The 72089-nt window shown below is 35.0% G+C and overlaps 2 protein-coding genes across 2 annotated transcripts; both read left to right on the top strand.

Moving 5' to 3' along the window:
- The first annotated feature begins 45550 nt into the window (after positions 1-45550).
- On the top strand, positions 45551-49460 carry LOC149556682 (pectinesterase 31-like). Its single transcript, XM_089831115.1, has 6 exons — positions 45551-45924; positions 46637-46741; positions 46841-46918; positions 48375-48562; positions 48733-48906; positions 49073-49460. Exons 1-6 carry the CDS (start codon positions 45664-45666, stop codon positions 49233-49235), a joined length of 969 nt encoding a protein of 322 aa, XP_089687241.1. The 5' UTR covers positions 45551-45663; the 3' UTR covers positions 49236-49460.
- A 3762-nt stretch (positions 49461-53222) lies between these two features.
- On the top strand, positions 53223-56242 carry LOC149556681 (pectinesterase 31-like). Its single transcript, XM_089785901.1, has 6 exons — positions 53223-53597; positions 53726-53830; positions 54929-55006; positions 55108-55295; positions 55600-55773; positions 55859-56242. The coding sequence occupies exons 1-6, from the start codon at positions 53337-53339 to the stop codon at positions 56004-56006; spliced, it is 954 nt and encodes a 317-aa protein (XP_089642027.1). The 5' UTR covers positions 53223-53336; the 3' UTR covers positions 56007-56242.
- The last annotated feature ends 15847 nt before the right edge of the window (positions 56243-72089 follow it).

Genomic DNA, 72089 nt, shown 5'->3' with positions numbered 1-72089 from the left:
GTGATGTATCACAACTAGTTTGACAAATATTTTAAATTGCTCAAGGAACAAATTTTCAAAGGTGGCCCAATTCTGGATACATCTTGGTGGAAAATTCACATACTAGTTAAAGGAAACTTCTCCCAATGAGTATGGGAATAAACAAAGGATCACATTCTCTTGTTGACCTTGTTTGTGATTGCATATTTCAGGTATTCATTGTTCTATGTAGATGAACCTTGGGCATAATTTGTTAGGATTCTTGCTAGAAAGGTCATTAAGTACACCTTGCAAGTTAATTGGTGAATCTATTGCATTAGCAAAGAAGGCCATCAGTGGAGGATTTAGTGGAATGATAGGTGGAGGTAGGTTTGGAGGTGGAACTGGAGATGATACAATCTGGAATGGAAGTGGTAGAATTATTAGTAGTCCTTTGTCACTGTGAGGCTTGTGGAAATGACTGAGTTCTAAGAACTATGGTTCACCATCTGAAGATCTTAGAGCTTGCTGAAATGGAGATGGTGGACCAGGATCTTCTAGTTTGCATCAAATTTGGAAAAGTGTACCTTTGCAGAAGCACACTCTTTCAAAACATCGCACTTGTGCACCTTTTAATAGTGTCAGACAATTTTTTTTTTCTAAACTTCTAAAAACTACTAAATTTCAAAACAAGTTGTTTTACTTATCTGAATGGTTTGTAGGCCCTCCTTCTAGCACCACTTCTATTGAGCTATCATTTTGCATGATGTTGAATGATAGGAATCCTTTTGAACTTCTCTGTTAAAAAGCTAATCGAGGATCAACTCTAAGGTTTTGAACGATCTTGCAACCTACTAAAATCTATTCAATTGAAGATAAATGTGTATGTTCATGAGGAGGCCTTTGCTAGTTCTGAACAATTTTTGATTATCTATTTGATCTGTTGTTGTTTGAAAAAGTAACCACAAAAGAGATTATTTTTGGTATTTTTTGTTTTACAATGAATGCAATTTATCGATGCAACTATATGAATTCCTATTTTACCCAAGCATTAGAAAAAAAAAAAACAAAGATAAGGTAATGAGAGATTAAAGAAAATAACTTGAACGAGAAATTTCTAATGGACATAAACCACAGTAACAACACGTTTGTGAATTAAATCGTCAAAAAGGTTGAGTAAAAAACCAATGAAATTAGGAGCAATGCTTCCTCAACTCCACTGATGCAATCATCGATGGGAACTCAATAATAACTGAAAGATGTTTCACATTTCAAAAAATTGAAAGGCCACAGAAAGTGCGCTCATGCAAGACAAGACACTATGCAAAAATAATAGGTGATCTTTTCTTAAATTCTTTAGGTTAGCAAAATTTGTTAACATGAAGAAAACACTGGAAATAAAAGGTTGCACAATCATAACAACACAATAAAACCATTGGCTCCATTATTATTCATGAACATGCATTCAAAAAAATAATGCACTTTGGAAAGAATAACTATACTCTGGAATCTCCGCCCCCTCGTGGTCGATTGCAAATATAATTGATGAGACACGTGTCGCCCTCACAAAATTTGAGAAGTTCCACGTCACTCATGCATTTAGAGAGGCAAACCCAGTTGCTGACTGGTTCACTAACAAAGGGGTGGGAGCAAACAAAGAGATGACTTGGCATTTCGAAAAAGATTTTTCGATGGAGGCTAAGTCACTATTCGAGCTGGAGAAAATCCACGAAAGTATGGGTCAATCTAACTGTTATCATGTTTAATAAAGAAAGATTGGATGTTGGTACGAGCCATAATAAGTTTCTTGGTTGTCGTAATCTCAAGAGATTTTTTTCGTCATTTCGACACGTTTGGAGGATCGTTATCATTTTCACTTGCTATTGTATCAGAGAGGAAAATTATCACGAACCCAATAAAAGTAACAGAGCCAAAATCTTGGCTGGAAAAAATTTGCAGAGATTGGGGCTCATGAGAATAGTTGAAGAAAAAATGGATGTCATGACTGGAGAACGGAGCAGAAAGGAGCCGGTGGGTGAAGTGGAGAAGTGGAAGAATATGGGAAAAATTTGGAAAAAATTGGAAAAGGGCAGGGTTACGAATTTTTTTGAGAAACTCCATGGTTTTGACCCTGAGGTCACCAACAACATGATGAACTCGTGGAACAATGGCAAGGTCAAGGTGAATGGGGTTTCTTTCCAAATCACAGAGGAGGTGGTTGCGGAGGTCACTGGTATCCCTATGGAGGGTTTCAAATTCTACAGGGACAAGAAACTTTTGTCCAATGCAGTCAAGGAGTTCATGAAAATTTTTGTAGAGATGAACAAGCTGGAAAAGAAAGAGTCTTTCTATGTGACGGAGACTATAAAGAACTTCTGGAGGTATGTTTTATATGCCCTCATTGATTATGTTACCTTGGACCCTAGGTTTGATCGGGTCAGAACTCACCATTTTGTGATTTTAAATCATTTTTGCCATAAGAGTAGAATTTCCATTCCCTTTTACCTTCTCACTTCTATGAACAAGGCTATCTCTAGTTTCAAGAAGAAAGCCACTGTTAACCCTGCTTTACATGAGGGTTTATTTCTCCTCATCCATGAGCATTTCAAAGCTTAGTCTATATGCAAAAACCCTCCTCAAGTTGAGGATATTGACAAAGGCAGCTCCAGCTCTTCTTCAGACTTTGATGACATTGAGAGCATTAGCTCGGAGGAGGAGAATGTTACCTCAGGAAAGAAGAATAAAGGTCAAGGCAGGAAATAGTCCACAACTACAACTCCCAGCAAGAAAAGCCCTAGGGATCACGACCAAGCTCAAGCAAAAGAGAGTTATGCTGAGGAGGAGGGGGAAATGGATACAGAAGATTCTGACAATGAGTCAGAGGAGGAGTTGGAAGAGGAGAAACCTGGGAAAAAAAGGAAGAGGGAGGTTGTGAGAGTTGAGGAGACTAGAAATTAGAGGACGAATGCTATTCCTCTTCCCCTCTCCCCTGTCCAGTCTCAGCCTCCTTTGGAGGAAAAAGTGAATGTTATCACTGGTGAGAACAAGGGGGAAGTGTAGGTCAATAATAGAAGAAAGGCCTGGAAAAATTTCAATGTGAGGATTGCTACTATGGGGATTTTTAGGGAAGTCATGAACCCTTAGATCCTGGTGGACAACCTGGAGGAACCTAGGCTCAATGAGCTCATAGACCCAACTATCCTGGCCATTTCAAGCAATGCAAGGGAGACTGGAATGAACCTTCTCAATAATGCTCGCAGTAGTATGATTGACAACTTCAGATCAATCAAATGGCTCTTCCATGAGCTAGAGGAAGTTAGAGAAAAGGCATCCCAGATGGAAAGTACTAAGAAAAAGACTGGTACTGATAGCCAGGAGGACCAGGATAATAGAGAAAGCTTAAATGAAAGGAGAATTAGAAATCTTGAAAACTACAACCACAACTTGGCAAGTCAGATGATTTCTCTCCTGAGTTCGATGAATGACAACATCCAATCCCTAGCTGGTAAACTTAAGGATAGGGGCTTCCTAGTGGATGAGGGATGACAGAATAGGGAGAAGGCCAGGCCGGATGATGACAAGGCCACAATCAGTATGTTCTCCAATATGGATCAGGGCATGGACAAGGTCCAGGATCAAATGGCAAAGGAGCAACAAAAGATAGTCGAGGCAGCTCAGACTATGCAGGAAATGAAGAAGATTACTGAAGACTAGTTTTCTTGTCTTTTGTATTTTCGTCTTTCTGGCTTTTGGCTTTTGGACTGGCTTTCTATAGTCTATTTTAGTTAGTTTGTTTTCTGGCCTTTCTGTGGGCCTTTATTTTGGGTAGGGCCTTTTGGCTTTTTTAGCTGTTGGACCTCTGTTTTGGTTGGGCTTCTTTTGCTTATTATCATCCTTGTTTATTGTAAAACTTATGGGTTTCAGGATCCCTTAAAACCTATTTATCTTATCAAAAACTATACTTAGAATGAGAGTACCAAAAGTATATATTATTGCATCAAAATAATGACCTAGAGTACATATTACATTTATGTATTTATAAGAAATCATCTCCTCCCTTTGTGTTAGGAGTGAGACTTCTTAAAATGCAAACACATGCTAAAAACTAATAAAACAAATCTAATTATGTACAAACTGACTCTCTAAATGGTGCTAAGTAGGTCTCCACGCTTGTGTATATTTTATTAATGGGTGCACAAGCCTTTACATGACAAAAAAGAATAAAAGAATGTGAAGATAAGAAGAATGCAACTACAAGATGATCTAGGAGTCTCTAGAAGCTCTAAAAATGGAAGATTGATCTTCTTTGAGCATTTTAGGAGTTGAACTACCATCAAAATGTGTTTCTCTAAATTAGGAACTGGTAGTAAACTGTTGGTGCACTACTTCTTATTCAAAACTATTGGCGCACCTATATGAAAAGTGAACCTATGCACCTACACACCTTGGTGACAGGTTCCATAAAATCTAAAATTCTTCTAAGTGTCAAAACTGAATTTCCAACATATGGGTTTTCTTCCCTTTAGACCAAAATGACGTCTGGACACTTGCTCTTAAACTTCTTTATTATTTTTGTCACTTGGGTGGCCTCTGGAAAATTGAGACCCTCATACTTATTCTTCACTACTTGCTAGTAATGTAGTTAAATGGATTCTCAGTTATTTGAGAGGAACATCCTGTAAGTGTTTACACTTTGGGGGCTCTACTACTAATTTATAGGGCTATGTTGATTTAGATTTGGTAGGGGATATTAATACTAGGCAAAGTACCATAGGTTATGTATTTACTGTTGGTGGGGCAAGAGTGAGTTAGGTTTCTAGGTTACAAAAGGTTAATGCTTTATCCACTACAAAGGCAGAGTATGTTGTTGCTACAGAGGAAGCCAAAGAGATGATATAGCTTCAGTTCTTCTTGGAAGAATTGGAACACCCTTAGAGGGGTAATTATTTGTCTAAAAATAGTTAGAGTGTCATTCATCTTGCAAAGAATTCAGCTTTGCATTCAAAGACAAAACACATTAAGTTTCCGTACCATTTCATTATCTCAAATTTGGATGATGGATAGTTAAAGATGGATAAGATACATATAAATGATAATCCAAAAGATATGTTTACAAAGGTAGTGAGAAGGGAGAAGCTAACTTCCTCTTTAGCTTTGGTTGGTCTTCTAGTCTAAACAGGAATAAAATAACAACAAAGTCCAAGGTGGTTTGATCCAGTGGGAGCCCCATGTGGTAGTAGTATTGCTACAGGATCAGTCTCCAAGTGAGAGATTAGTATTTAGTGTGGAGTCTGATCAGTCCCCAAGTGGGAGATTATTATTTTGTGATGACTGATCAAGAAAGTACTGTACATACTTCAAAAATTCTTTGGGGTATTTTTTTGGGCTACTATTTGTCAATGGCACAAAATTTTGGGCTACTATTTTCCATTTGCCAATGACACAAAATTTTGGGCTAGTATTCACCAATTGGCTATTGCTTATATTTGCCAATTTATGGCCGACATGCTGTAGCTAGTTTTAACCCTAAAGTGACAAAAATATTTGTATAAAAGGACTTAGGGTTAGGGATTGTTTGATAAGGTGTGACACAAAAATTGGTTCTTGCGGCAATATTGAGCTGTAAGGGATTATGGATTGTAATAAGGTTGTAATCGCTAGATCATAATAATATTGAACTTTCTATTTGGTCGACATAGCCTAGGGATTAGGTGAACCACATTACATATTTGTGTCTTGTGCTATTTTCTATGTGATCTATTATTTTATGAAATTGCTTATATTTGCATGTAATTGTTATTTCTATCTGTGCTTAACTCCTAACAAACAGTACTTCGTTGATCTTGAAGGCTTGTTTGATACCATCTTTTGATGAAGCTACTTCAAATGTACCTTTGAACTATTGAACAATTGATTGCACCACAAAAATATTACTCTTTGAATCATCCTCAAAAATCTCAAGGATAGCGGTATTTTACTATCTCTTTGCTTCCAAAAATTTCTCTTGAGCCATAGCTTTAATCCACTGGATTTCTATGTGCAATCCCTCCATAACCTTATTGCTTGCTGGTATTTTCTCTATCCAATCATCTAAATTTTCAAGCTATGGAGCTGCATATACATCCATTAATGTTTGATACCTTTGACCTTTGATTGATTTCAAAGCCTGTAGGTCGTTTGCCTAGGTATGAACTTCATCCATTAACCCAAAATCTTGGATCACTATGGAAACCAACTTGTTGACACTTGAATGGATGTGGTGTAACATACCTAAATTTCCTTGTATGATCTGCACACCTCATTCTTCAAAATTGTCACGCCATTGCTAACATGCTTACCAAAATGGGTCTAACTGTGCCATTCCTATGGATTTCTTCTCTAATGTTTCTGCAAGAGTGATCTCTAGACTTTCAAGGTTGATTGGGCCCACAACCTCATGAAAATTTCCTCTTAATATCTCATTTTTCTTCTACAATGCTATCAACTCAGATTCATCTTGATCCATATGCCTGAACACCTCTTTCATACCTGTAGTGATCATCACTTTGACTGTGTCTACTAGGGGTCTTCCCAACGTGACCTCCTTGATTTGGTAGCCTTTTGGAGTAAGTTGTTCGATGTTAGTGTGTAGAGGAGGAATGACTATATGTGCAAGCAAGTCCTGATCTTGGTTCTTCATTAAGAAGGCCAGTGTTTGCACATCATGGTGGCTTAGGATTCTTGAATCCTTTTGCTAACTCCTTCATTCCCTCCTTAGCTATTAGTTCCAACTTCCTTTTTTGGAAAATCATGACATCCTTCTTTAGCCATGGTAGTGTGGTGCCCATGGGAGACATGTATTTCATTGAAAAGGTTGTTTCTACCACAAGCTCCTTCCCCTTATTAGTCCTCTCTGGAGTCTTTTCTCATTGACAAAGATCTATGGTTTGAGTCTCTATATCTAGTTGGGCTAAGGCCATAGCTTCTATTTTTTGAGGAGTTTGTTTAGGTTCTTCAAGTATTTTCCCTTCCTTAGATACTTCATCACCATGCAACTACTGGGGCTCCCCTTCTTCATTCACTTTTTCTTCTTGTTCTATAGCTTGAGGAAGTGGAGTCACTGATCCATTATCCAGAAATAGAAAATCCTAAGATGGCGGAGGTGGAATGTCTAGAGGCCCTTGAGGTAGAGGAAAAATTTGATTCCAATCCTCTCCTAGGGGTTGGCTCATGGGAGTATCTCTTATTTTCTCTCTTACCATCTCACTACCCATTGGCATGAAGTCAAATTTAGAGAGGTCAAAGAGATTAGTTTCTTACCCTTCCATATCATCTATCCATTACTGTTGCCAATACCTGCATAGGATCCCTTGAAGAAGATGGAGGTGTCATTATGGAGCTTCTTCTCCTCTCTTCCTCTACGGCCCTAGCCAAGTTGGTTCTTTGGGTTAAGTGGAGAAATTCAATTTTCTCCCCTTCTTCCACCTCCACTTCTAAGATTGTCTCGGGGCACTTGTGGGGACATAGTGTTTTTCTTCTTTAATCTCCTCCTCTCTGTTCTTGCCATATTTGATTCAATCCTTCATTTTAGGAGCTAAGGGGGAGGCTTCTTCCTCTTGTGTTGCCATTGGTGGTACCCTCTTCTCCTCTACCTGCTCTTCCTCTACCTTTTTTGACTGCAGATGCGCTTGTGGCTCTTGTGTGGGCTCTTGAGCTTCAGGCTCAACTTGTTTAGGTTGTACTTGTTCTTGTTTAGGCACTTGGGCTTGAGCTTCTTGCCTAGCCTTATAAGGTACCCTTTTCCTTTTTGTACCCTTATCAACTCCAAAGTACTCAAACTCCCTCTCATGCTCGTGCACCATTTCCAACCTTACTGGGGATTGAGTAGGGAAGGTTGGCAATGTGATTAACACACCTTTTCCTTTCACTAATACATTAGGGGCCAATTTGCGACACCAATGTGTTTTTTGGCTTTTTTTTTCAAATATAGCTCGACAATGTCGCAATTGCGATGTTAGGAAACTTAGCTATCTCAATTGTGATGGAGTCGAGCTCTAATTCAAAAAAAAAAACATATCTATGTGCCATACAATATATGTGCACATTTCAAACATTTTCATCACGTTATCTGCGAGCAGCATGCTCTAGCAGCCGAGCATACCTAGCTATCTATGTTCTAACAAATGGAGGCTCACAAACTTACAAAGATTTTCCAAGGAATTTGCTTGAAGCGACTGTACAAGTATGCATCCTAGGTAAGATGTGATTCAAGCCCTAAATCGGACTAGCTTATGGCTACCTCAGCTTCATTTGTAATCTAAACATCATCTGTTGACCATGGCAGGTGGGCTACAAGGAATCATCTCAGAAGTAAAAGCTATTCTTCAAAATCAAGCAACAATTTAAAAAATTAAGGATTCAAATCTTTGCCTACTCACCTATGGCCAATTAAAGTGCGTAAAGCCTCTGTCATGCATCTGAAAAAGGTTAGGTTGTTTAAATATTTTGAAATTTGTGTTGAATTTTGCATATTTTTCACAGGTCAATAGATCAAATGGAGGATATTGGCACCTTCGATCTCTTGCTTCTCTATATGGTGCGCCCCTATATAGATTAGATATATGAGGGCAAACCCCATAAACTATTTGGTTTCTCCCATAAACTATTTGTGTTGCAAACCCCTATTTAGTTCACCTTTCTACATATACCTCTTTCAGGACATCCTCTATAAAAAGAAAGATCAAATCAAACTACACTTCCAGAAAATACAAGGTATACTGCCCCATTCAATTTTAGTCAAATGAGCCTTGACCTGGGTAAATTTTTTTTTCTATCTCAGCTCTCTTATATATCTCTTTCAAGTAATAAAAAGACCCAACTCTAAAAAATACTGTGCAAAGAAATCTAATCAATCTTGACCTAATAAGCCTTCACTGCATCAAAAATTGAGCTTTGATCCCCACCATGTCCCCAGACATAGCAAAACAGTGTTCATTTTTCACAAAGTATGTCCTGACCCTAAAATGTTACAAGTTCTCTATTTGATGACAGTGAAAGCTGGATGTTAGGAGGTCACCATTAACACTTGTGCATACAAAGAAATAATATAATAGATTACATTCCAACATATGATCTTGCTTGTGCAACCTTTTAAAATATAACATTATTGAAAAATTAATTCCATTATGCATGAATAAGGTGCAAAATATAGCTTCCATAACAGTTAAATGAACTTTATACAAGAAAAAGAATACAAACTTAGCTCCAATAGAATCCATTGTGTAGATAAATGGTTTATTGTCATCCCCTAATCCAACAATCACTGGTTGACAAAAGTATGGACCAAACCTAAGAAAAGCAACTAGAATTAACTTTCCAAAATGAGTAACTCACTAAAAATATTTTAATTCACTTGCAATACAATCACAACTAATCTGTTATGGGCAAATATAAAGAAGCAATATGGCACAGCATTTAAGACACTTTTTCACATAAGATAGATAACCCATATTCATAAAATTCCTATAAAATTTTTTGATAACGCTGTTAACAACATAAATTTAGCTTTGATATTAAGATCTAGAGTACCAAAACCTATATTTCCATACACACATAATTGTGTGCACATGCACACAAGTGTACGCAGTAGTTCTCTGTTAGGTGAGAAATGATTGGATATAACTGCAATATCCTCTCATGCAATATTTAAAAACTATCATGTTAAAAGTGTAACGGTGTCCCCTACTGATTTTTACCCAAAGTAAGAATTTCACAACAAACTTTGTATACAAATTGTTCTCTATAATTAAACATATGATAGCTGTTGAAACTTAAAGTAAATAAACAACTAAATTACTAACATTTCATATGTAGACATAATTTATAGTTTTATTTAGAATAGCTAACCATATTAGGGTTTGAATAGGGTGCCCTAGAACATTTTCCACAACTAATCCCAAAGGTAGGATACAACACCCCTAGGCCCACAAGTGGCAAGAACACATCCACCCAACATGGTGTGGTCTACTTACAAGGGGAACCCATCTCTACCCTCACTACTCATGTCTCCTTATTAAGCCATATATGATAAATTCCAACCTTTAGTTCACTTCTACAAGCAACCATTATAGACATTAGAAAGGAAAGAACAATAGGCTGCTCTGGAACTTTCACCACAACAAAGCCCAAGGGCATGATACAATGCCCATTGGCTCATGAGTGGCAAGAATACGTCCATCCAACATGGGGTGGTCTATTTAAAAGGGGAACCTGTATCTTCCCTCCCCCCTTGTATTTCTTTACTAACCTATACATGATTTTTTTGTAGGAGAATATCAAAATTTGATAAACAGATAAAGAATCTAAGTTGTTTAGTATTTCACATCATTAACTATACCAAATTCATAAGATATTATAAGTTAGACTACATCTTCATCATACATATCTTAATAATTGCTACAACACATAATGCCTACTGTATCCAGTACTGATCTAATCCAATTACTTGATTGTATCATTTGAGCTATTACTAAGTGATGATTTAAGCGATTGTTGATTAGATTATTGATGTGTGATGATGTAATAAATTCTGGTCTGATACATTTTTTAGTGATGATTTAATGAATGCTGATTTGATAGAGAGATCCTTAATTGCTGAATTATTTGTTTTCATAGTCCCAAGATGAAGTTGTGATTGATGTGATTTGATGATTTTTTGCTTGATCTTGCTAATTGATTGATGCTTGATTTCTTGAGGGATTAATGATTTATGGATGAATTAAGGATTTGTTTCAATGGAGCCATGAGTGATGATTGATAAGTCACCCTTCCAGGCTTGGAATGAATTGTCCTTTGTGCTTTATTGGTATAAGGAATAAAGGATCACCACCTTTAATTAATTGAGTTACTATGTTTCAATTTTTCCTTTGAGAGTAATATATTATCTCCCAAATTGATCTCCCTTGGGTGTACTCTTCAAATGAAACATTCTCTTGTCTATAACTTGCATGTGAGGGAGAGTCGCACCTCTTCATCAAGTTTTCCCCCTTTGCAATGTGTAATTTCCTTTTCCTAGTTTGCCTTACAGTTCACCCTAAATTCACAAATCCAAATTAGATAATAAACAAATTATAATCAGAGATATAACTCTAACCCAAAAATAAGATGAAATAAGCTTGTCTTGGAACCTGCAATCAATTAGATAATAATAATATAATCATAATGTATGTAATACACCTGTTGTGAGATTTACACATCATTGCCACATTGCAAATGGAAACCACCTTCTTTTTGCTTTAGCAGTTGAGGTAGTACTCTTAATTGGTCTTAGATGGTCTTGGTGGAAATTTCTAGGTCTCCAAGTTGAAAAGATGAGTTTGGGCAACTTTGGCCTACTAAGTAGTTGAGTTTGTCCAGGGTGTGAAGGTGTGACCAAGAGTTGGGCTAAACTAATCAAGGATATGGAATTGAAATCAAGGGATTTGTGATGAAATGAGTTAGAACCTTTCGAAAAATACTTGTTCCAATGAGTGATAAGTGTTCCATTTATTCTCATGAGAGATGGATTCATGTTGAATCACTACTCATGAAACATGGGTCAATGAGTTTGACTCAAAATCACATAGTTAAATCTTGATAGCAATATCATAGATTTTAGAATGCCAAATACTCTAAACCTTATAGTAGACAAGCTTGATGATGATGGTTGTAAGGTTTAGGCTAAAATTTATTTTAAATTTCAATTTGGCATATGGTGGTTCTACTTGTCTTAATCTTTATTTTAAGTGTTCAAGTGAAATGTAGAATTGGGTTTAGTGTTAGGGTTGAGATTTGATTTGGTGTAAGGTTTATATGTAATAAGGATGTATATTAATTATTGGGAAACATAAATAAATAAAGATGTATATGTAATCATTTGATAAGATAATAATTAATATTGTAAATTATTTAAAATATTATTGATATATAGTTAGCGAAGTTTCAATACAGAATTTATGGTTAAAGTTCATATTGGTTAAGTTGTAAGTGTAGAGTTCAAAATGGTTCAACATTCAATTAGACTTGGTGGTAATATTAGGGTTCAATCTAGTTTATTGTTTCATTTGGTTTTCAAGTTTAATGTGGTTTAATGTTAGGTTCTTGATTTGGTAGCAAGAGCCTACAACACAACTTCAGCTATTTACCATTAAAAAAATTCTTGATTTGGCATGGGATCAAACTTCAAAATATTTTTTTTTTGTTAGGGTTCAATTTTTATTTTATTGGGGTTAGGGTTGAATTTCCTACTTTTCCACCATGTGCATCTCAACCTCTTCAGTTATATCTTGTTGCATGGGAGTTTCAAAAATTTCAAGTCTTTTTTCACTAGAATCAACCTTAATAGAGTCATTATGGTTATATGAATGTATTCTTTGCCTTAGAAAACTAACATCTTCAAAATCCCATATGAAATCTATATGACTATTTCATTTCTTCAATATGCCCTATGGATGTCCCTATCTAACTATATATCTTTTAATTGCATATAATAACTAATTTATGTGCTTTTTCATGACTATGTTTGACTCATATAATTGTGATCTCTCTAGCACTATGATGTCATTTAATATGTCTTGTTAAAGCTTGTAAATTTTGTTCCTTTTGCCATGTCATGTAATATGTCTTGCCTTGTAGCTTATATGTTTTGAAATTGTTGTTAGGCCTTGTAGCTTGTATAATTTGATTGCTGGAGAGCTTCTACATCTAAGCAAAAAGGCCATTGCATGAGTTATAGCCACGTGCTTAGCTGGTATGAAAATTGTATATATTTTTTTATCTAATGTATATTTTAACTAGACTTGTAGCTTATATGTTTTGAAATTGCTGTTAGGCCTTGTAGCTTGTATGATTTGATTGCTGGAGAGCTTCTACAACTAAGCAAGAAGGCCGTTGCACGAGTTATATAGTCGCATGCTCGGGTATGAAAATTGCATATTTTTAATCTAATGTATATTTTAACTAGACTTTTAGCTTATATTTTTTGAAATTTCTGTTAGGCCTTGTAGCTTGTATGATTTGATTGCTGGAGAGCTTCTACAGCTAAGCAAGAAGGCCATTGCACGAGTTATATAGCTGTGCGCTCAGGTATGAAAATTACATATTTTTTAATCTAATGTATATTTTAACTAGAATTTTAGCTTATATGTTTTGAAATTGTTGTTAGGCCTTGTAGCTTGTATGATTTGATTGTTGGAGAGCTTCTATAGCTAAGCAAGAAGGCTGTTGCACGAGTTATATAGCCGAGTGCTTGGGTATGAAAATTGTATATTTTTTAATCTAATGTATATTTTAACTAGAATTTTAGCTTATATGTTTTGAAATTTCTTTTAGTGGCTTAATGTTGTAAGGTCTCTTGAAATAAGACCTTCAGGCGGGTGGTCAAAGTTTTACAAATAATCTTATCCAGAAATTTGCCTAGAGCAATTGACTAAATGTTATAAAAGGTGATTGGATAAAATGTCTTAGGAATAACGTCAAAGAAAGTATTTTTAAAATATTAAAGTATTTAGCTAGGTCTAAGAATATTTGTGTACTTTTGACAATTTTTCTTAGTTTGTGAAAGTTGTAGACCGAAGTTTTCATAGCCCGATTTTTGCTTCCTGCAAAGAACAATCATGTTAGATAATATAAGTGAAGAACAAAATAGGGAGACAATCACTAGATTGTGGTCTAACTTGAAAAGAAAAGGTGATGTAAAATGTTATTGTCCTTGCAATATTTGTAAGGGCTTAAACCGTAGAAGACTGTTAATCAAAATAGTTAAGAGACATTGTAGGGAGAATGGTCACATTAAAGGGGGGCATGACTATCATCCACTGGCAAGTCGTTCATTATATCATTTTAACAATTTATATACATATGAAATCACTTGATGATGAGTTGATGATCATGGTTTATTTATGTTAATCAATTTTATATAGGTTGATCTTACCAGGGAAGTACATGATATGAACCACACCAATCCGAAGAATATGGTTTTCAAAGTGGAGGAACATGGAGGTGCAAATATCGAAGGTGAAGATAATGATCCCATGGAAGATGACGACCATGTGCCAGAAAACACAATTGAAGAGGATGGTATAAATACATTGATCAATGACATATTTAGTCCAAGCATATTTGATCATGATGATGATGATAGCCTTGATGTACCTCTACTTCAGAAGGCATACGAGCCCCTATACAAAGACTCCCAAACAACTCTTCTCTCTGCTGTATTGTTGTTGTTGAACTTTAAGGTTATGAATGGTTTATCCAACATAACAATGTCATGTATGTTAAGGTATGTCATATATGTCTTTATAGTTAACAAAGGGTGAATAATGTACCACTAATATTGTTTATATTAACAACTTATATTTTTTGCTGTAGATTGACAAGAAAGTTTTTGTTACCATCATCAAATATTCTACCTCGCTCATATCGAGAATTAACTACTATTATGAAAGATATTGGAATGGAGTATGAAGCAATACATGCTTGTCCCAATGATCATATTATATATTATAAAGAACATGAATTTGCAACACAATGCCCTGCATGTCATACGAGTAGATATCAAATAGATCGACTAACAAAAAAGGTGCCTCAAAAGGTTCTTCATTACATCTCCATTATTCCACAAATGCGACAATTATTCAAGTGTAGTAGCTTGGCTCAATTTATGGATTATCATGCAAGCAATAGAAGTCGAGATGACATTATTTGAATCCTTGTGGATGGTTCAGCATTTATGCACATAGAGGAAAAGTGGCAACACTTCAAAGAAGAACCTCGTAATCTCAAGCTTTCATTGGCAGCGGATGGTGTCAATCCATTTGGAGAGATGAGATCTGTTTACTCAGTGTGGCCTATTTTTGTTATCTAAAATAACATTCCTCCATGGATGTCAATAAAGAGGGAGCACATTATGTTGGCAATGATTGTTCTAGGTATCTTATCATTTGATAGTTATTAATTTACATGTACGTACAAATGTTGTAGTAAAACGGTCACAATAATTATGTAATGTTACTATTCATTCAAGTAGGTAAATATCAAGTTAAAGATACAAATGTATATATTGAGCCTCTTATCGATGAGTTGGTGGAGTTATGAAATGGTTTCACTATGTATGACATGTCTAAACCAATAGGACAAATAAAATTTCAATTCCATGCAATACTTGCCTGGACAATATATGATGCCCCAGGGCTAACACATTTTTGTGGTATGTTATAGTGAATTCAAGTTGTGCACGATAATTCTAATTATAAAATCAACATATTTAATAATCCAATTATATCATTATCTTGTAGGTCTTCAAACAAAGGGAAAATTTGCATGTCTAGTTTGTTGTCCAAAGATGAAATTTCATCATTCAAAAAGTTTAGGAAAGCAGGTGTTTGATGAGTGTAGAAACTTCCTCCACAGGAATCATAAGTATCGAAGTACGGAAAAACTTCTGTTCAATGGGAAAGAAGAGACTACATCAAAGCCACAAAGAATGACACCTTGCCTATGGAAGTTGGAATATAATAGAATTAATTGTCGAGGTAATGTCATTCCACCTAATGGTTTATGTTTGTAATTTATATATTTCTATTGTGATTTTTGTTTACTAATTGTGTAATTGATGATCATGAAGGTTGTCAAGGCAGTACTGACAACCTTCCAAAGGGACTAAAAAGCTATCCCAGACAATTTAGTAGGTTGCCCTACTACGAGCACTTACAAATTGTGCATTTGTTTGATACTATGCATATTGGAAAGAATATAACAGAGACATTGTGGAAAATATTGGATGGAAGGCATGACAAAGAAAAAATTGTCAAAATTTGTAATGACATTCATCAATCCAATCATGCATTGAAGAATTTCATTCACTCAAATAGCAACAGAGATCAAATTAATATAAGTGCCCTTCCTTGGTTATTAACAGAGCAGCAAAGTGATGCCATAAAAGAAGTCATACGAAAAATTCGATTTCCCATAGGATTTGCTGTGAACATAAACAATCTCATATAAAAAAAAAAGTGAATTTGGGCTAGGGCTCAAAATGCATGATTGGTATACTTTCATCAAGGTAAGTTATGTTCTTCTATATTTACAATATATTCATAAACTACATTTACTGTTCGTTATGTTATGTTAGAAAACAATGAAATGATTGGTTTATAATTACTGCAGTACGTGCTTCCTCTATCTCTCCCAGAGCCCTTCAACAATAACATCAAACAAGTGATATACGATCTTGGAAAATACATGAGGTAAGCAGTAATATCTGTTCAATTTGTTTTATATATTAATTATATTCGTGATTTTTTTTTCTTGCTATGTAATCTATTGTATATTATTTTGTAAAGTCTCGTATCTATATATTTTTTGTGACTTGAATCTCTTAATGTAGGTGGTTGTCATCTAAAGAAATCCATAAAGAAGGTATAAACTATTGGAAGAGAAGAATTCCTCATTTATTGTGTCAAATGCAAAAGTGTCTACCTCCAACTTTTTTCAATGCACATGAACACTACCTCATACACCTAGTTGAGGAGATTGAATTGTGTGGACCTGTACACAGTAGGTCAATGTGGATGGTTGAGAAGCACTTGAAATATTTGAAGGCTTTGGTTTGACAAAGAGCACATCTTGAAGGTTCTATGGTAGAGGGATATATGGTATACCAGACTATGGTGTACATTACTGAATATCTTCCTAAGTTTGTATCAAATATCCATGTAGATCGCATTTGGGATCTCGAGCCTTTTAAAAAATTAGAAGGGGAGTACTTGATGGGGAAAGGTACATTGAGGAAAGTGAGAGGTAATAAATTATAAGATGTTATTGTAATAAATTATTTCTTAATCTTCAAAGTAAATCAGTTGTAAGTTGTCTATTTTTTTTTTGTACAGGTGCTCGAAAGTGGGATGCACTACATTTGTATATTGCAAACAATCTTGATTGGATGATGGTATGGATTGAACGATGTCAACATTCTGGTTGGACATTAACATGGGAAGGTGTATCTTCATTGGTTAAAGAAGCTCATCGTAATGGAGATTCCAATGTTATGTAAAGGGAAATAGATTTAGCACATGGTTTAAGAGATTTCCAGGTACGTACAAATTTATTAATCACCCGTATGTTTATCAACTCATGATACAATAATTTTGACATGTTTCACATATTATTGCAGGTTAAACACCACAAGGCTATGTTTTATAATGGTCAAAAATTTTGCATCAAAGTGTTGGATGACACGAAAAAAACTTGTGATTCAGGAATAATTGCAGTCTTTCAAGTGACTAATATTGTAAGGAAATTTGACAACAAAGAATATAACCGTTTCCACATAACCCATAATAGATCTGAAATAAACATTGAATTAAAATTCACATGCAAGAGAATAGACAACATACCCATAAAATGTGACACAAGATATACCCTGGGAAACCCTCATTGAGGGAAAAACCCAGCCTCCAAAAGCATCCATCACCATGTATTATTCAGCAAAAAATACCATTTCCATACAACCATGGAAGCCTTCATGGCCATAGCCACAACCGAGAAAACTATGTGAACAAGCATGAATCCACACATCCCATGCCATGCTTTCAACCTTCACAAATTCTCCCTTGGCTAACCTGTCAAGCCTTGTCCCGCTTGACTCTTGCCTTTTGTCTTCTCCTTGTCACTCTCTCTCTCTACAACAACTACCCTTGTGGCTGCTTATATAGTAGCAAGTCCCACAAAACCACTAAGTGGTATTACATAAACCATGTGCTACCTAACCCACTGACCCCACATTTAATATTGGGCATTTAATTCTTTTCTCCCAATATTAAATAATTACATGAAATATTTTCACAATGTTACAATACAACTCATCAAGAATATTCCATGGGAATCTTTACATGTTGCACGTCCATCTAGGTACAACATTACATAACAGAATAAAATATAACAATATTATGCAATGTGTGCAGCACCCATTATCTCAACAATCTCCCAGGACATCCACCATCATGGATCAAAATACACCAAGTGCTCCATCCTAGTACCCGCGACAAAATCAAAGTATCCAGCATCTCAAACATGAATGATCTCACCTCCTATTATGCCACTCCCACTGGACATACATAGAAGCCATCCAAAGAGAAAGCCACCCAACCTGTCGCATTAGAAGATTATAACATCCTGTACCAACTAAAATTCCAAGCACAAATAACCTGATCCAAAGGTAATCACATGTATCCGTAGTTGTCAAAATATCCATAGCTGAAATAGCACCCACAGCAAAGTGCCAAACCCATCCAACTATCCATACCTCAAAGGTATAACAAGTGAATCTCATAGCACCAACATATCCAATCTATAACTTGCAATCACAAGCCTCAAGAGCAATACCTGCCACATATATACCAAGAAGCTCCCACTGCAAAAGATAATGTCAAATCTATAACCAATCCACTCAACACATCTCAAAGAAGTGAATCCATGTAGTATCAAGGACATCCACAATACATAAACTAATATCCTGCAAGAAAAAAACTCTCATAACAAGTCTCCAAAGCTCTCCCAAGTTCACCACAACCAACAGAGGAAAGAGATAAAGGAATAACCATGTCATCTCTCACATGACATACATGAGCAAAAACCAGTGATCACAATCTCCAACCAATCTCAAATCCAATGTAGGAAAAACTGAACATCCAAGAAAATAACCAAGACCAGAGAAACCATGCAAATCATAACCTGTATCATGTCTTTCTACACACACCTCTAGATGTAAACTATACAAGTATGATCTCCTCCATAAAACCCCAACAAGAAGCCTCAACAACACCCAAACCATACCATATAACTAATCATGGATGTAAGCCTCTCACAAGAAGATCAAACTCAATAAAACCATTCCTAATCCAAAGAAAATGCCCAATATAAAACCATCTCCCAAACTCAACCAGCATAACAACATATGCACATGGAGATAACCAATGCTAAACCATCTCTCAAATGAACCCTCTAGAACTAACTCATGTACCATAGCTCAAGATCCATATCCATGAAAGAAAAGCATAAATATAATGCAACTGAGAGAAACAATGGGCTATACCTCTCAAGTAGCAAACTGCCGAGTAGACCAAGAGTGGAGAATGAGAATGCTCATCAAGATACCCAAGTCTCCAACCAAGACTCATCTAAGAACAATCTCCTCTGAAGTCCATATCAGGTGACTGCCCCTCGGACTTCCTGCTGAAACCATCAACTGTCCCAACAAATACTTCTCTAATCCAAGAGAAATCAGCATCACCACCATCTCTAAGTATCCATGAGCACCTATAACCAATCAATCCATGCCAACTCCAAATGCAACATAGAAATATCATGAAGTATCCAGCTTATGATCAGTGTACTCAATACCAAGAAACTAAACCAAGATCAATGTCAAAGTTGCAACCATGGCCTTAGGAACATAAACATGACAACATGATCTTACCATCTCAACTAAAGAGATAACATGCTCCATATGAACACACCATAACTTGTCAAAACTCTAAATGCGTATCAAGAGTATAACATGAAATAATAATGAAACCATCCTCATACCAAGGATAACATGCCAAATAAAAATATAAACCACACTTTTGCCAAGAACCCTGTGAGTCCTCAAGATGCAACCATCTCCACACACCATGAAGAAAACCATCTCCACACACCATGAAGAAAACCATCTCCACATACCAGGAAGAACCATCTCCACATACCATGAAGATAACTAAGAACTCCATGAGTCCTCAAGATCTAACCATCTTCACACACCATGAAGATAACAAGTGCACCATGCAAATGTCAAAGACGCTTCTGCAACAACAGGATCTAAGACAAACCTCCAACATCTGCAAACACTCAATAAATATATCAATGCCAACAACTCCTACTCAAATGTGGTACCAAGTCACCTATGGCATCATAAAATCCATCCTCTCCAAACCAAGAAGATATAAACCAAACCAGGAACTAATCCTACACTGTCACCCCATCATTGTCACAAGCTCCCACTAAACTATGTATCCAAGCTATCCATGACATCATGATGAAAAACCATCCTCTAATCATGAGAATCAACCAAGGTATCAAACCATCAAAGAACTCAAAGTGTACATCATGAGCTCCTCAAAAGAAACTAAATAACTATGATCCTCAACTAAGAAGATATACCACCATAACTAAATCAGAAATTCAAGCTAATGAACATCAAGGATGTACCTGTATAACCAATCATGTTATGCCAAAAAATCCATGACACCATGATCACATCCATGAACTGAGCATCTGGCTCTCAAAGTGTCCAACCTGTCAGCATAAAATAGTCAACCACAATCCTCCACCATGAATGTACCTGGTAACAACATCTCATCCCTTCTACAAGAAGAAAATAGTAAATCATGTGACTTAGAGCATAGACAACCCAAATCCAAGCCACCAATCTTAATATGCATCAATAATGAAAGATCAATGGGCAAAGACAACCCATAACCAAGCTATAAATGCAACCTGTAAGTATAGACCGCTTACAATATTGCACAACTTGTAGATCGAACAAGTCATCATACATATCCAAACCAAATACTGATAACCATATCATCATGAGACCAATCTGAAATATGAACTGAGTATACAATGACATCAAATCTTAAATCTCTAATGCCATAAACTCACAATGTTACCATAGTCAAATATATACCATAAACTATTTAGATCAATATATCAACAAATAAATCATGCCAAACCTGCACCAAATCTAAACCAATGTGTAGAGCTCTCCAAGAGCTTTCTGTTGACTACTCGAAGTCCAAAATTTGACTCCGTATGCCCAAGTTATGCCCTAATCCGTGCTCAAAATAAAAAACATCTAACTTTAGGGCTCTTAAAACTTGACAAAATTTCAAAATCATAGAACCAAACCTACACCATCTTGTAGTGCTCTGAATTAGCTTTCCAACGCCTATAAGAACTCTGAAATCTGATATTTTGAGAGAAAGTTATGGCCGTTTTACTAAGACAATGTTTTTACCATTTTCAGTACGATTTTTTATTTTTTATTTTTTCAGTGACGAAAATTCCAACGGGATTAAATTTGACGGCCATCATGGGCTGAAACCAAAAAAGTCTTTCATTTTCTCTAAACATGGCCAAACTAGGGCATATTATATATCAAAATTTATGTAAATGTCGACCTGGAGCCAATGGTGAGGTCTATTTTTACCCAGGAGGTCATTTCTGCATGCTACCCCCCAAAACCCTCATTTAAATGAAACATCCGAAAAATCTTTTTGTCCAACAATTTCACATGCCCAAATCTTTTAACATCCCATCATAACAGAAAATCCAAAACCCTCAGATCTGCAATAAATCATTCATATATCTTGCCCTTTTCTTTTATCCTCTCATGCATTCCCATGGATTCAATCTAGGGTTACAATAATAAAACCATAGCTCTGATACCACTTGTAAGGAAACTTGACAACAAAGAATATAACCGTTTCCACATAACCCATAATAGATCTGAAATAAACATAGAATTAAAATTCACATGCAAGAGAATAAACAACATACCCATAAAATGTGACACAAGATATACCCTGGAAAACCATCATTGAGGGAAAAACCCAGCCTCCAAAAGCATCCATCACCATGTATTATTCAGGAAAAAATACCATTTCCATACAACCATGGAAGCCTTCATGGCCATAGCCACAACCGAGCAAACTATGTGAACAAGCATGAATCCACACATCCCATGCCATGCTTTCAACCTTCACAAATGCTCCCTTGGCTAACCTGTCAAGCTTTGTCCCGCTTGACTCTTGCCTTTTGTCTTCTCCTTGTCACTCTCTCTCTCTACAACAACTACCCTTGTGGCTGCTTATATAGTAGCAAGTCCCACAAAACCACTAAGTGGTATTACATAAACCATGTACTACCTAACCCACTGACCCCACATTTAATATTGGGCATTTAATTCTTTTCTCCCAATATTAAATAATTACATGAAATATTTTCACAATGTTACAATACAACTCATCAAGAATATTCCATGGGAATCTTTACATGTTGCACGTCCATCTAGGTACAACATTACATAACAGAATAAAATATAACAATATTATGCAATGTGTGCAACACCCATTATCTCAACAAATATTTTATCTAGAAATGACTTACATCCTCGAGAGTCTGAAAATTGATACTATGGAATTTTGGATGATATACTTGAGTGTGACTTTAGTTCTTTCAAATTAGTACTCTTCATTGTCAAATGGTATAGGCTACGACTTAATCCAAATGATCCTGATAGAACTGTTATTGAACATGATAATGGATTTACAATGGTTAATACAAGGTCGTTTGAGCCAGTTGGGGATGAGCCCTATGTTCTTCTAAGCCAATGTGAGTAGGTATTTTACTTAGATGTTCCACATAAACCAGGTTGTTGGTTTTTTGTTAGACATGAACTGAGAGGAAGGCCAATAAAGTATAATGCGATGGAAGAAGAAGATACTGAAGAAGTAGAAGATGATGTAGATGGTGATCACGATCGACGGTTATTGGATGATGTTCCTGATACAAATTGTCATGAAGAAGAAGAAGAAGATGATGAGGATGATGCTGCTATTGATGATGATGATGATGAAGATGATGTTGATGTTGATGATGATGATGTTGATGATGACGACAACGACGAAAACGATGAGGACAACGACGACGATGATGATGGCGAGGAGGATGATGATGATGATGATGATGATGATGATGATGACGACAAGGAGGATGATGATGATGATGACGATGACGAGGATGATGATGATGAAATTTAGACGTATACCATCAATCCTTAATCTATTTTATATTCATTTCTTGACAGAAATATATTTGTCTTATATATATGGTTACATAGTTTATTCATTATCTATTTAAAAGCTACAAGTTTCAACTACAAATAGAATAATGCTAATCTAAATTAACTATTAATCTAAATTAATTAAATAAAACTATTTAAAACACATATTGATGCGTGAATGTATTGAGCCTTATTTTCTTTCAGGTCAAAAGAATTTGTATGTGTTTAGTTTAGAAAAGGGAATTCATTAAATATCTATAAAAGGGAGTTGTACCTATAATAAAATTCATAGGGAAAACATAATATAAGTGCTTACCCAATTTGTTGGTTAATAATTCTGCCTTTGCAGGTGATGCAAAGACCCTAGGTGGACTTGCAATCATTCATAACAAGAGGGACTTCCATAGTGTTCTCACAACACCAACCAAGCATATTTATAAGATCCCTCTCCTTGATCCAAGCCAACTCCATAACCTATCAGAGTGCACACCAAATCCTTATGCCACCTTAGGTTCTACATCTTTGGAATAATCCCATGAATGTCCCTCAATCCATCCAATGGATTCATCCAAGCAATCTAATCAACAAACTATCAAATGCTGACAATGCCTCAATAGGCGCCAAACTTGACTTCAACTTAACTAGGTGTTTCCTCCACCTCCACACACATCAAAAAACTTCAAATAGCATGTCCCCAAGGTGACTAAGCCCTCAACTCATCAGTTGATACAAAAAACCAGTTTTAGCCCTTCACTAGGCCTACTTCCCTAGTAAGCTTATAATCTGAGCCTGATTTAAGTGTTATATTGTGTACCTTTTAATTTTTTTAATTTTTATGTGATGCTAATGATGTATGTGATTATGATTATGATGTGATTATGCTCACGATAATTAAATTACATTTGCAAGAAACTAAACCCCTTTCAGGAGCATCCCACACAGTCTCATGGATCGACAAGTATAAGTCAATACTCCTTATAGATAGTCTATTTAATACACTTATCAATAGTAAGATTGATGTCTTCTAAGATCGCTCCCATTTGTAGGTACCAACAAATAGGTATTTTTTAGAAGTGTCTTCCTCGAGTGAGGGAAATATAGGAATAGAAGAGGAAAGTGAGACATGCAATTTATCTAGAATAGGGAGATTAACTAGAGGTCAAAGGACTAGAAGGAAATTCAATAAACGCATGAAATTTTTTCTTGCTTAAGGGGGGTCATGTTCTTATGATGATGAGATGGAAGGCGACATCGAGGTGCCCTTGAGGTACCAACATCTACAGAAACATTGGGTACCCAAGGAACTTCCTCCAATAAACACTGATTTTTGTGTTAATGAGAGGATATATCGCATAGCACCATCATCACTACATGGTTTGGGCCTATTTTCTATGGACGGCATAAAGGTGTCTTACAATAAAGTTTCTGAATTGATGGAGTATGTTGGACCATGTTACGATTACAAAAGTTGGATGCATATTGTTCAATATTAAAAAAGTATGCGTAGGTATGCCCTCTCGGAAAATTATATACAACAACAAGACAATAATCAAAGTAAAAGTGTGGCTATATACATTGATGGAAGGCCAAAAGCAACAGGGAATATCACAGGTTTTATAAATAGTACACGACCTGGGTCAACTATGAAGCAACCCAATTGCATATTTGAGGCACACAAGGGAAATCATGTATTCATTTGTGAGATAAAATCAATACGTGTAGGGGTAGAGCTTCTTATTGATTACAATTTGAACTGAATAGATACAAACGAGGCTACTATCATGGGGGTGGTACATACTATTAAACCAACTTCTAATCAATGACTTCAACATACCATTTAGTCAATAAATTTTTAGCTAACATTTTTATACTTGATCTTTGACACAGGGGCACAATATGGAGCAACTGCCCGGAGGGTATGCTGGCGATGTTCCCGGCTCATCTACACACGAGCAGGTAAAACTCATTATAATTGTGCAAACTAGATAGAAGCAAAATGTTATTTTTTAAATTTTGTTTTCTTCATTGTTTTGGAGTAATTTTGATAATACTAATACTATTGTTGTCACAGAGGGCCAGTGATCGGAGGGAGGGAAAGGAACCTACAGTCCCTGATTAGCAGCCCCCCCCCGAGGAGGACCCTTTTTATATTGATTTAGCAAACATCGATGACCCGATCGGTTCGACTAAAAAGTTGCTAAAGAAAATTGGTAGAGAAATTTTACATTTGGCAACCATAAAGCCTACTATTTAGGAAATAAGAGAAAGGGGATCTGAATTGATGCACACCTCTGAAACCTTAAAAGCAAGTATTAATGAAATTTTTAATTATAACAAGAGTTCAATAATGGTTTTTATGTTATGCTCTTTTATGGCATTAATTAAAATATGGATGCATTGTCTTTACAGAGTTTTTTGCGTGATTTCAAGCCCTGTTCCCATGATGAGGGTGTTGCAGGTGGTTCAGGTAGATCACATGTTCCATTCCCCACTCCAGTTTTCCACTTAATATATATAGGAATGATCATAATCATTGACAATACATGCTCGAACAATCCTTTTTTTTAATGCTCTAACAATCTTGTCCATGCTAGTCCACGTGTTCTATATTTAAGCATGCTCTAAAAATTTTATTCTTCAGCTTCACATCAATTGAATCCTATGATGATGCCACCTCCATCCAGAACAACCACAAATCTCTTTCTGACTGCTGAGTTAGCAACACGCAGCTTACAGGCATCGACTGTTGCACCATCTACTGGTACACAAATCCCTCTTTTTCTCTCTTATGACTTCAACAAACAGTTTTTTTTTTACAACTTTTTAACATCAATTATCATTTGTTCTTTTATACTTCATGACAAAGACTTATGAAACTTATGAAACTTTTTGCAATAGGAGCTGCAACATCATTTCCTAAATGTTCCTATGTTCCTAGTACGAGAATAGTGAAGGATGTCATATTGATCGTAAGCGACGATGAAGGCATTCCATTAAAAGTAGCCAAAGTTCCAGGTACTTTAAAGTTATTATTATTCTATAGTGATATAATAGTAATTTAGTTTTTGATCACTCTTCATCGACTAATGATCCCATGATTGTTTTGTAGGGAATGATGTTTTTTGGAGAAAACTTGGTGATGAGTGTTTGAGAATATTCGAGCCCACCCTACGTACTTGGTGGAACATCATATCCTAACTAAAACCCCAAACCACTATTTTTATTTCATATCATTGCTATAATAGTTTTCCTTTTCATCCATTTCTTGAACTATATTAAAGGTAGCTTCACTTCATTTATGAGTCTAACATTTTTTTTTTACTTAAAAGGTGGAATAACCAACGCAAACCGTTGAAGGATGATCTTATAGAGAGCATGACCCAACTCTTTGGACCTCGTGCATTTGAGAGAAACAAGCTCCTTGAAAAGCTGGTTTATGTTTGAAGTATATTAGGGACCAATACAGAAAAAAATTACGGGATAACCCCAGGTACGAGCGTCCGCCCTATGTTCCTGAGGCTGAGTGGCAGGCTCTAATTTTGGATGGAAAGTATAAAGCTGACAATAAAAATAATATTACACCAATGGAGAGTACAACAAAGTATGTGATACTGTTGAGAATCTAATTATGTACCAATTAACCTCTATATTTATACTATCTAACATATTTCAAACTTTTCATAGATTGCCTGACACATCAAAGGCAACAAAGGAAAGACTAGAAAAGCATGGGACACACAAGCTCAGCTCTGGTGGTTTTTCGAAACTTCAAGCAAGAGTTGTAAGTATTAGTAAATGAAAAATTGTATCAATTTTTTTATATAATGTGATGGGAAATGCTAGGATAGACTAGCTTGTCTATGCTCCTAATCCTCAACTTGGATCTCAATGTTCGTCCACACCAATATATGATGTAGAGTAACATGCTTTGGAAGCACTGGTGTAAGATAAAACTCCTAGGCTTAGTTTTCCACTTCCACCAAGATATTTCTCTTATCTCCTAGTATCCTATGCTTCTATAGGATCTCCTAATAGGATTAGATTATTAATGAAATCCTATTCACTCTTTACTACAAGAGTCACACCTTGAAAACTCTACCTTGGATGATCCACACCTTAATTTTGGTTCTCTTTCTCACTTTCACTTAGATGGATCTAAGTGCCAAATCCACTAAAACATCACAAATTTCAAACTTCACTGTGGGGACCTTCTTCACATTGAATTCATTCATATTCCATCCCATTTTACTGATTTGGGAAGGTTCTTGGCTCTTAGGTTTATCATATTCAAGATTTCATCCAAACCCTTAACACATAACATGAAAAAGTCTTCAAAATGACTATAGAACATGTCTCAACCACTGTATCAACACATTTTAGGCTTTAAGTATGACTGTTCCTTTAAAAACAGAAATATCACTTTAAAAATACAATTTTCTAGCGAATTCATTAACTCAAACTTTTTACAATATGCAACCAATGCTTGGAGATTCGAGACATCACTCCATTAGGTGTCTTCTCCACCATTCTAGGGCCTATTTGGTCGAAAATAACCTCCCACAATCAAAGGAATCCAAGGCTATCCATGTTGCATGGAATATTTGCAATAAGTGCAAAATGTTTTTATGACAACATTCTTACAACACTTGGCAACTTTGATAGATGCCCTAACTCCTAACATTAAGAATTTAAATAACAACTAACAAAGGCTATTTGTGTTTTGCTGCTAACTTCCGATGGGCCGCTCTCCCCACTCTCCTGCCCAAGCGCTTTTTAAAACTGGAAGATCTGCTGCGACTCCCCTATCTTCGTCCTGTTCCAGCGTGGCTGCTGGAGTTGCTCCCGCTCGTCCTGCGGGTGGGGCTTCTTGTGTGGGTGGGGCTAAGGCTCTTTCTGCATCTCGCCCAACCTCTTCTGCAGATGGGGGTAGGGTCCCATTTGCCCCTCTGTCGGCTTCTGGTTCTCCTGCTCATGGTTCAGGTTTTGGTTTCGGGGGAAGAACTTTCGTTGACGTTGCCGCCTTTGAGGCTAGGCTTCATGGTGCTTTCCCTCATGTTAACTCATTTGGCCCCTCTCTAGTTTTTCCTGTAAGTGCTTTAAAGCCTATTAGGGTCCCTTTGGATCCAGATTCAGTTGAAGACATTTTCCAAACAGTAGATGACCTTTCTTCTTTTGCTGCAATTTTTTGCTTCCGTAGCTTTTGGCTCTCCCTTGCTGATCTAAATGGCTGGATCTCCAAGAACTGGTTGCCACTGATTGATAATAATGTTCACATATTTCCGTGTGCTAAAGGTTTTTTTATAGCTAAGTTTCAAGATTCTAATGACAGGAAGATTATTTTATGTCACAATAATTTCTCTTGGCAGGGCAGATTTCCACTTATGGCCAAACCGTGGCATATAGATTTTGATCCTCTCTCAGAATCCTTTAATAAGTACCCTATCTAGGTTCGGCTCCCTAATCTTTTGATTCATCTTTGGCAGGATTCTATTTTTGAATCTATTGGGAACGCTATTGGGGATTTCTTATATGTGGATGCTGACACTTCGAATATTTTCCACTCGACCTGTGCTCGCTAACTTGTTGACTTGGATATTTCTAAAGGTCTTCCTGAGGTGGTTTGTTTGGATTCTTTGAGGGGGTCTTGGTCTCAAATGTTGTATTTTGAGGGAATCCCTTTTCGTTGCAGGAAATGCCACTTGACGGGTCACGTTGCTGCTCGTTGTGTAGCTGGGAAATCCAAACCCAGGCGTTCCTCCTCTTGGTGGACTGGGGCCTCCTCTGAGCATTATACGGTGAAACAGTCCTTGGTTGCTCCTGCGATTTTAGAGGTTGAGGCTAGTGTTCCTTTCGTGCCGGTGGTTGCGAAGGTTGCTTTGGCGTCTCATCCTGTGGATTCAGTGGCTGTGGGCAGCGTTCTCTCCAAGCTGGTGGTAAAGGATTTGGTCTCTCCCCCTGCTTCGGTTGACCCTCCTAGGGGTCAGTTGTCATCTGTCTCTCATAGGGTTGCTGAGGCCCCTGGGTCCCCTGGGTTCCACGGGTCTTTGTCCTCTAAGGATTGGGCGATCGAGGCAGCGAATTTTGAGGACAGTTGGATTGCGGTTAAAGGGAAGAAGGCTAAGCCTTCTGCTCCCCCTTTAGATATGAACCTTTGGTCGCGTAAGGGTAACCTCATTTTAAAAGGATAATCTTTTGTTCCCATATGCTGATTGGTTCTTATGGGTTGGTGTTATGGTCTTGTCATTGGTTTTTTGGTATCTGGTTTGGATAGCCTTCCTGGCTGCTTTGCTCCAGTCTGTTTGTCCTTTTAGATTCCAGAGTTTTTGGTTAATTTTATTGGTCATATCTGCTAGTTTCAGGTCCCTACGAAACTTGGTTTAGTTTTTCGACTATTTTCAGGTCCTTTTAAAACCTGGTTGTGCTTAATGGTTTATCTTTCTCTTTGATGTAATGGGTTTCGGGGCCCCTTCAAAACCTGCTTTTACCTTAATCTAAAACAAAGGCTATTTGTGTGACCTTAGTCTTAGTGACTAATTCACCTAGCCAACATAAAAAAAGACCTTCTAAGGTCCTCAACCAATTACACTAACTTCTTGACTTGGCTAGAGTCAAGTACAAGCCAAATTTGACTAACTAGTAGAGGTTAGCCTAGGTGCTCCTACACCAAGCACCAACAAACTCCTAGCATCTTGGAACAAATAAGCAATTCAAGTTATCACCCCAATCCTCTATTCTCCACAAGAACATTCAAGGCTTGATTCACCTTCAAACAAGGAACTAATCTGCTGTTACAATGTCTGCTCCTTTAATTCATGGACCCAACTCATCACATAAGGCTGCATACTAGTTACTTCTCCCTTGTACCATTCAAGGCCTCATAGACCCAACCTTGACACCAAGTGTTTTGGACAACTCCAACCCTCTAACATAAATGGAAACCAAAACAAACATCAACACAACCCAAAACAAATCAGGTCTAAGGAAAACTTGCTGTTACCAGTGACAGGGCAGATTGCAGCACTTGACCTTTATTCTACACACCCAACCAAGAGTGAAATTGGATCCTCTAGGACTCCCAAAGACCAAAGACAATTTAGAATAACTCCAACATGACCAAAATAAGGTGTAACAAGGGTTGGAAACCCTGCTAACTATTTACCATTTCCTTTTGATATTTTAACTACCCTCCATTGGTTGATGAAACAATGCAAGTAAAATTCACCATACCACGCAAAAATGCAGGGTTTAGAGTTCAAGAGATGCCTCACAGAAGGGGATAAGAGAATTGGCTTCCAACAAGGCTATAGAGCCATGGCTCAATGGCTACGAGCTGAAATTAGTGTGGAAGGTTCTAATAATGATGCATCTGAGCCACAGGTAAATAAGCTAAATGAAATTTATTTCAAATTGAATACTTTACCAATTAGTCTATTTGATGCTAAGTTCCAATAAAAAGTGAGTATATCTATTTTAAGCAAGCAATGATAACAATGTGTAGGATGTTGGAATGCAGCCTGACAATCCTTCTACACAATCTATGGATGCTGAAGGTTCGCATGATGTGCATCCCAGTGGTGGAGGTATACATTTGCTATTAAATTTTTTATATGTAATTGCAATTGGTGTTTGGATTAATGTAACATTTTGTATAGCAACTTTAGAGGATCGAGGGGTTGATGTTCATGATCGTGTTGACGTTGAGTCCAGACAAAATGATGTGGTCAGATCAGGTAAAGAGAGCCACAATTATGTTATTTAAAATAATTAAATACTTGTAAGAATTATAATAAATTATTTTTAATTTAACTCTTTTATTTGGTATTGCAGAGGACCCCCCTTTGCAACAGTATAGGAATTTGAGATAATCAAGAATAGAGAATAGAACAACTGATGAGGGGGGAATTGATGATGACACTGATGCTCCTCTTAGAGCTTACATAGAAAAAAGAAATAGAAAGAAAAAAGAAATAATTGTCATCTACATACCTTAATTGATAATGACTGAATTTTATTTCTCAATGAATTTAATTATGTGCTAATGAATGTTCATGAATTATGTGTTAATGTAGAATATTGATGAATGTTGCATGTTAACAAATCTAATGTGTTAATGAATGTTATCATGTGATATTGATTGAATGTTACATTTTATTAATGGTTGAAAGAATGAATGAATGTTAGATGTTAACAAGGAATGTAGAGTGATGTTAGGGGGAGGGGGATGGGGCCAAATGAGCTTCCACCTTCACGTGGTTGGCCTTATTTAGTAGAGAATATTAAACTATTCTCGAAACAAAGTGAAGCTCAATAAGATACAAAATATTTCTTTATTTTGTCCTATGTTTAGACTGTTGTCTTATACATCTAAGGCTTCATGCTTTGACAAGCTAGACAAAGCTTACAGCTAATTGATATAAAGATGCCTTGAACAAATAATATACCAATTTTCAATGGAACCAAAGAAATATCAGCCAGGTTGTCGGTTCATAAATAAGAATCTTTCTTGGCACTCAAGCATATAGAAGAGAAGGAAATAGAATTTTCTACCATGCTCTTGATGTTGAAGTCACACCTCCTTTTGAGCAATACAATAAGAACTTCAGGAATAAAAAATTAGATGATGAATCAAATGTGAAGGCTCCTAATTAGCCTAAAGTCACATCTCCTAAGTTAGGAAAAGAATCAAGTAATGAGTTAAGAAGAACAAATCTTTGTTTTTATTGCAAAGAAAATTGGAAACTAGACATAGGTCTCTTGGTAAGGGTAAGGCATACCTTATTGAGGTGAATTCTGATTTAGACAATGATGAGGATAAATGGGTGGTTTTATTGGCTTCATTGTCATGGAAAACCTTTGGTCATTGAGTTTCTCCTAGATTCCAAGTGAATTTAGACATTCCTATTATTTGATGGTAAATATATGTAGACATAGCAGATAATAAGTCAAGTTAGTTCAATTCATATGTATCTACAAATGACCTTTTTGATGAAATGATTGCTCCTCTAAATGTCTCTTCACTTGTTGAGAAGTGGTGGCAAGCCCGTGATTTGTGAGAGGACTAGACAAAAGGAATTTCTGTGCCAATTTGGAGAACTTCTTGGAAGCTGTCAAGGATGAATGATATGTTAAAGATGTCTATGATGATTGCTACATTCAATGGTGCAACTACAATAAGAACATTACTAGCTGACCTGTGTGTGAAGTTGGGTGCATTTGAGTTAGAGTAGTTGGTAGTTCTCAAATGTTCTAGCTGCTTGTTCCCATTCATTCAATTAAAATTAAAGCTATGATATAGATTATCATTGAGGAGTCAACACTTTTGGGCAAACAAGACAAATTTACTCATGCCAAATATTGGTAAGTGGTGTAAAAAGTACAAATCTAATTGCCACTCCAATGCATAGTGCTATGTACAAAAGATCGATTCATGCATATGTAGAAGCAAAGGGTTTCCATGAGCTAGAGGTGGAGAATTTAAATCCTAAAGCTACTTGTCTCCATACAACAACCACAACATTTAAACCGAGAAAGAGGAAAAACTGAAGCCTTGCTTGAAAAAGGAAGAACGAGAAAAAACCAAGTTAGGAAGTGAATGGGAGGAAGATTTTCAGAATCTAACCTTAATAGACCACCAAAAATAGTGGTAACAAGATACAAGGAGAGAAAATAGTTTTTGACACTTGGAAGGAATAGAAGCAGTTAATTTTTTGAGTCCTCCTTCTGTCACAAATGAAATGAGTACATGGATTGATGATGATTATGAGATTGTTCTTATTGCATCTCAACGTCATACATTGAGGATGACATAGTAGGGATTGAATCTAGGGGTCATCATTCAGATTATGTGAAGCTGCTTGGAGATAAGGATGTTGATCAAAATTATCCTTCACCTTTTAAAAAGTACATGACATTGACTAGCATGTCAGTGTTTGTGCATGAGAAGAGTAATATTTCTAATATCAGTCAATCAAAAAATACATTGTGTGTCAAATCTAATCACCTCGAGGAAGATAGACAAAGAGATGTGATAGTGAAGGATAGGAACAAGTAGGTGAGAAAATGTTTTGATGAAACTATGGAAAGTGAAGAACTAGGGAAAATAAGGGATCGTGCTAAAGATGTTGAAAGAGCTGTATGATATCTAGGCATGCCAAGATGATAGCTTCACAAGAAAGAGAGAAGTTGTAGAAAATTAAATAGGAGAGATTGTTCAGACTAAGTATTGTAATTCAAATATTGCTTCAAGAACTTCACTCACATTTACCTTGTCAAAAATCTCAACATATAGAATTGAAGTCCTTTAAGGATGAGGTAACAAGACAGTAAGCAAGAATAGATCAATAGCTATATATCGTAGGACCTTGGATTGATATAAGTGAAAAAATGATAAGTTGATAGATGTTCATGAAAACATAAAAAAATAGAAAATCAAGGTGTAGGAACAAAACACTTCAAGGAACCAAAAGAGAAAGGAAGAAATGATAAAGTGGACAACCTAGCTAAGACCTATGACCTGAAACGTTGTCCAGAGAAATCAAACAAGGAAAGTTTGGAAGAAGAGAGATTTGACTTTAGAAACAAGGATAACTTTTTGCTTGTTAATAATCCCTTATTTGAGGTTAGAGCTAATGTTTGATGTTCCCTTATATGATTCCTAAGGGTCTATGACTAAATCCTTATATTTTAAATCACAATAAACTTCTTTCTATTATTACTTATACTCAATTCTTTATTTTGCCACAAATAAATGTTAGGTATTAATAACAATATTTTTTCGGGGTAGATATATCAATGCAATTGTGCATGTATCTTGATGTTATGTATAAGTAATATCACCCATGCTTCTGATATATTCTTTAATTCACTGCTAGAGAGATGCAACTGATCTTTGGTAAATAATATAGATGAACAATATGCAAATGTCTTTTTAAGTGGTTCTAATATCTTCAATCAAACTTTGATAACCAAAAACACTTCCAATAATGATGGAAATGACTTTGTGAAAATTCCCAATCCAATCAATATCAAAGACTAAACAAGGATTATATATATTAAAGTTGGAAGTATAGTGATAGTCAACTAAATGACCTAATGTCATAGATCCTGACGATCTAATGTTGATTACTGATCTGCAATAAGTATCATTATGATTTCTGTAGAGTAATTTGCAAGACCAAGTAATCATTGTTACAGATTTATCATAATGTAAAAGTGATATGTACCATACTGGTCTAAAGTTATTCACTGTTTTTGATATCTGCCTTATTGAAATGTGATATGATTGATTCTATTTGGTTTGTAAAGACGTTGGATATTTATTTGATCTCTGTCTGATATAATATCTTTGTAATGGCGATGACCCAATGATAGGTGATCTGTACTATTGCAATTTCTGATGTAACTCTTGTTACTTATGTGATATATATGTCACTATTCCTGATCTTAATCATTGTACTCATGGGATCTAGCTTTCTTCTATTTAGTGGATTACTACCACTTATGTCTGTATAGAATATAAAGTAATCTTCTGTCTGAATAATGTCTTTGGACTGGTTATTGATGCCTTTTTAATATCATTTGAAGAATTGCAACTCTTTATTGCATCTTTTAGTATTTGGCTCCTCTGTCATTATTGCACCCTTTTGGATAACTAATTTGTGATTATTATTTGTGATCAACATGATATAATTTAAAGAGAAAACACTTACATTTTAGTATCAAGCTTGTTTTCTGAATGAATGGAGAAAAACTAGTGACATATCCATTTCAGCTTTGTATTTTTGACTGTTAGTATTTGATTATTAGAACATAACTATACATCCTTGTGAATTGGAGTTTCAACAAAGATTTAATATTATTTGGATTTCTTTTTTATTGTAGCAAAGGTTATGGAGGCCCCTAACATTCCAAGAGGTGTCTGGTGTGTGCTTTTTTGAACACTTAATACTGACAGGTATTTTAAGTTTTAATAATATGGATATGTATAATTCTAGTTTTAATACAACCTTATTGCAGGTTGATAGATTTTCTTAACAAGTTTTCAAAGTGTTTTCTGTAAAGTCATTGTTCACTCCAGTTTGATCATCTTGACTTTTAGCTACAGGTGGCTTGCCTTTGGTCAAGCATAAAGCTTTCCTTAGGCCCATGTAATATGGTCAATAATTTGTTGGGTTTCTCCTTACCAATGAAAACTTTGATGTGACCCTTACTGTATGCTTTTGCCATGCATAACATGAATAAAAAACTAGCAATACTACATTGATGTGCAATGGGTACATTGAAGAGGTAGAAAATCATATAGAAAAAATACATTGTTCTATGTTTTGCATGTATTTATGTAATACGTGATTACTAGGCACCATTACGAATATCTTCCTTATTTGTCCAATGAGAAAGGAATCTAATTGGAAAATTTAGGAGCATATCTCATGATTTCTGTCTTCCTCTTGCTACCTCTCCCTATCTCTATCTCTTCTTTAGCTCTCTCTACTTATTTTATAACCTATTTATCCCTCTATCCCTATCACCCTCTTTCTATATCTCCTTATATCTTTCTCTCTCATTCACCATCTATATATCTCTTTATCGCCCCTTCTCCTTATTCCTCCATATCTCTTTATCTATTCCTCTCTATCTTTCCCACTTTATCTCCCTGAACATCTCAACTTTTAGAGAAGCAAAAAGCTTCTGCTAGTCAGGATCAAGTGAAGCAAAAGGCACTACAGATTGAGAGCATGTGGGCACGAGTAGAAGAAATGGAGAAGGTTGCTAGGTGTACCAGTGGTGTCCTCAAGGAAATGTAGTAGAAGCTTGAAGATATGGAATAAGAAACATCAAGACAAAGGCAACGTGCAACAGAAAATGAGCAGGAGCTCTGCAAAGTTAGGCATGATTTTGAGGTTCTAAGGTCTAGTATTGATAATTTAGTTGGTGCACGGGAGTCTCTCTTTTCCTCTAAGAAGCGAATCCAAGAAATGGAGAAAATTTTGGAAGGGTAAGCCTGCTCATCATCTGTTATATATGTTTTATTTGGGCCAACTATCATGCTTTTTGAAGCTGACTTTTGACTGATCTAAATTTACTAGGTACAGGTTTTCATTGAATGTTCTCATTTTTAAACAAATCTTAATGTTTTCTTATTGCATTTCATTCGCCGTCATCATTTTATCAAATGTCAAATAAGCTATATCTTCGTAGGGTAGACATCATGCAATACAAATGAGAATGTGTAGTAGGAATTTAGAATTTAATGATATGTACAGGCCATCAACCAATTCTAAATACCATGTTATTGCTTTCTATTTTAATATAAAATGGTAATGTTCAAAAGAAATAGAATTATAGTGAGGAGCACTACTCTTGATTGATTTAAAGCAGTGTTTACAATGAATATGGTCCATATGGTTTTTTAGTCATGAAAGTTAGCCACATTTTTAAGATATCAAAATATGTAAATATAGGTCATGGAAGATATTAATTTATTAAAATAACACTAAGCATTCATTTTTACATGTGAAACAACATTTATTTTCTCTAGATTTTCATTAGCCGGATTTATGAAAAGTTACAGGTCAAAAAAATTCATGGAGGGGAAATAGACTTTGCTGATTATTTATTTATGAAATTCAGGCATGATTGAGTGAATGCTGTAAGTCTATCCATCAACACCAGAATATGAGATATTGATCTTCTACAGAATGAGATGCATGATGTAGAATTACATTTTTATACATTTGCTAAATAATTATTTACTCAGACGCCAGGTTAATTTCATTTCTCAGGTTGAACTAACATATTTTTGTTTTTATAATTTCAGTTTTATGCATGTACTTATTAAAATTAGTAAAAGGCTATTGAAATATCCTAGAAATTGCACTTTTTTTTGAGAATTACAGGCTTATATTATTTGCCCATTCTTTTTTCATTATGTCAGGCGGGCTCAATTCTGTATTACAACATTACATTTGTTATATGCCCAACTAAATTTTTGAAGCAGTTGAATTTCATCTCTTTAGCCATTTTTTTTCTTAAATGATTAATTTGGATTGCTCTGTATCCTAACATATTACATATGATAAGAGGAAGCTTTGTGAAAGCTTTATATACTAATAGAAGTCAAGTCACAGAGTTTGCTGTATATTCTAGTTCAACACTGGAAACAATTTTTGTGACTGGTAACAATATTCACTTTGTTTTCACCAATCAGAATCATCCACAAATAGAATGACACACTACATGATAAACAAAATAAAAAGATGTTAGAAAATATTTGATTATGGTGTTCTTGTTCATGATGGCTGGAGCACACATTCTGGTCATTATTTCTGCTTTTCTGAGTCACTTAAACCTTTCAAAATTATTTTTATGCTGGGAACTCTAGGTTATAGTCTTAGAAAAGTATTTTATTCATTAACAATTGCTTCAATCTGGCTTGTAGGTGAAGTGCACACAATGTTCTTATTGCTCAAATAAGTTTGATCCTTTCTTAGATTTGAGCCTAGAGATCATTCAAGCATGATTCCTTGTTGAAAACATTATCGCATTACACGACAGTGGAGCAGTTAGATGGGGGTGTGAAAAGATATCAATGTGAATGATGCAAAGTAAAAGTGAAGGCTCTAGAACAACTCAAAATTGATAAAGCACCACATTGTGATATGAATATCAGGATTTAACTTTGTGATTTTGAGTCAAACTTGATGACCCATATTTCATGAGTAGTAATTCAACATGAATCCATCTCTCATGAGAATAAATGGAACACTTAGCACTCATTGGATCTAGGTGATGCTCACAAGGGTGAAGCACCAGGACTTCCCGGGAGGTCACCCATCCCAGTACTACTCCAGCCTGAGCGCGCTTAACTACGGATTTTCCTCCATAGTTAAACCCAAAGCTTGCAAATGGGGTTGCAAGCTTTGGGTTTAACTATGGAGGAAACTCTGTAGTTAAGTGCGCTCAGGCTGGAGTAGTACTGGGATGGGTGACCTCTCGGGAAGTCCCGGTGCTTCACCCCTGTGAGCATCACCTAGATCCAATGAGTGCTAAGTGTTCCATTTATTCTCGTGAGAGATGGATTCATGTTGAATTACTACTCATGAAATATGGGTCATCGAGTTTGAATCAAAATCACATAGTTAAATCCTGATATTCATATCACAATTTGACTAGCTGTGGAAATTATCTCCTACTTATCAAAGCACCACATGTTCTTGCAATTCATCTCAAGTGCTTAAGTGTAGTAGGATCTGGAGGAAAAATTGACAAAAAAGTAGACTTTGGTTGTACGTTGGATCTCAAACCATTTGTTACCAGTTCACATGTAAGTAGCCCTTACAATATTCTTTGCCAGTGGATCACATTTTCAGTGGAATCTAATAATTTATAGTTTTTGTAATATCTACTAGTTTTATAATAAATTTTGCACATTTGAATGATATTCTAGTTTCTCTGTCTATTGATCAATCACAGGAGGGCAATTTTAAGTACACTCTTTATGCTGTTCTTGTTCATGATGGCTAGAGCACACATTCTGGTCATTATTTCTGCTTTATTCGTTCATCCACAGGCATCTGGCATGCTTTAGATGATAATTGGGTATACATTTGCTACAATTGTGAAGACATGTTTAATTTTGTGGGGCAAGCTCATTATAATTTGTGTAGAATAGAATTAGGGTATAATTTAGTGGCTAATATTCGTAAATTGGCTAATTTTAGAATTTTTTGGCTAGTAATTTGGCTAATAATTTAAGATTTGATACAATCTAAATCGCCATAGTTTTATAAAATTCAGTTATAGAATATTTAAAATCACTCAATAATTTATTTTCTTAAAAAATTTGAACTCAAATATTCACCACAATATTCATTACATGAATAGATTTGAGTTACCTAAATATAATAAATTATTGGAGAAATTAAATTGAACTGACCAATAATTATCATAATTATTAGTTACTTTAGGTATATATCACCAATATTTATTTTTCACTATTGATTTAAAGTATATGTGACAATTCTCATAATATTCCATGAGGTAAAAAAATGTTCAATTTTGATTTGTAATATTACATGGGGATTAATGAACTTCCTATTATTATTGAGATTCATCAATATTTTATACAAAAAAAAATTACGATTCAAAAATAATCGCCAATATTAATCATATTTAGAATAAAAAATTGAGAGATTCGCTAATAGAAATAATTTTATTTTTTCAAAATAATGAAAGATTTGCCAATATTTTATTTCTTTATTTGGAGGTGGCTTTCTTAAAGTTTACCCTGAACAGAATACACAAAAGAACTACAATTTTATGTAGAACCTTTTCTTTATATGGTAACACTAATTATACTAAAGTTTCTTAGACTGATTGAAGTTATTCTTATGAAATTTTGTACTCTAGGTCTATTCAGTCAGTGAGAAAAGTGTGCTTTCCCAGAAAGCTTACATGCTATTCTATATATGAGATAAGAAAACTAGCATTCAAACAGCAGGTGGGTCTGAATCTCAATATAATGGCTCTAAACTAAAGAAGAGGGTGTCATTGAACATTGGACATCCAAAGGAAAATCACTTACAAGATTCATATGCTCCCCAGGTGACAGAAAACATGCATTCTTTCCAAACGATAACAATCTCTTTTAGTGTTGCAGGTGTAAACAAGATACCCCAACAGGTAGAAAATTTGTTAAATGTCAATTTCATTTCAAAAAGTCTAGAAAAGAACACAAGTTCTGGCCAGTCATGCAGTAAATCCAGATCATCAGCAGATCATGATGCTACATTACAGATGGTGCCTCCAAGAACCAATGGTATTCAAACAAATAATGTCTTCTAGTCAAGTCATACCATAAGTAATGGATGCACATCGAATGGGTCTAGTAATAATGTTAAGAAGCAGGAATATGAAATAAAGGGAATTGATTCTGTGGGTAATTTTAATATTATGGTTGTTAGACATTCTCGAAACTGTGATGTGGGCAATGATAATGAGAACTATATTGGTATAAATTTTGAAGCTTATTCAAAAATTAATGTTAATAGATCATGAGAATGCCAAACATTCTACAAATGGTTTGACAGGTATTATTACTCGGCATCATGCTACTAAACTTCCAAAAAATGATTCAAATGGTAAACTTGTAGCTAGTGAGCATCTAGAGAATGGTAGTGTGGTCCACAATTCTATAGATAATGAGAGTGAGGCTGCTAACCTCCTATCCCTGGAAGATGGTTCCTTATTTTAGGTGCTTGTTTTTTGTATTAATGCTGTAGTGTATATGCTTGTTTTTGAGAAAATTACTTTTAGTCCTAATGAATCTTTATATGTTCCTTTTGGCAAGGAGGCAAAAATGGTACTTTGCTCTATAAGGGAAGGGAAATGAATGGGTCATGTGTAAAAGCTATGCATCCACATAGGTTGCAGAAATATAGTCAAGAAACTAAATGTATTTCCAGCCAAAAGTACCACATTTCTAATGTTTGTGGCTGAAGCAACAGGCTAAATATGCTTGTGGCAGGGTCACTGTGGCGGCGACGACAGTTGGCGTCGCCGCCACAGAAGCCCTGTCGCAATGCTTGCCGTGGACGTCACAATTGCGACATCCACGAGACTATTGCGATGTCCCTTGCATCGCAGCCATAGTAGCATTGTCGCAATGCTAGCTGTGTACGTTGCCATTGCAACATCCACCCCATGCATTGCGACGTGGCCGCTGTGGCGGCGATGCCAACTGCCGTCGCCAGATGTCGATCCCCGTCACAATTTCTCGTGGACATCGCAATTGCGATGTTCAGGGCAAGTATTGGGATGACTGCCGCCACAACGACCTCATCGCCAGATGCTGTCGCTTCCCTATCACAAACCTCGTGGTGGACATCATAATTGCGACGTACACCACAAGTATTGCGACAAGATTCTTGCCATAGTATAGTGGTTTCATAGTGACGGATGGGAGTCACAATTGCGACAGTAGAGGACAGATGTCGTAATTTGCGACTAAAAACAATGACGTCTATTATTGTAGCAGTGGCGACACATTGCGGTCATAATTATGACACTTGGCCATCGCAAATCGATGCCAAATGTATTAGTGTTTGATTGGTTGTGCAATGGCTTGTCGAGAAATACCTTGAGGAACTAGATCTAGTCTGAAAGGTATCTTGATCCATTCCTTTGTCAATTGGAATATATGTCTAGCCTAATGATTTATATTTTCATTTTTATCCCTTCTAATTTATGGATTCATTATCACCTAGTCATAGATCTTATGATGCCATGTTAACAAGGCCTAACTGGATAAGTGTTGATGCCATTGCAAATCATTCTTTAGGTTTGCTACAAATCATAAGGAACACGTTCCAGTTTATAAGCCCGAGTTCTATGTCTCTAATCTCATCATGCCCATCTTGAAACCAAGATTTCCTTGGTGCCTTGTAGTACTTGAATACTACTGGTTTCAGGGCTATCTTTTCTACCATTGAAGAGGATGATGATGTTATCTTATCTGCATAAGAAAAGACAATATTTAGTCAGAAATCTAAAATATTGACCTAAAACAACCATAATTAACTCCAAAACTAGTCAAAATCAATCAAAATGTAACCAAAATAGTCAAATCCCTCCAAAATGGCCTACTATGCACCTAGCACACCCTTATAGGTGTGCAAGTGCACTTGTTTAGCTCCTATTTGGCCTTTTCTCCACAATTGCATAGGTGCACATGTGTGCACCTAGGTATGCGCACCTATGCAAGGTGCATACATGTGCACTTGTGCAATACTTATGCAAAGTGAGGGAGGAGACTTAGGTTTTTGGCTTTAGTGAGCACAAAAATAGTGCACACATGTGCACATTGAGGAGATGTGCATATGCATACTTCCTTAGTGCTTTTGTAATCTTGCATCTTGGTTGTTTTAAGTATTTTAAGTGTGAGGGAAGGTGTGAACTTGCGCACCTTGGGGAGGTGTACATGTGCGCACCTTCCTATTTTCTTAGTGTCTTAGGTTTTATTTTTATTTTTTAGTTTAGGCTTTAGGTCTACAAAGATTTTGGGAAGGTGCACACATGCACTTCTTGTGGAGGTGCACATGTGCACACCTTCATGTAGGTGCTAACCTTTGCTATGTGTAGGGGGAGATCAAGTGGAGTTGCGCACGTTGAAAGGTGTAAAGGGTACAAACATCAAAGGGAGAAAAAAAAAATGAAGAGGGAGAATGGGGTTTATGGTCTTATATAGACCCCGAGCCCAAGTGTGCATCTCTACAGGTGCACACCTGCGCACCCTCCAAAGGTGCGCACATGCACATGTGTGCATCTCTGGAAGGAGATACAATGCACACTGTGCGCACATGTGCATGTGCGGTAGTGTGCACTTAAGCACATGAGAATTCAAAAACCTCATCTTTTCTCTAGACTTTGATCCTCTAGACTTTCTAGTCAGAAATTGGGGAAAACATAAATTTCTGGGGGAGTCCAAAAATGCCCCAGACTCCAAACTAGGAATCTGGTAGACAAAAAATTATTAGGGGGTCCCCATTTCTAGGAGAAATGGGATGTGCATTGTGAGACCACAACAATCTTTGAGACTGTTAGTAATCCAAAAAGAACAACAAGGATCAAGACCCCCTTGAACTATTAATAGTTTGACAGAGGGATCCAAAAAACTCCAATCACCAAAGTGTGTCTATGCACACGTGAGTAGAGTGTATGCCTCCACATTTAAGAAATTGAAAATACTTTAGCAAGAGAAATATGTTAAATAAAAGCATACATACATCCACTAGAATGTTTTCACTTTGAAATGCCTCCTAGAGAGAATACTACAAGAGAAATGAACACATGACCAAAAGAGAGAGCACATAAGAGATCTATTAACTTTGGAGTCAATATGATCATATGATAACATGTAATATTATATCAAATATGAAATGTGATAATTCCCTAAACAAAGTAGAATTACAACACAATGAAAGAAAAAAACATGTAAGAGATATGAAGAGTATTTTTGGGCCAAGAACATGGAGATAAAAACTTGAAGCAGTGCTACTATTTCACAAGTATCCAAGAAAACTACATAAGGGAACTTATATGAAAAATAATACATAAGCAACATAACATGTATCAACATTAGAAGAAGAGAGATAGAAATGGAAGAATTTGTATGACTTGTTCGATTACTTTATCATCTTGCACTAATAGAGAAATGAGAATCATCTAAAGCAACCTATAGAAAACAAAAATATAGAACATGGCATGGGGAAAACAAAACACAAAAAAACCCATCACTAACATGTACATTATCATTAGAGTGAATACCATCATTATTAAGAGTGTCTTTCTAATCAAGATTAATAGATTCTAAGATATGAACATAATCATCATGTTTATCTATTTGCATACATTATTGCTATGATTAAATTCTTCCAAAAGTTGAAGCATGGGTTGATCAAAGGAAGGTAAAGGTTGAGATGAAAATAAGAAAGAGAATGAGCCTTGACCTTACCTTGATGGTTCCTGTGACCCGGATGAGCATGTTGAATGTGAATAGTCTTACAAGATAAACTTGAAGAATTATGATCAACTCATAGGTTCCAAAGAGGGTAAAAATATGAGTTGAGGTATGTTATGCAAAGGATAAATAGGTGGGGTAGGTAAGATGGCTACATGAGGATCAACCTTAGGAAGGCTAACCTCAAGAATCTTATCTACTTTTTATCACATATAGGATTGATAAAGATAACCAAGATGAGTAGGTGGCTTTTGAGGGAGAGAAGGCCTTGATATAATTCTATTTCAGTACAATCTCAAAGATGTAAGGGTTTATAAAGAGAATGATTAATAGTGACAACTTCTCTGTTATAGAGAATTTATTGCATTTATGAATAGGAGTATCTACAATGTGCATGGAAGAGAACCATGCAATACCAAACTTAACTTTAAATTGATCGGAAGTAGGAAAATGACAACAAAGGTAGTATGCACAATCTTACCATAAAGAGTCTTAGGAAGAGAGAAGGAACCTTACAAGCGATAAAGGAAACCATTACAAGTTTGAATCCAAATGTCAAATGTGTCATAGGTATCCTTATGCAATCATTTATTAAAGAGATTCTCTTTAGTGATAACATTTATAGAAGAAAAGGGGTCAATCAAATACCATGAGATTAACATTATTAACTACATGATTAGCTTCTTCTTCCTCGTCATCATAACTAATATTAGTAATGACATCTCTAGGAATCTTTTACATATATTTCTCTAAATATAAGTATGATAGCTTATAATAATGTGTCACTTCTAAATTAAAAAGGTGAAGTTAATACACCCTTGATCTACTATTGGAGTTGAATGATTTTGAATGAACCCATTAAGAATCAAGTATTGATAAGTGTAAAACTACAAGACAATGAGGGATAAAGTCAAGATCATACCTTTGATGATGAAAAAATAAATAGCCTTGGGCAACCAATAAGCTACCACAGTAGAGGCCCTGCAAAAGGTGGACCTTGACCAATGTAGAGCCAAGAAGTCCTAGCATTGTTGTCTCTTGTCAAGAAGAACAAATCTTTTGCAAAGTCTACACGAGTTTAGAGCCTACCACCATCATTGTTGTCTTCTCCAACTCTACTATCATTAGCAATTCTAACATCTTCTGTTATTGCTCCTTCCATTAATATTTGTGAACCTTGAGTACATGCTCTATAGGCGAGAAGCCTCACTTTTACACCAAGGGTCAAGTTTAAAAACTCTCTATTGTTTACAAGGTAGAGAGTGACCCTATTGGGACTTGCCTAAGATTTAATCAATGCTTAAAAAATATTAAATTCAAATTTAGAATTCACTAATTGTTTTAAGAAAAGATTCAGGTTGAGCTTCATTTAGGTTTTGATTTAGTTTAAGTAGAATTAAATTTTAAAAAAAAAAAAAAATACAGAGTTTAATTAGAAAACCCAATTATCTAACCTAATGAATTGTGAAAATTACATGAATCTTAAAATATATGCACCTAAATATGATATTTTCTAATATCTTCTACATAGATTTCTCTAAATATAGATATACTAGCTTACAATAGTGTAACAATTTTAAATTAAAAGATAAATTCAATAGATCCTTGATCTATTAATAAAATTAGTGATTTTGAATGAACTCATTACATGTAAGAATGATACATCAATATTAAGCAACAAATGATGTAAAACTAAAGAATAAACTTAAAACTCTTATGTTGGTTCCAATAAAAGTTTGCATAGCTTAGGGTCTATTTGTTTGTTTCAATAGGAATAGAAAATTTGGAATACATTTTTTATTTTCCATTTAGTTTGTCAATTGAAATATTCAATAAGAATACATATTCCCATTTTGCCTATAAAATGAACTTATACCCATTCCAAAAAATAGTATTAGAATAGTCATTCCTATTTCCAATATGCATTCCTATTCTCCATCTCTATGCTACAACCAAATGTAATGAAATCTCATTTGCATGCGTCCACTAACTGGATAACTTTTTCTGCTAGAATATCAACTATTAATTGGCAGTGGGAATCGGTACCCATATATTCTGGATTGAACACAAGTGCGAATAATCTTTATCATCACAGCCATGCAAGTGGGATCTATGCTGTAGTGCTTCACCGCATTTGTTCTCAACTAAACTACACCGAACAAACAAAAATGCTTGCATCTCTCAACGCTTTCATTACCAGTCCCTTCCATGACAATATATTTGTGCCAAGCCAGAGCTTTGCAAAATTACAATTACTAATCTGGGGGCAGTAAGATCAAAACATAGTGAGATGGCTCAGCCGCTCACGTTACACAAGAGTGTTTTCAGAGTCGCTAGGGATGGTAGTGCTCAGTATAAAAGTGTGCAAGAAGCCGTTGATTCAGTTCCCCTCCATAACACAAAGCGTGTGGTCATTGAGATCATGCCCGGAGTTTATGAGCAGCCTCTTTATATTCCCAAATCAAAGAATTTCATTACATTGCGAGGATTTTGCCCAGAAAATACCATCTTGACTTGGAATAACTGTGCTACTCGAATCACCCATCCTCAGGTTTTTCATATGTTTTAGGATCTACTAAAATAAATCTTATATAATTTTCTATCATTCTAATGATGTTCATAATGTGTGATTGAAAATAATTCTATTATTATGACATTGATGAAAGGAAAGAGACTCTTTCTAATAAATGGTTCATAAGACATAAGTACACTTGGTGAAGGTTTCGCAAATAGGGTTGCAAGTAGAGTGAGGTTAACCATGGAGGAAACTTCATAGTAGTACTAGGATGGGTGACGTCCCGTGCTTCACCTCTGTCAGTATCACCTAGATCCAATGATCCAATGAGTACTAAGTGTTCCATTTATTCTCATGAGGGATGGATGGATTCATGTTGAATCACTACTTATGAAATATGAGTCAATGAGTTTGACTCAAAAACTACACACTTAAATCAGATAGCAATATCACAAAAAAAGGTTCTTATAATTCTTTACATGAATATTTTAAATCACACTCATGAAATTCATCATCACTAAAGTATAAATTCATCATCCTTAGAAGTATAAAGAAATTCAGTTTGATAAAAAAGTGATAATACACCATATAATATGATCTGACTTAATTTTTTATAAATTATATTATATTTAATAGAACGTGATTAAAATATATTTTACAAATTTTTGTATTATCTACATAAAGCATACACAATTGAATCCAATAATGATATGAATTCATAGATTATATTTTGTATTGGAATATGCAGGACGAAAAAATGATTGGAACTGGAACATTTGGGTGTGGAAGTGTAATAGTGGATGGGGCTGATTTCATTGCCCAAGGAGTTACGTTTGAAAATTCAGCACCACAGGTATAGCGAAATAAAATAAAATATAGTTTTCTGCTATTATATATTACAGTATTTACGCCGAGTTGAAAGATAGCTTACGTGGCGGCGGTTTTAATACAGGGATCAGGGCAAGCTGTGGCCATCAGGGTTTCCGCTGATAGATGTGCTTTCTATAATTGCAGATTTCTCGGTTGGCAGGTGATCATTTGTTTCTTGTTACATATTTTTAAAATATTATTAATCCTTCCAAATATACTTTGTAGGTTAAATTTATCAATATATTATATTTATACTTTAAAACTTTAGAATAAAACATTCTACAATGTGATTAAATATATTTAAAAGATATTAATTTTATTATATTTTTAAATTTGTTAATATTGATTTCTTTAATCTTTTATTCTTTTGAAATTATTTTAGAATAACTTTTTACAGTGAAATATGAAAAGATTATACAATCTTGTATATCAAATTATTTGTTCATTTATACATTTCTTATCTTTTTGATTGGAAAGCCCAATTATAATAGGAGAATTATTAGGAAAGAAAATTGTTTTTGATTAAGCCATAAAGTAGGTTTCTTATGGAGAATTGAAACTCCAACAACCATTACAAAATATTTTGAAAAGAAAACCCACTATGTGCCACTTGTTTTGTTTCTTTCATAAATATCAAAGATTCTTAAATAATATCTTGGTAATGAGACAAATGCACGAGTTCTTTAAAAACAAGAACATAGCAGTAAACTAGCCAAAACACGCTAATTAAGAAAATAATAGGTAAGAATCAACAATAGACTTGAATTTGGAATTTAAGGGTCAAATTTATGAATAAAGATCATTTTAGCACATACTCTAGATCAATCTACCAAATTATTTTAAGAGAGCTTGATTTTCATTTTATTATTTTACTTTCAACACATATGACCTATTAGTTCATACTATAAGTAACACTTGTCCAATTTCATTGCTTAAAAGCCTAATAAAAAAACATATAACTAATATATAATGGGTCATAATCACTTATTACTTCAAAAAGAGTTAGTAATTGGAGGAGTCGTGCAAGTTCATTAGAACATTTGTACATAAGTATTAATCAGTTATACAAACTTTATCATGATTAAAAGGAACAACTGAAATAATCACTTTTCAAACCTTAATTACTAAAAGCCAAAACAATAGCAACACCTATTTAAATCACCCAGTTTAGAAACTTAAAAAATAAGAAATCTCTATAACAATTTTTAATACCCTTCAACTAAACATATTAAAAAATTATAATAAATTTAATAAAGAACTATTTTTAAATCACTAAAATCAATTAAATATTTTACTTGTAATCTTTTCACTGTTTTCATTCCACAGTTATATTGCCTAAATCGGAAAATTATTATATCAAAAAATAAATAAATTCATATATCAGAGATAAATAAAAGTTGATCCAACTACAAACAAAATTATATCCTTTTTATAATCTATCAAAATAACACTGGGTATGCAAAATTTCACCATTAAAAGAAGATTGCAAACTTGTACAAATATTTAATCTTTCCTGGCTACCTTGAGCCTCTCTATCCGGTTGCACACTTCATACATTCGTATTAATTATCATAAAATTGTGTGTTTAACCTTAGTTGTTAATACTAACGATGCAGGACACTGCATACCTGCACGGTGGAAAGCAATATTTCAGAGACTGCTATATTGAAGGGAGTGTTGATTTCATATTTGGGGATGCAACAGCATTATTTGAGCACTGTCACATTCACTGCAAGGCCAACGGATGGATCACTGCTCAGAGCAGAAGATCTGCAAAGGATCCTACTGGATACGTCTTTCTCAGGTATATCTCTATATATTACACATAATTAGATATAATTAGTATTTATTAAGTAAAGTAGACTTGAACTCTTGACCATCTATATAAGAGGCTCACAATTTACGATTGTGTTGTAGACTCTTGCCTATTTCTCAAGTTTATAGATGTTATATCAAAGAATGTTTCCTGTGCAGATGTTGTATCACAGGTAATGGGAACAAATCGTATGCATATCTAGGACGCCCATGGCAACCCTTTGCCAGAGTTGTATTTGCTTACACCTGGATGGATGCCTGCATAATGCCCCTGGGTTGGCATAACTGGGATTCACCAGACAAGGAAAAAACTGCCTCTTTCTCTGAGTTCAGGTCTGTTTTGTTTTCTACATTTATTCTTTGCTTGTCTTTTTACAATTTGATGATGGATCATAGAGCGTGATTTAAGATTTTTCTTTTATAACATCTAATCTAAAAACTATATCAATTGTAAAAATGTTACAACAGTATTGATTAGATTATTTTTTCTTGATTGCAGGTGCTTTGGGCCTGGTAGTGATTGTTCTGGACGGGTGAAATGGGCACGCCAATTGAAGGATGGTGAAGTTGAGCAATATTTGAGTCAGAGTTTCATTGATCCAAATCCAGAAAAGGCATGGTTGACAAATGACCTGCCCATTAAATTGCCATTATCAGCATGAGAGCCTACACTACAGTCACATCTTAACTACTTGGATATGTAAAACAGCATGGAAACATGGATATCACTAGACTTATGTTTTTCTGTCATGAATTGGCTTTTTCCTATTTACTTGGTTTTCTGGGTTCTTGGACAAATGGTATCTATGATATGACTGGTTATTAATGTGAACAATAATTATAAATTCAAAATTTCAGTAACTATTACCACTTTGTGACTTTTTAAATTGAGGATTTTATCATTGGTGTCTTCATCATTTGTAACATGACTTGATCAGTAGTATAATTTAAATATTGACCGTGTCTTGATCATTAGTAACATGACTTGGCATGGAGTTTTCAATGCCCACATATTGAGATTTGCATCAATTTCAATAGAGAGGAAGGTAGGTAAGTGAATCTAGATTAGTAATTAATTGAATGAAGTAAATCTAGATTAGTAATTAATTGAAGGAAGTAGGAATCAATGGAGGAAATCCAAGTCTTCAATAATAATAGGCTATGTTTACTTAAAATTAAAATTAAAAGTGATTATAAAAATGAATATATCAATCAAAGATAATTATTAAGAAATCATTGATAAAATGGTATACTTTGATTTTTAATCTGTATGCTATTATTTAAAAATGAATAATGTAATAAACCAAAGCTACAAATCATGTTCTTTTGAGAGAAACATTATCAATCAATTCTTAAACATAAGAGGATAATTTGTACATGTAGATCAAAAGGTACAAATAATTTGTTAAGTATAAGAGGATACACAATACAACCACCAATATCAAACTTCTTAAGAGAGACCATTTAAAAATGTGTATTTGTATAATCACCTTTAATTGACAAACGTGAGCCACCGATTACAATAATATGTTCCAGAAATATCAACATCATTCAAAATAGAAGTGACAACCTTGTAATTGAGTGGTTGAGTGAATGGACAACTCATGTGAACCGTACAATGATTATGCAATACCTACACATGAATCATAGAAGAATACATTGCAAAAATGGAGATGTACATGGGTAAATCCAAAAAAATCCTTATTTAAGAGATATATCAAAATCTTGTTTGGAAAGAAATTGGTAGCGACTAAGAAATAGTCATAGAAAAGAACTAATTATGGTCTTTTTTGTTTTAAATTCAAAGCATTCTTTTATCATATCTATCAATTTTTTTAATACAAGTTGAAGTTTAATTTTTCATGCACATGTATACTTCATACATTTTGCACTTGATTTTTTATGGATAAAATATATGTTAGATTATGGGTAAAATCAAAATTAAAGCACATGCCTAGCAAATTTCCCTTTCACTAAGTTGTACATTCACTTTAGTCCCATTTTTATTTGAGTTCAATTCTAATTATTTTTAACTCTTCAAAATTTTCAAATCATACCTTAAACCACACATCTTATTTCAACGTGACCTTTCTCTTGCTCATTCTTAAACATGTCTAAGACAATAATAAATTGTGATTATAAAGTCTTATATGACCACATCTAATAACACTACCCACAAATGATAGGTCATACCTCCATTTTTTATAACTCTAATAACTAAATTAATCGTAATAATTAAAAGACTAGAGTTGCCTAGAAAAAAGATGAATTCAAGGGAATGAATGAGGAACCACTCCACTTACAAAATCCATCCAGATCTACAACATACTTTTGAACATCTATAGCATCCATACTATAATCATCATTCTTGCACCTATTATTAATTTTACAATTATTTTCATGTACTTTATCCTTAAACCAACTTGGGGTTTTGGTTGAGATAGTTCTCTAAATGCACCCCTCTTTTAATGTTCTAAGGATTTTCTAACAAAATTTTGTATAATAACATTTTACTACTTATACTTAATTTATATTAGTAATTTTTTTAATGTCAAAGACATTTGTAAGGAGAACACATCATGATACAAAAAATTATTGACAAATTAGTTTTTTAATTCTAACATGCTTGAACAAAATTAAAATCTATACACCACACTTGCACAAGGAAAAAGTATTTGAATAAATCAAATGCTTTGACAATAAGATGGACAAAAGTTGTATGCTCAAATTCCTTAATGTTACAAAGATTTGCCTTCCTACACATCACCCAATAAATAGACCTAGAATAAGCAAAGAAAACCATTTTCCATATCACTAAGAGTATAAAGAGTAATCAATTAGATAACTACATACACATGTTTTATGCTTCACAGATCTAATTACAATCATGAACTACTCTACCTAACAATAACTATGGGTAGGAATTTGATGTCATTGGAAGAAAACATAAATTATACTAGTTAATTAAATTTAGATCACAACATTAATACTTTTATTTAAAATTACAATAAAAATTTAATGTGAGTTTTATATTTCATCTTTGAGAATACACAATATTTAAGTTTCAAAATGCATTTGTAGTAGATTTAAGCAAACATAGTTGGAGGGTAGGGGAAACACGTATGTAGTGGCTATAGAACTTCACATGATAATATCTCATAAACCATAATGTGACCTAATTCCATAAAGATAAGGTTCTAGCAAAAACCATAATGTGACTTAATTCCTTAAAGATCAAGTTTTGGCTTATGAATATTGTCAATATACATTATAGAAGTCATTATGTATTAATGGGTCAAAAGTTGTCATTACAAAGCCACCACCACTTGTGGACAAATGTCCTATTAGTGGTGTACAATATTCACAAATCTCTAATAACCGTGCATAAAAAGGTTAATCAAGAATAAGAAAAAAAGCTAAAAAAATGTCAAAATAATCAGCTATTAGTGTATAAATGATCAATTATTGATATATCTGAAATTATTTAATTAAACACTTATTGTAGAATCACTATGATAATATTTGAAGAATTATTGATTCTCCCAACTATTATTGACAGATTTTTTTTATATCTATTATTATTTTTTATTTGTTTGGTTTGTTTTGATGAATCTTAATCTTCAAATAAAATGCATTAAAGACAAAACCTATTAATTTTTTTCCAATTTTTTTGTTATTTTAGACTACAACATGTCCAATATGAATCTACCATTTCTTTAAACCCATTCATAAATTACACATTTTCAAAGTCAAGCCACTTTTGAGAGTCAAGATCTTCGCTGTTTCCCAATGTTGGCGTGTTGGACTGGTTTGGCCTTGGAATGTGGAACACGTTGCCGTGTATAATGTGCTCATCCTCTCTTCTTTTCTCATCATTAAATCACAGGCCTACGTACATATGCAACAGATAAAAGCCAGTCCATTGGCGAGTCGCCATTGTAATCATTTGCTTGGATTTACTGGAGGAGGTGATAGATGATACGAGTTTGGACCAATCATGAACATTATCCCTTTCGATTTTCACGTCTCGGCCCTAAATTTATGGCTGTATGTCAAGTTTGTTGATTGTTTTTGGGAGCCATCTTAGATGATAAGAGCTTAAAGCTAATCTGCCACCATCTTTAATAGCTGCTCATCTAAAAAATAGTACTTTTGCACAAATGGGTCAATCAGCAACCAAAAAATATTAAAAACTGATCAACTACTAGGAGAAATGGCCTAGTAGCCACCCAGGCTAACTTCGGTGCACCTACCGGAACTTTTTGTAGAACTCTAGAATGCAAGGTGGTCTAAAAGTGCCATTTTAAAACATTCTGTCAATACCCACCACTAAGACCCCCAATAGCCGTTATAGTACTTTTTATACAAATGAACCAATCAGCATTCAAGAAAACTAAAACATATAGTGATTCGTTTTAGCGATTGTCTTGCATGGTGGCATTGTGTACAAATCACCCAAGTCACGATCCCGACTTCATTCCTTATGATGTTGGAGCCTTAGCCTTGCACTAGACAAGACAAGACTTGATCCCTGGTGGGCTCTTTGTGAGTTATTCAACTTCACGAATAAACCAAGAACCATTGACTTTTGGACTATTTTTATGAGTTGTAATTAAGAAGAAAAATGTAGAAGACGTGTTTCCCTATTTACAGGCTAAAACCCACTTTATGAGTTGTAATTAAGAAGAAAAATGTAGAAGACAAGTTTCCCTATTTACAGGCTAAAACCCACTTTAGAAATCTACAATTACTAGTGTGAGGTAATGGCGGAGGCAAAGTTAAAACAGAGAGTTTTGAGAGTTGCTCATAATGGCGGAGCTCATGACTATGACGACGTCCAAAGAGCCATTGATTCAGTTGCTCTCCATAACAAGCAGCGAGTGGTCATTGAGATCATGCCCGGAGTTTATAAACAGCCTCTGTATGTGCCCAAAACTAAGAATTTCATTACTTTGAGAGGATTTCGCCGTGAAGATACAATCTTGACTTGGGATAATACTGCTGCTCGAATCGACCACCATCAGGTATTATTCTATGTACTCTCTGCAATGTTCGTTCAAAGATATCATGGAGTTTCATAAAAAAATCTTCTTTTCATTCTTTCGTAAATGTCTCATTTAGTAATTACATGTTTTTACATTGACATGAGCAGGATGAGAGCGTAATTGGTAGTGGAGCTTTTGCCTGTGGAAGCGTGATCATTGAAGGATCAGACTTCATTGCTGAGGGGATCACATTTGAAAATTGTGCGCCTCAGGTATGGTACTTGGATTTTATGGAAGCTTTTGTATCGTTTATGAAATAGTTTTGTGATTATATAACATGGGATTATAGGTTTATGTTGATAATTATTTGGTTGAGAGTCAAAGGTTTGAGATCTCTTTCATTAAAACTGATAGATGATGATTATCGCCTCATTCTTCAAGTTTGAATCTTGGTAGATGGTATAATTAAGAAATACTATCACTCTCAGTTTGAATGTCAGTAGATGGTATAATTAAGAAATAGATCACTCTCAGTTTGAATCTTGATAGATGGTATAATTAAGAAAGGACATGGCTATCTTCCCTATAAACTGATATAGTTGACCAATTTTCAAAAAATCGAAAACATCATGGATTTTTTCTGAAAATCTCAGCATTTGATCTTCATGTTCTGCATAGTTTGTAGTCCAAAACAACAAAAAATTTCGAAAAAAATCACCACATTTTCTTGAATCTAAAAAAAAAAGAAGTTTGACTTTGTTTTGTCTTTGGTGCATTTTGTTTGGAGATTAGCCTGTCCCATTAAGAAATAGATCACTCTCAAATTGCTGAATGACATAACCAGGGAATCTATCATTACCTTTAACAATCCTACTCAATTAACTGCACTACAATTATTCCTTCTTCCCTACAATGATGTGGTAAATAGTTCACTAAAATTTGAAAGATTTACTTTAGGTAGTAGTTTCATTCAATTTCAAACAATTTCATTTTAGCAAAGAAATAAAAACTACTCTATAAAAAATTGGGTTCTGAGAGTTAGAATATCTAAGTTCACTTTTACATTTCAGACGGTTTAGAAGTTTGGGTGTCTTGTGTTGAAAAGGTAAAGTTTAATTAGTTAATTTTTCTTTTGGAAATTCTCATTCAAATCACTATAAGAACATCTAAAAATAGGATTCTAAATTATGACTCTTCCTAATGATAGATTGATGTAAATTTCTATATAATGACTCTTCTATGTCTTTTGCAAATAATATCAACTATATTTAGTTAGAAACTTATATTGACCTCTTACTTTATAATCCATATGGTCTTTTAAGAAAACATTTATCATACTGAAGCTGTGTAATATTTTGCTTTATAAGCAGGGATCAGGGGAGGGTGTAGCCATTAGAGTGAGTGCTGATAGATGTGCTTTCTATAACTGCAAATTCCTCGGGTGCCAGGTTACTAAATATTCCAACCTCATTCCCATCATACCAAAATGACCCAATTGTCAGCTCTCTTTATGATTGGATTACTTATTTTATGTTGTTGAATATATCAGGGCACTGCCTACTTGCAGCAAGGAAGGCACTACTTGAGAGACTGCTATATTGAGGGCAGCACTGATTTCATTTTTGGCAATGCAACAGCATTGCTTGAACATTGTCACATCCACTGCAACTCCACTGGCTCCATCACTGCTCAGAGTCGCACATCTCTGGATGATTCCACTGGATTTGTCTTTCTCAGGTATTCACTCTTATATTTAAGTACTCGCGTGCTTAAATATCTAAAAGTATTAAATAATCAAAATTGACTTATTTTTTCCAAGCTTACTTTTTTTCTTAGTATGTAATATTCACTTAATAAACATTACCATTTTACTTTATTTGTAGTTATTGTAGAACATCATTGTGTAGTTTATATCAGCATTTTAGATTATATTTTGTAATCTATTATTATTAAAATGTTATAAATGTGTACTGAATTGAAGAATGTAAACCAAAATGTTAGTGAAAAATGTACACAATTTAAAGTTTGTGGGGGTGTGCAGATGTGTTATAAGTGGTAATGGGGAAAGAGTATATGCATATTTAGGGCGCCCATGGGAGGCATTTGCAAGAGTTGTGTTTGTGTACACATGGATGGATGGCAGCATCATTCCTCTGGGTTGGCATAACTCGGATTCACCTGAAAGAGAAGAGACTGCATGTTTCTATGAGTACAAGTTAAGCAAATTTTCTCTTTAATATTTGCAATAGAGATTAAGATTATTTTGTTTATTGTTGTCTTATGAAATGAATGCATTACAGGTGTTTTGGTCCAGGCAGTGATTGTTCACAAAGAGTGAAGTGGGTCAAGAATTTGGAAGCTGACAAAATTGATGAATATGCTGCCTTGAGCTTCACTGATCCAAATCCACACAAAACATGGCTGACATGGTTTACTAATGGAATGTGAGTGGAGACAACATGAAAATGAGTCAGTAATTAATTGTAGTTTCCTCAATTAACAAGGTTAAAGAGAAGTGGGCTTTCACGTTCTTTTTACAGTTCAGTTGAATTGAGTTTATGATGATATTATTGCTTGATAATCAACTATCTACGTTTTCTTTAATATAGTGCCCGTGCTGCTTGTTCAAATGTCAAGTATATTTTATAAAGATAAAAGTGGCATCAAATATTTTCATTTTTTAAGCCAGACATGTAAATGAGAGATTGGTGAACACTTCTGTTACAAGTGTCACGTAGTAGTGACTAGTACTTCTCATAATAATTTTTTATTTATTTTTATTTTGTACTTTTTGATAATTTGGTCTACTTTTTGAATGGGTTGTTAAAGGTTAATTTAGAATGCAGGCTTGTGCATAAATGCAATATGTCTTTTTTAAGATCAATGTTTGAATATAGCATAAGTATATTGATTTATAGATACTTGGGACATTTTTAATATTTTCCAATATCTTAGCACACACCCACACACAAACACAAGTTCAATGAAAATCAAGAAAATGTATCTTTATACCTATAATTTTATAGTTAATTTGAAATGTATATAAATTAAATTTATATTTAAGAAAATGACACATACATCTTAAGGGGACCTAAGGGGTCATAGTTGGCCCTAATGTGACTTAATAGGTTTTAATGCATCATAATAGGTTATAATGTCTTGCAATAGGTACTGATAGGTCCTAAGTGGTCATAAAATATATTAGGACCTATTATGATACATTAACACCACTTTAAACAATAATGTGTCTTAAGGGTATATAAGGAGTCATAATAGGCCCTGATGTGACTTAATAGGGATTAATGTGTCATAATATGTTAGAATATATCACAATAGGTACTAAAAGGTCTTAGGATACATTAGGACTCGTCATAATAGATTAACACCACTTAAAACAACAATGTGCCTTAAGGGTACCTAAGGGGTCATGGTAGGCCCTCACTTGACTTAATATGTCTTAATGCATCATAATAGGTTATAAATTTCCTGAAATATATACTAATAGGCCCTAAGAGGTCCTAGGAAACATTAGGACCAATTGTGATACATTAACACCACTTAAAACAATAGTGTGTCCTAAGGGGACTAAGAAATTATAATAGGCTTTAATTTGACTTAATAGGTCTTAATGTATCATAGCAGGTTATAATGTCTCCCAATAGGTACTAATAGGTCCTAACTAGTCCTAGGATATATTAGGACCCTTTATAATACATTAAAACCACTTTAAAAAAAGTGTCTTAAGGGTACCTAAGGGATCATAGTAGTCCCTATGACTTAATAGGGCTTAATTTTTCATAATAGGTTTTAAGGTCTTGAAATAAGTAATAATAGGTCTTATGTGGTCCTAATAAACATTAGGACCCATTTTTGATATATTAACGCCACTTAATACACCAATGTGTCTCAAGGGTACCTAAGGGGTCATAATAGGAACTAATGTGTCATAGGGAAATTTAAGACCAATTAGTAAATAATAAGACCTATTAGGACATATTAATACCTTTTAATACCTCTCATCTCCCCTTAAGAAATATTTGTACATCCTAAGTGATTGGAATGTATCACAACATGTGTTACATTGTAATAGGTTATAATGTCTCACAATAAGTACTAATAGGTCATATGTGGTGCTAGGACATTGTACCATCTTAAATTGGAACTAGTGTAATTTAATGAAGGTTTGGCACCTATTTAAAGTGAGATCATCGATCTCCCTCCCTCTTTCACCTGTTCTTCCCTTTTTCATCCTTCTCCCTAGCTAGAGTTGGGGTAAAACCTAATAGATCCTCTTTAAAGCTCCCATTTTCATGGTGTTAAGCTCAAGGTAGGATCTATTTCCCCTAGGTCCCTCCTTTTCATGCATCCATTCTCTTGGAATTTTATCCTATCATCAAAATAAGATTTCTTCAGAATTTGGATATGATTTTAGGATTCTAAGACCTATTTTGGATCCCTAGGGCAACCTCAAGGGTTTTTGCTCTTGATCAACAGGGGAGAAATTCACCCTTCATCAATTAGTGGTAAAATTTTCCCATGATGGGCCAATCTGGGGAAATTTTTGCCCTTGCTAATGCTCTATTTTGGATCCTCTCTTCAAGTCCTATCTTTTGGGATGCTTAGGTGTTAATTTCTAAGTTGTTCATCTTGTAAGAGTTAGTTAATTCTAAATTCTATATTAACCCTTCCATTTTCTCCATTTTTCATTACACAAGATCATATCACATTCAATCACCCATGATCATTTTCATGCATCCAAGTATTCAAGCATTCAAGCTCTCAAGTATTCTTCAAGCATTCAAGGTGTTCAAGCTTCCTCTTTTGAAGATAAAGGAGTCATGAATTCAATCTATTGAAGGAGTTTATGCTGGATCTTCCATTGCATTTACAACATTCAAAATCTCCCTTCATGCATTCAAGATCCTTTGTTGCATCTTCTATGTCTATCCTTTCAAGATCTACAAAGACACGTTCCAAGAACATACATTCAAGAAGGTTTTGTCTTACTTTGATTTCCTTTCAAGGGTTTTGAAGTTGAGTGAAAGCTACTGCATCAACATACTTGATTACATTCCAAATTCAAGAGCATATTCATATATTTACTTTGTTTCATGTTGGATCTATCACTACTTCTTACTAGCATTCCTTTTCAATTATTTCAATTCAAGGTTAATTCGTAAAGTGGGTTTTGATTGAGGTAACCCCCTTCCCCACTCCCAAAAAAAATTAACAAAAGAAACCCTTTTGTTTTACATGTTTAATATCCCAGATTGATGAATAGGTTACATAATATAATATCCTTCTTTTCATTTAGTAGAATTGTGAAATCATAATCAACATCATACACAATCAATCAGAGGAAACCTTCACCCATGATGAGTTATTTTTCCCTTGATGAATTATTTTTCCCTTGAAAGATTGTCAAAAGATTTTTGGATTTCTTTTACCTCAGAAATTTTGTCCCAGATCTTGAGTTACAATAACTTTGGACATCATCCGATAATAGATTTTGAGGTTTTTATTTCATAAGGTATTATGTTATCCTTTCTATTTCTATACTTTTCATTTCAACACTACTTTATTTTTATATCTTTACCTAAATCCTCTTAAGGTGGGAAGGAGAGGGAAATAAACCTGAGTTATTCATTCTTCTTTTTTCATTAGCCATTGGGTTGGTACTTCCTTGGGTATCAACCTAATATAATTCAAAAGGGGTGGATCTCAGTATTTCCCCTTCTACTTATGAAGGGTTAGATTGCTTATAATTTCCTACCTTAAATTTATTGGTGAACCCAACTTGTGTATTCTCTTTCTTGTAGTTAGATCTTCCTATTTTTCTCACCTACCTTCTTCCTTAGTTTACATATATCTTGCATCATGAAGATATTTTTGTGTATGGTTATCTTTTTCAATAGTCCATTTTTTTCATCCCTTTATAGCACTTATGATGTTTATGAGAGTTTTATTCATTTTATAGTGTTTATGGTTCTTCATACACTTCTTTATTATGCATTAAGCGGTTAATAGATACACCTTTTCCATCTTTTAAGATTATTATTCGATCTTTGTGTAGTTGGCTTATTACCTCTTTCAATTATATGAGAACCTTAGTAGAGGATACTCATCATCCTATTCATAACCTTCCCAAACCTTTCCAATCCTTTGATTAATCCACCTTCTTATCCATCCTCCTCTCCTAGCACTTCTTCTACATATGTTCAAGCTCAAACTTTAGTTCATAATGAGGATATTTTTGCTTTCCTTGAGGATCCTAGATCTCTTCTCCTGATACTCAAAATAGAGGAAAGTATAAGGCCCCTTTTGTTCCTCCTCTTGCTATTATTCCTTACACCACCTTTTCACATGATCCTAATGAGAAATCTCCTCCTATTGAAGAAATGGTGAATAACTATCTTATAGGTTATCACATGGTTGTTAAATAGGTTTTAGATTAAGGTAAACATAGGTTTTGAAGGGACCCAAAACCCTTTAATTGGAGAAAATTGTTAAGCATTAAGAACCAACTGGGTTTTACAAGGACCTAAAACATAGAATAAAGTAAAAAACTAGGTTCTACAATGACCTAAAACTGCTAATTTTAACCAAACACCCCCAAGTTTTACAAGGGACCTAGAACCTAAAAGTTTTAAACATAAAGCTAGAAAAAATATAAAATAGAACTAGCAAAAAAACCTAGATCCACAACTAACACACCAACAAGCACAACCAACACTTACACCAGTTCCTTGATGCTCTTCTCCTCCTCCTTACTAGCTTTAGTAGTAGCCTATATAATATCAATCGTGGCATAAACAGGTACCTTAGGAGCACCTACAATATTTTTTCTCATACTTTGCCTCATTCTCTTGCTAGGCCCTCCTGGCCTCCTCACTGTAGTAGTGTCTAGGGACATGATCTCCTCATTTCTTTTCTTTCCTAGACTAGATGTAGTGGCATACAAATGGGAAGTGACCTGCTCCATTCTCTGCCCACTTTCCTTAATAAGTTGGTGGAGTTCCAACTCATAATCCTTTAGTTTATTAGGTATTTTATCGACAAGATTATCTAGGTTGGCTCTCATAAAATATTCATGGTCCAACTCTTCTTGAATGACTCAAACCTTTTTCTTGAGCACCATGATATCATTGTATAGCCACGAGTCTTCTTGAAGAGAGGCTTCTACTTTAAGTTTGGTAGTATGAAGAAAGAAGAGTTTCGCATGGTGGATCTCTTCCTTGGTATCTACTTCAGTTCTAATCGTAGCATCAATGGTAGTATTATTGACCTGTATGTTAGTGTTAGCTTCTTGCTTCTCCTTAGACTCCTCTTCCTTCTCCTTACTCAGGCTTTTCTCTTTCATAACAAGGAAAAGGACCAAGATCTTTCCCCTCATCATCCTTTAAACATTTAGACCCAACATTTGATTCAATTTTTCTATCCTTTCTCTCCCCCACTTGGTCCTTACCAGTAGACATACCCTTACTTCTTGAGTAACCTTCCAAATTTGAGCTAAGGTCTCCCATTTTTGTCTTATTGTCCTCCTCCACAACATTCTCAGAATCTGTCACTTGCTCAACATTCTTCTTTTTCATCTCCCTATGACCCTTTTTAGTGCTCTTACTATCACTAGTACCTTCCTCACTTTTAACATTTTTCTTAGAAGGTTCATTACTAGAAACTTTCCTTTTTTTCTCCAAAGTTAGAGAGGTTTTAACAACCCTATATTTAGAATCATTTTCAATAAGAAGAATTAAGTCCTAATGAAGCACTGGACAAGAATCCTTCTTCCTATGAGTTTGAAGTCTTTGTATTAGAGAGTACTTAAAGTAAAACGAAAATGAAATTCTCTTTATACCTAAAATGATTTAGGAACACAAAATGAAACTTATGGACACTCTTAGCTCTACCACCAAGGATAAAATACTCATGGATACACGAAAGAAAGTCCCTCTGGATAACCTTAATCTGGTTGAGTTCACAAAAATCACCATTCTTCTCCAGAATTTTCTCCTCCTCATCAATTTTGGGGAATTTTTTGAAGGTTGCTTTTGAGATACTGGTTTCCTTCCTAAATTTAAGACCCTCCATTGGAAGACCCATAACCTCAATGATGAACTCCTCCATTAACCTCATAGTAACCCCATGCAATGTTACCCTATCCTCAATCCAAATTTTGAAGGACTCTGTAATGTGTGGCTTGTACCCTTGAAGTTTCTCAATATAAGCTATAACTTTCCCTATTTTCAAAATTCCCCAAACATCTAAATTTGCCCTCCATTCTTTGTAGTTGTTCAACACTTGCTTTCTTGGTTCCCCTTCCATCTTGTCTTTATCTCTGCACCTACAATTGGACTAAAAAATGGTCACCAAAAAGTAGAGTAAGCTAATAATGATTACTAAGAAACCTTTAACCTAGCATGCGTGCAAAGTACAATCCATAATTATGTAAAATTACCATCTAGGGATACTTAGAAAATTGGCCACAAACCCATCAATGCCCTTAATAAATTCCTCAATCTTGCATGATCTTTCCTTCATTAGCATGTGTCATATCATAATTAATAGTTGCCATCAGTTCAACTTCCTTGCTTAGGTCATCTTGCCAACTCAACCTACTTTCCCTATAGACCTCTTGATTAGCAATCCAGTTAGCAACCTAGTTTCCCTCCCAAAAAAATGAGAAATATAGACATTATCAAATTTATTCATAAGCTCTTTTATTTCCAATATACTTCCCTCTATACTCTAGCTAATTAGGCTCTTGTTATTCAATATGTAACGATGTTAAGAGAGTCTCCTTCCAACCAAATATTATAAAAACTAGATTCCATAGCCATCCTTATAGTGAAAAGAGCATTCATTGACTCAACTTTATGAATAGTAGACTTCCCTATAGGGATAGTAACAAAATCCACAACTATACTATAAAGGTTTCTCAAAACACCTCCACATGTAGCTTTTCCTGGGTTCCCTTTGGCATAGCCATCAAAATTTCCCTTAATCCAACTCATAGGTGGAGATCTCCACTTAACATTCTATCTTTGATCCTTTTGTTTAGTAGTAGTACCTTTAGCATTCACATGATTACTTATTTGAATCTCATCAGGCATTTTCCTCTAAGCTTTGAAATTCTCTTTTATAGCTCTAATAATATTATGACCTAGAACCCAATCAAGAGTCTCCTTATTTCTAAAAATTCTATCATTCCTCTCCTTCTAGATTCCCCACTAGAGATGAAATAAAGAAATCTTCCACAAAAAACCAATATCATCATTCTTAGTAGGACAAGTCCAACCCTGAAAAAAAAGATTAATGTCATTGTGCTGAACCCAATTTAAATTACAGTATTTTGGAAGATAGTTCCAAACATTCTAGCTAAAACAATAATTTAAAAAAAGGTGGTTCATGTCTTCAAAGTCCTTACAAAGACAACATCTGTTCACCAAGTAGACTCCTCTCTTTTGCAAATCATCCAGAGTTAATAATTTGTTTTGAAGCGAAGTCCAAAAAAAGACATTGATTTTAGGAGTAAGCCATATAATCCAAGATTTAAACCATAGGGGATGATTTTCTCTATCCTCTAATTTGAACATAGAAGAGACCTTGAAACATCCTTTAGGTTCAATCCCCTAAACTAAAGCATCTTCTATTTGAGAGTAAGGGCTAACAACATTTAGGGCCAGTTGGATGCTAGAAAAATCTTGATTGATTTCATCAATATTGACCCATTTATTCTAATACCAATAATTATCCACAAATTCACCAAAAACCTATTTGAACCTATCCACAAATGTCCTATCATCAAAATCCTCAATTAGAGGATGATCTAGGAGCCATTCATCATCCCAAAACATGATCTTACTCCCATTACCTACTTTCCATTTGCAACCTTTGTTTAAAATATGTTTATCTCCCTGAACCTCATTCCATATTACAGAAGAAGAAGGAACAAAAGGGTAGGAAAGAAATTCAACAAAGGAAGGAGTGTCATAAAGGTACTTATGTTTCCAAATTGAGCTCCATTCCTTGTTATCATGGTAGACTCTCCAACCTTGTTTATCTAATAAAGCTTTATTCATACTTCTAGTAGATCTAATACCCAAACCCCCTTCTAGTTTAGGTTTACAAATCTTATTCCAAGGCATTAAATCCATTCTCTTCTTATCCTCAGTACCAGATCAATGGAAGTTCCTTTGAATTTTGTCAATTGTGTAGTGCCTCTCCCATTTGAATTTTGTAAGTTGTCTTGATGGATGCACCCTTGCTGGTCTTTTGTTGTGATGGATCATGATTGTGACCTTGAGTGGTCTACACTGTTGAGGTGTTTGGGTTTATGTTTCTGTATCAGTTGCTTTGATTATGCTTTTGATTGATCTTTGAGATTATGATGTGATTTTTGGTTCACTGAGGTTTGTGCCGGTGGTTACCATGATCGATGTGGTATCATGAGGTTGTTCCGTGATTACCTTGAGATGTGTGCAGAGATTGCACTATGTTCTATTAGCATGCTACACTGGACTGGGTACTTGTAGCAGTGGTTAGTCATGTTTATGACTGTGTTACTTATGTGTTTTAAATGCCTTTTTAATGCAGAGTAATCAATCATTATTAAATGCTTAAGTAACTAGAATGGATTGTTCTTGTTGGATTATTTGGTTATGTGTTGCGGACATTTACCTTGTTTTATTTTGATCTAAGAGATATCTGTTCTTATGCGATGTTTTACATTTGAGATGACCTGAGGGTCAAATGTTACTCTTTGATTCCAGTATCATAGATATTAGACTACTATGCTGTTCAGTTAATCATATTGCATGATGATGCTATTTTGAGATGACAGTGTGTTTTATGGTGATATCTGGTTATCTGGTATTTGGACATACCTTTGATTTTGCTATATGATGGATTTAATGCTATGGTTATTTACTTCATTCCTGCGTTGCTATGCCTTTTGCGAACGTGAGTGATGTAAATAGATTATTTTAATATAATTAATTAAATGGCTAAATTAGGTGATTTAATGCATTTATTGCTTCGTCTATGTTATTATATGCAATTGCACTTGATCGTGTTGTTTAGTGTGCAAGATTTATATCCCTGGCAGTGGCACATGGAGTTAGTGATTTAACCATTCATATTTTACCAATGTCGTCCTTATATGGTCGATGTATCCTTTATTAAAATGTTTAATTCAAACCTTTCGATGATTATTAGATCCGAACTCATTTGCATTATGTGATTAGACCAGTAAGTTTGTCTGTGCATTTAGAGGTTCGCATTGTCGCGAAAGTTATTAAGGAGATTTATGTGTTTTTGGGTTTTCGGGCTTTTTAATTGATTTATTTTATTTTCTGGCAGCTTTGCCATAGATGAATTCCCATTTATAGGAATAGCTTGCTTTCGTTTGGGTCGATTCTGGGTTCAACTGGATTGGCTGGTTAAATGCCCTAATCGATTATTCACCCAAAAAGTGAATAAGTATCCAAAAAGGAATTTAATTCCTCACTTCTCACTTTTGAATTGGAAAGTTGGAGAGTAAAACCCAAAATCCTCTTCATGAGAATTTACTGTTTTGTTTGTTGTGGGAGCTACGAGCGTGGGATCGTCGCGAGGTTGGGCTCGTTGGATCCAGCTCAAGGAAACCTTGGATTGCCACGATTTTTAGCTACTTTTGCGAGATATTTATTTTATGGTTCAGATTCCTGTTTTGCCCTTTTGGCTGTGAGGTAGGGCTTTCCTGTTTTATTGTTTCTGCTCTGTTTCTGCTTCTGTTTTTGGTAGCCGTTTGTTTGGAGGCTGAGAACTAGTGTTCCCCTCCATTTCTATATGTTCTACCCAGTTGGGCGGGTATGAACATTTCCCTGTTTTTTGGGATGAGGGTTTGGGATTTTACGTCGTTATGTTGGCCGTTTTTGCATACGATGTCCGATTTCATTTATTTTTGGATTTTTGGGGTTTTTGAACCCAAAGGCCAAATGGGTTTTAATTTTGTAGTTTTTCAAATTTTTGGGGTTTTTACCTCATTTTGCGTGCTGCCCTATTTTCTCGAGTTTTCTTGGCACAATGTGGGTCGTGGACCTTGATGATCTGTTTGGATATTAGTCAGACCACTTTAGCACTTTTATGTTGCATTGGGATGCGTGTTGCATCCGTACTCCCGACGTTGTGTTCGGTTGAGTGATTTTCCACTTGTTATGGTTTTTGTTGGACCTTTGCTTTTGTTTCGTGAACGCTAGGATTCGTGTAGAATCCATACTCTCGGATTGAGACCGGTTGAGTGAGTTCATGATGTTTGGTCTTGTTACATCATTGGGATTCGTGTAGAATCCATACTCTTGGATTGAGGCCGGTTGAGTGATTTCATGATGTATGATTTTATTGGCTTTGGGATTCATGTAGAATCCATCCTCTTGAGTTTCTTTTGGTTGGGTGTTTGTTTTGCATTGTGTTCTCATTCCTGTCCTTGTGTTATGATCTTCGTGATGGTGGTGCGCCACACACGAGTACGTGCTCGTACATTTGTTAGGTGACTTGCGAGGCCCGATCTTCCGTGGATTTGGCGAAAGTTATGATCATTGGGGTTGGGATGGGAGTATGCATTTCCATGGGCACTTGTCATAGGATGAGCATGGGTAGGGTAGGGTAGCATATGGAGGGGGCTTCTACCTCGTAGCCTGGTGATCACTGTGCCTAGAGGGTTGGTGAAGGCAGCTTTAATTAAGTGAAAATTAAATAAAATGTGTGACTGGTAATAAAACTTAAGATAATAAAAAGGTTTGGGGTGCAAGAGCCTTTCCGTTGAGGGATGTTGAATCTGCACAAGTCCTAGCTTGGGCTTTTTGATGCCAAGCGACTCTCCATGATGTTAGTCCCTACATAGTAGCCTATTGAGTGTCTGACCAGGACCTGTACTCCTTGCATTGTCTTAGGTTCTTGGTTGTAGCCATCATACTGTCTGGTGTGAGTGTTAGCCATGGATGTTGTGATTTTTGTGTGTTTGTGGTTGGATCATTATCTCCATCAGCACGGTGGGTGTGGACCTACGGGTTCCACGTGGTTGGGAGGTGTAGCTACCTTCACCACTGCTAGGGACTAGTGTACAGAGATGGTCTCTTATCCTAGTGCGACCGTTGCTGGATGTTTTCACTTGGTACTTCGAGTTCCGAAGTATGCTTTCTTGTGATTTATGCTTTCATTGGAATGCTTGGATATCATGTTTAGATGATGTTAGTTTACTTGACACATTCCCTTATCATGATGTTTAGCATATGATTATATGATGTTATTTGATTTAGTAGTATATCTATTGCTTACTGCTGTTTAGCATGTGATAGGTGATGTTATCTACTGTAGGATTATCTTATGCGTTATCACTAGCATGTTAGATTTTCTTATGCTTATATTGTTGCATGTTTTTAGTAGTGACATCCCTATTATGACAGTACCAACAATCTGGTTGGTGGCTTGGGATGTTACGCGTGGGGGATGGCTAGGACCCACGATGGTCTTATGATGCTATTGATGGTTGGGAGGAACCGCACACTTATTTGGTTGTTTAGTTCTGAAATGTATTTTTGTTCATTGTGATGTTTATTTCAGTATGTGCTTTGCTTTTATGTTTTAGATGGTTAGATGTTCCTCTTTCCTTGCTGTTAGTGCTCTCGAGTGTTCATTCCTCGATTTACGTGGATCCAGTACTCCCCGGTGTGGAGGATTCCTTGTTTGTTTAGCTTTTTGTTTGTGTTTTGTGTTGCGCTGATTTGTTTCCTCGTGCGAGATTGTATTTTCCTCGCGCGAGACTGTTTCTTCCTCGTGCGAGACTATTCCTTCCTCGCGCGAGACTGTTTCTTCCTCATGCGAAAGAATACACTTCCCGTGCGAGAATGTAAATCTTCACGTGGCGCATAGGAATCCTCACACGAGAATGTGAATCCTCGTGCGAAGCTCAGTAGTCCTTGCGCGAATTGCGCACTTTCTCGCGCGAAGCGGTGAAAGATCTCGCACGAAACTTGAGACCAATTTTCTTTCTCACGCGAGAAACAGGGGCTATCTAGGCTTGTCAGATGAATGTTTGAAAGTTGGTTTTGGACACCCTTTTGGTTCTTACACCTTCCTGGTTCAAAACAAATTTCTTAGGGGTTTAAAATATATCACGAGAATGTAAATCTTCACGCAGCGCATAGAAATCCTCGCGCAAGAATGTGAATCCTTGCACAAAGCTCAGTAGTCCTCGTGTGAATTGCGCACTTTCTCGCGTGAGAAATAGGGGCTATCTAGGCTTGTCGGATGAAAGTTGGGAAGTTGGTTTTGGACACCCTTTTGGTTCTTACACCTTCCTGGTTCAAAACAGATTTCCTAGGGGTTTAAAATATATCATTTAAGTATAAGTTGACATCCTTATACTTAAGATATATTTTAATATATGCGACAAATTGTTTGAGATGGTTTCAGACCTCTCGGAGATAAGCTATGGATTCTAGGAAATTTCAGGGCTTCAGAAATCCAGACTTAGCCAATTTTCAGGGCTTCAGGATTTCAGGCTTAGCCAAATTTTGGGATTTTGCATTTTACCCCAGCTTGGTGTTTTGTTGATGAGTGGTTGTTTCTTGTGCCCTCATCATGTGCATTGTCTTTGTTGGCTTTGTTTGTGTGTGTCAGTTTGGTAGTGGCGTTCAGAGATTTGTTGGTTGCCAGGATTGTGTTGAAGTCTTCCATTGCGATCTTTGTGATCCCTATATGATGTTGTCTTGTGCATTCATACTTGTAAAAAAAAAAATCTTGGCTTGATTTGAATCCTTGTTTCCAAGGATCTTCGGGTAGGGCATTACAAATTGCATCAAAAAAAATTCTTGGGATCCTAAAAATGCTCAAAGAATATGTAGGAATACTCTCTGAAGATAGGATTTGAGGAGAGTTGCTTTACTGGCTTGACTTAGTAAATTACCTTTCCACCCAACTAGTTTCTTGTTGAATTTCTTAATAAGATACCCCCAAAAGTTCTTTGTAGGATTCAGTCCCAAAGGTAATCCAAGATAGGTACACATAAAATAACTAATAGAACAACCAAGAATGTTAGCAATCTTACCTTGTCGAGCAGCTAGAGTATTAATAAAAAATAATGAACTCTTATTCCAATTAATCAACTGACAAGTTGTAGAGGAAAAATAGGGTTACATTGGCTTAGAACTTGGTATTAATAAACACTGTCTTAAAAATCCTATTCATGTGTCTCTTAATTTGAAATAACATGGTCTTGGATATTCGTCTTTCGATATAATGAAAGAATATCATGGACAACCTCCTCTTCATCTTCTTTTACCTACTCCTAGTCTTGATTATCCTGATGCTCATCAAGATTTGACTTTAAAGGTGTATATTCAAGTAGTTATGGATGAACCAAACAAGTTTCTTATACATCTAGAATATTTCCTTTTTATATATTCTTGTCCATTTCATTACAATAATGATCACAATATTGCTGATTATTTTCAGTTTCACTTGTATGTTAAAGAAAAGGCTTCAATGGGTATTATTCCTTATACACATGAAGTGTTAAAATATTTACATGATTTCACTTAGTCTATGTTTTTCACCTATTGGTTTAGATTTTCTTTTATCTTGTATAACTTGTCTTTGGAATCTCCCAATAGGTTTCCTTACCTTGTCCTTCATTGGGGGCAAGGTTTCATTCTTTGTTTGTAGATCCTTTCCTCTTTCTTTTCATGAGTATTTTTTTCTTTAAATCTTATGAGACAAAGAAGATTATGCTATCTCTTTACATTCACATTTTTGCATGGGGTCTTATCTCTATGAGATGCTCTCTAGATGTATAATGGACTTAATTTTTTTTCTATAGATTGATATTTTTTATGGGACATTTTTATCTAGAGGTATGTTTTCTTTTATGTATGCATAACCCATTAGAAATGTATAATTCATTTCTATGATCTTAATGCTTCTCATATTGCAATCCTCCATGAATTCTCTTTTATTCCTCCTTTCAGAGCATTCTTATATTGTTTACTCTATAGTATGATATTTCTCTTTTTAGATATAAGATGATTGTATTTTACACATGATTATCGATTTTTTCTTATGTCTCACTCTCATATTCTTTAGGACTTGGTTATATAATCTACTATGGATTCCTTGACTAACACTTGGTAGACAAGGGTTTTTGCATATTCTTTATTTATTTTTTCTATGGATCCTCTTTCTTCAAGCTTATGTGGAATTTATTTACTATGACATTGTTCTTTTTTTATGAAGAATTTTCTCCTAAATCTAATTCTCTCTCCTACAAGAGGTGCATGTCTTGAGTCATCACCTCTTCTTAATCAAGTAAAGCTATGTACATTATATATATTTTCCCTTGTTTGGAGATTGTAATAATTCTTTCAAGGATCCCTACTACACACACACACACACACACACACACACACACACACACACACACACACACACACACAGGGAGTTGAATAGGTGCATGCTTGCTCTTTTTCCTTTATTTTTGAAGATACTATCTCAATCAAGCACTCATCTTAAGTGAATAATTTATTATTATTAAGATTTCTTCATTTTGAGGACCTTCTTTCCATAATAGATATATCTTTTTCAAAATTTTCTATATTTGTAGATGGTAAGAGTCACAACTCTTTGTTATGAACATAGTTCACATTTTGCCAAAAAGGACATCTATGACAAGGAGGGGGGTATATATATGCCCTCCTCAAGTACATATTTTTTGTTTCATGGTGTAATAAATATGGATTATAAGCATGGATTGGAGTACTTTAGCCCTAGATGCTAAGTATGTTTTCTAAGTCATTCTCAAATCTATGCTTTGTTACTTCCCCCTTTTTTGGAGACACATACACATATGCTAAATACAATAATGGGTAACATAGAATTTTTTCCTAAATCTCATTCATGGGTAATGTATCGAGATATATACATGCTAAATCTTATATTTGGGTAACACATAAATTTTTTCTAAGTCACAATATAGGTAATGTATTCAAATACAATATGATAAGTCCCATACATGAGTAACACATCTTTTACATAGGACTATGCCATGGTGATACAATGGAATTTGATCTATGAATGTAACTTTGGTGGGTTGAGTAGCGGGTTACCACCCCGTTAGAATATTTAAATGCTATCTTTTATTTTATCTCTCTTCGTGAATCACAATGTGGTGAGCACTCTACTAGATAAGGTAATCCCTTCTTTTGCCCTTTTCTTAATCTCTCTTGCTTTCATTCTAGTAGAGATGGATCGAGAAATTATGTTATTAATGATATTGCTCTTGCATTTCTTATATCATCACTTATGCTCTTTTAATGGCTTTCCAAATATGATATTAGTGGGAGAGATGTTTCCTACTAACCCCTTTGTTGTGATTTTTTCTTTTGCTTTGTTTTCTTCTTGTTTTGTACCCCCATACATGTATGTGTAGTTAGAACCCTTGGTCTTGGGGGCTTGTTCTCTTTGATTAAGTGATTTCTTATCTCATTAAGATTCTCCAAATTCTTCCTCTTGTTCTATCTACTTTACTACAAATATGGGATGATCCACACTTTTGCTAAAGTGGGGGATAAATGTACTATCTTAAATTAGAAGCACCCTAATTTAATAATTTTTTAATACCTATTTAATACAAGATCACTAGTATCCCTCCCTCTTTCATCTCTTCTTCCCTTTTCATTGTTCTCCCTAAGTAGAATTAGGGTAAAACCTAATAGATCCTCTTTAAAATATTTTATTTTCATGGTGTTAAGCTCAAAGTATGATCTATTTCCCCTAGATCCCTCCTTTTCATGCACCTACCCACTTGGAATTTTCTCCTTGCACCAAAATAGAATTTACTTAGAATTTGGACATGCTTTTGAAATTTTGAGACCATTTTTTGAGCCCCAAGACAACCCTGGGGGTTTCTCCCCTTGATCATCGTAGGTGAGATTCTCCTCTAATCAATTAGGAGAAAAGTTCACCCTTGATGGGATGATAAAGGGTGAATTTTCTCCCTCATGAGGCCCTATTTTGACTTCTCTCTTTGGGTCAAATATTTTGGGATACTTAGGTGTTATTTCCTAGGTTGGTCAGCCTACAAAAGTTATTTAATTTTGAACTCTATATAAACCCTTTCATTTGTTCTATTTTTCATAACAAAAGATCATATCACATCCAAGCATCCATGATCATTATCAAGCATCCAAGTATTCAAGCATTTGAGATCTCAAATGTTCTTCAAGAATTCAAGGTGTTCAAGCTTCCTTCATTGAAGATCACATATTTATGCATTCAAGCTATTGAAGAAGTTTATGCTTGATCTTCCATTGCATTTCCAATATTCAAGATCTCTCTTCATACATTCAATATCATTAGTTGCATCTTCTATGTCTATCCTTTAAAGATCTTCAAAGAGGAATTTCAAGAACATACATTCAAGAAGGTTTTGTATTACTTTGATTTTCTTTCTAGGGTTTTAAAGTTGAGTAAAATTTATGGCATCAATATAGTTGATTA

Source organism: Cupressus sempervirens, chromosome 5 (genome assembly GCF_028749045.1).
Source record: "Cupressus sempervirens isolate cs-2001-9-10 chromosome 5, ASM2874904v1, whole genome shotgun sequence".
Classification (NCBI taxonomy): domain Eukaryota; kingdom Viridiplantae; phylum Streptophyta; class Pinopsida; order Cupressales; family Cupressaceae; genus Cupressus; species Cupressus sempervirens.
Note: the sequence above shows the minus strand (reverse complement) of the source record. Positions and strands in the feature narration are given on the sequence as shown.

Bases quoted from the DNA above. Each gene is read 5' to 3' on its own strand.
- LOC149556681 (XM_089785901.1), top strand. From the start codon at position 53,337: ATGGCGGAGGCAAAGTTAAAACAGAGAGTTTTGAGAGTTGCTCATAAT. The intron at 55,007-55,107 runs GTTACTAAATAT...TGAATATATCAG, and splicing joins GCAAATTCCTCGGGTGCCAG to GGCACTGCCTACTTGCAGCA. The intron at 55,296-55,599 runs GTATTCACTCTT...GGGGGTGTGCAG, and splicing joins ACTGGATTTGTCTTTCTCAG to ATGTGTTATAAGTGGTAATG.
- LOC149556682 (XM_089831115.1), top strand. From the start codon at position 45,664: ATGGCTCAGCCGCTCACGTTACACAAGAGTGTTTTCAGAGTCGCTAGG. The intron at 45,925-46,636 runs GTTTTTCATATG...TGGAATATGCAG, and splicing joins CTCGAATCACCCATCCTCAG to GACGAAAAAATGATTGGAAC. The intron at 48,563-48,732 runs GTATATCTCTAT...TTTCCTGTGCAG, and splicing joins ACTGGATACGTCTTTCTCAG to ATGTTGTATCACAGGTAATG.